This window comes from Ochotona princeps, chromosome 6 (assembly GCF_030435755.1).
Source record: "Ochotona princeps isolate mOchPri1 chromosome 6, mOchPri1.hap1, whole genome shotgun sequence".
Taxonomy (NCBI): domain Eukaryota; kingdom Metazoa; phylum Chordata; class Mammalia; order Lagomorpha; family Ochotonidae; genus Ochotona; species Ochotona princeps.
Genome location: NC_080837.1, coordinates 74,536,473 through 74,597,420, shown reverse-complemented (window position 1 = coordinate 74,597,420; position 60,948 = coordinate 74,536,473). Strand labels below are relative to the sequence as shown.

General features: G+C 46.4%; 1 protein-coding gene across 3 annotated transcripts; it reads right to left on the bottom strand.

Annotated features, from left to right (window-relative positions):
* Positions 1 to 290: 290 nt before the first annotated feature.
* Positions 291 to 31,838, bottom strand: TUBGCP5 (tubulin gamma complex component 5). 3 transcript variants are annotated; one of them, XM_058666503.1, is made up of 23 exons: positions 31,658 to 31,838; positions 29,590 to 29,643; positions 29,379 to 29,487; positions 27,037 to 27,133; positions 26,582 to 26,661; positions 26,032 to 26,164; positions 23,555 to 23,672; positions 22,657 to 22,746; positions 22,077 to 22,170; positions 21,106 to 21,352; positions 19,945 to 20,147; positions 17,859 to 17,974; positions 15,505 to 15,773; positions 13,345 to 13,543; positions 12,540 to 12,728; positions 10,606 to 10,788; positions 8,234 to 8,318; positions 8,009 to 8,129; positions 7,054 to 7,235; positions 3,790 to 3,915; positions 3,144 to 3,232; positions 1,440 to 1,540; positions 291 to 597 (listed from the first exon to the last, which is right to left on the bottom strand). In XM_058666503.1, exons 1-23 carry the CDS (start codon positions 31,801 to 31,803, stop codon positions 551 to 553), a joined length of 3,078 nt encoding a protein of 1,025 aa, XP_058522486.1. In that variant the 5' UTR covers positions 31,804 to 31,838; the 3' UTR covers positions 291 to 550. The 3 variants fall into 3 exon arrangements, with proteins under 3 accessions (XP_058522486.1, XP_058522487.1, XP_058522485.1); XM_058666504.1 differs by having other exon boundaries at positions 23,555 to 23,669; XM_058666502.1 differs by lacking the exons at positions 27,037 to 27,133; positions 29,379 to 29,487; positions 29,590 to 29,643; positions 31,658 to 31,838 and having other exon boundaries at positions 23,555 to 23,669; positions 25,981 to 26,164; positions 26,582 to 26,741.
* Positions 31,839 to 60,948: the final 29,110 nt, after the last annotated feature.

The window sequence follows — 60,948 nt, the reverse complement described above, 5'->3', positions numbered from 1 at the left end:
AGGCCTCTGGGTGCATTTCCAAATTGCCAGACTTCAGGGTAAGGCCCAGCACCTGAGCAGGTTCCCTTTCTGACTGTGCTTTCTGCCGGTGCTGTAAGCTGGTCAAGATGACACTGCGGGACAAGGGAACGCTGGTGTTCGGCTCGGAGCTCAGTTTTAAAACTTTCCAGGTGAGTAAAAATATAAATATTTCCCCATTAGACAAATCTAAGATAACTGTTACAGAAGACAACATGTGAAACTATTTAAAAAGGCTTCTATGACCAAGGTACAGAAACACAAGAAAAAAATAATTTCATGTACTTTTATTTTTTTATAAATAGTTTCAAAAGATGATATAATTTATATCTAAGGGTACCCATACCATAAAATTTTAGCTAATATAAGTAGGAAATAGCCTGTATATATTTTGCATTATTTACACATTTTTGAATGTACATGATTCTATACACAATCCCTGGGAACAGCAGACCCTGCTCTGCAGCTGCACACGGTGGGAACGCGCAGGCTACGAACGTGAGGTTGGAGGTGTTCCTGGCGCTGGTGGCGCCTAACTCTGCTCCATGCCTGCCATGAGGGACAGAGCAAGAGACTCCACTGCGGGGGAAGAAGAGCAAGTTAAAACAAAAATACATATATATTTAAATAAAGTTTTAGTGAATTAAAAAAGGCATATAAAGAAGTGGTCTGTTTTTATTAAAACACTGATTCATTTTAATGTAAAGATGGCTATCTTCACTGATAAAATATAAATGGAAAAAGGCAGTATATTTTTATTTCAGATAATTAGAATTTTGGAAACAAACACAGCCCGCCTGCACAGCAGTCCGTCATGCAGTGTGGAGTCAGCCCCTCACAGTGTTGTGTATTTGCCTGTGCAAGAAATCTACTTGTTCTGAACTCATTCAACACAAACATGGGGAAGCATATCACCTTCTCCAACAGTTTCTTTTATAAATGCTTAGCTACTCTTAGAAAGTATATAATGTGAGTATACAATACTTTGGAATGGGAGATAACTGATCAACATTCTTTACAAAAAGTTCAGCAAACATACTTCTTTGCATCCAGAATTTAAGCAACTCTCTCTTCTCCCCTCATACCTCTATTTCATAGCCTATGTTTCAACTCTCAAGTCCATATTTCAGAAGCGGGAATTTAAAAATTGCTAAAAATCCCTTCCCATCTTTTACAAAGTCTGCACGTGGCAGTCCAGGGCACCGCCAGAAGTCCACTCCGCCATCTGCCTTGTTTTGTAACAAATGATATTGTAGAAGCAAGCCAACAAGAGCTTCAATCTTAAGCTTTCTATTCCATATTCACTTGCTCCCTGCTAATTCTGAGAACACAGCACACGGTACAATCGCAACAGGACTCGGTCAGTGCAACAATCCCACACGGACTCAGTGATCCTATAAAACACGACATGATGTACTCACAATGCGGAAAAGATCCTCTGCAGACGGCTTTGTTTAAAATGGTGACAAGAAACATGTGGCAATTCTTAAAATCAGACTCCATTTTCTCTATAGATTCCATTCTAGAAAACAGGAAGTGCACGGGGGACTGAAAAATGGGCTATGACGTCACTTTTGAGTAACATCAAATGTACTGTGATTTCTGAAAGTTTCCATTCTAAAGACTATAAAATAAATTGTCCTGTCTTATTTAAAAATCTTTCCCAAGTACCTCCAGGACGCTTCCCTGGTCTGCAGCACTGGGCTATTTCCAGTCAGCGGCTGCTTCTGGAGCTAGGCTGACTGCACGCACTTCTCTATTTTTATTTTTTATTTTTGTCTTCTGGAGAAGGTATATTCTCTTCCAGAAAGCACAGTAAAAATACAAAGGCCTAAGGCTTGGAATGCTTGCTAGACAGTAACCTGCTTACAGGAAGTAGCAAATCCACACAGGGGCGTCTATGCACCCACCACCCACCAGCCTCAGCCAGCAGCCTTCAGGCAAGCCTGCCTGCAGCTCAGAACACCTCAATGTGAACATTCCATAAAAACAAGCATTAACAGGAAACACTACTCTCCAAACAGCCACAACACCACTTGCTAAAAACATTCGAGGATGCTTTGATATCTTCCTAGGCCAGTGGCCAAGCAGACTGCAAACTGCTTCCATGATTTTTCACCTTTCTGTGTTAAGCTTCAATCAGTATTAGTGGACTTCCTTAAGCCACGATGACTGACGATGTTTCCTAAGTCCTCCTCCTGCTTTTCTGTTTGTTGAAGAAACTGGGAAGAGTTCCATTTCAGCAAGGTGTACGCGGCAGTGCAATTTCCTGCTGTACCCCACTTCACTCAGAACACTCCCTGCCCCTCTGAGGCAGGGACAGCGGTGAGAGTGGCTTGTGTGCCTACTGTGCCATCTTAGTGGCTTCACTGACCACGGCCACAGGTGAGGATCTGAGGTTTCAGTATACAAGGAATCCTCATGTCCTTACCGAGGCTAGGGAAGTACAGGCTGTGACCACACCAGGGCAGTCTGCCAGGCATGCGTTTTTATTTCAGAGAATTCCAGTGGATGAACTTTGTAGGCAAGAGGGGTTGGGAATGCCGAGCTTGACTTCCAGTTCCAGGAGGGGATGGTCCTGCTAGTGGGGGGGAGTTAGCAGGTCTCAACTGCCTCCTGATTTCACAGCATTTGCCACTCCATGTGGCACATGTGAACAGCACTCACTGTCTTCTAGAGTTCATCTGAATTACAACTTCGGACCTGAATCTTACATGATGCCAGAACCTGCTTTAATTCAGCAAATCCAAGCTGGGCAACTGGTCATCACTGGTCATGGCTGGAAGTGGGACTGGAGGCATACAGGCTGCTATGCTGTCTACACTATTCTGCATATATTTCAAATTATCCATAATAAGAATTTAACAAAACATGAATGTAATCTAAGAATGCTTACTTGTCCTAATTAACAAGAGATTTTTCTTGTTCTACTTTTCATAAATAAAAAAACTACAAAATTTTTAATGCTACCTAGTTCCAGTGAACAAATGCAATTTCCTTGATAATAAAATACAGTAACGCAGTAGGGGTGACGTGTTGCTGAGATGAAAGGCTCCTGAGTGAAGCCTTTACTTAGCGAAGCTGCCATGGTCATGGCCCAGATGCCCCCCAAAGCACGTACTTACCGCCAAGCCCCCAGGCCTGCCTGCCAACCTTCTGCAAACATGAGAGCCAAGTTCAACACCTTCATGATGGCTTCTTTCACAAAGCTGACCTGGAGACCAAAGTCAGGGGCAGAATATGGGCTCTCTAACTAGGCTTTCGTAGTGAACCCACCACCATCACCCAGTGTAGAGCAGTTGCAGGAGCAGCTCATTGGTACAGTGACTGCCCTGCACGTCTCAGGACGGCGCCAGCTCTGAACTAAGCCCACCTGAAATAAGCCCATCCATTTTACCGAGTAGGCAATACAGATCCAGTTAGTGCTGACGAGGAACCAAGAGAGTAAGCTACCATTTGTTGGGAAAGTCATTTAAATTCAACAATGAAACTGGGCAAGTAATTCCAATGGTTCTTGTACTACTCAAATATTCACACTAAGCTGCACGCACACAACCACTCCACAATTGCCCAACTGAATCCAGGTGAGTTGTGGTGCTCCACTCATGTTTCTCTTAGATACAATGGGGCACACATTTACTGTAACCTCATTTGACCTGGTCCTTCCTTAAAGAATATTCTGCAGGACAGAAGCATAAGAATCAGGAAATTTGAAAGCACACAGACAGGAGCACTTGCTCAGCTTCCCTCCAGGACAGTGACAGCTCGTACCTTTTCTCTCAGCAGACATCGATCGTGGATAGTTGACAGGTATCTATAGTGGATTTTAATCAACTGGTCCAAATCCTTGGCTTCCTCCACTTGGTGCTGAAACTCCAGCCCCGTGCTATGAAGAATCTGGGGAAACACAAAAAGCTGAATTAGCATACTTTATGGAACTGTGTGATGTACATAAAACTATTGTTTTTGAAGATTTAAAAAAAAAATCTATTTAAAAGGCAGAGTTAGAGAGCAAGAGAGAGATAACTTCACCTGTTAGTTCACAATAGCCGGGGCTAGGCCAGCCAGTATCTAGCAGCCAGGAGCTTCTTCTGGGTCTCCTATGTGGGTGTGCAGGGGACCAAGCACTTGGATCAGCCTCCAGTGATTTCCCAGGCACACTGGCAGAGAGTTGGATTACAAGTAGAGCAGCTGGGACTTGAACTGGTGCCTATATGGGATGCTGGCATTACAGGTTATTGCTTTACCCACTATGCCACAGTATCATCCCACTTTTTTTCAACCATCCTTTTTTACTCTACTCAAATGCTTCCTCCCATAATCACACCTAGGGTAGATATTGTGGTACAATGAGTTAAGCCACTGCTGGGACATTTGCATCGCATTCTGGAGTGCCTAGTTCAAGTCCCGGCTATCCTGCACTTTGGATCGGCTTCCTGCTAATGTACCTGGAGGCAGCAGATGGTGGCCCAAGAACCTGGGAGTCTACCACTCACTTGGGAGTCAGACTGGGTTCCTGGATCCTGGATTTGGTCTGGCTTAAACCTGGCTGCTGCAGTCATTTGGGGAGTAAACCAGTAGGTAGAAGATACTTCTGTTTCTCTGACTCACAAATACATAAATAAATAAAAATCTAAGGAAAAAAAAAGGAATCACGCCTTCCAAGTTTCACACAGCACCCCCTCCTTCCTTAAACGCTGACCAGACATCACTGCCCTTTGATGTGGAGACAGTAAAGGGCCAGTCTTGAGGGACAGCCCTTTACACTGCAGGCTTGCTGGAAGCAGTGGCGAGTTAATTAAACTGTACAAAAAAATGTCATGGTCATAAAAATTATGGGTAAGTTTGTTATAATAACTGAATGTCACTTTTATTATGCACTTGGGTGTTACAGTGAACTCCACTTCTCATATGGATATTGGTCTTTAAATATACTTAAAGTGGGGCCCGGCAGCATGGCCTAGCGGCTAAAATCCTCGTCTTGAAAGCCCCGGGATCCCATATGGGTGCCGGTTCTAATCCCGGCAGCTCCACTTCCCATCCAGCTCCCTGCTTGTGGCCTGGGAAAGCAGTCGAGGACAGCCCTGCACCCGCGTGGGAGACCTGGAAGAGGTTCCAGGTTCCCAGCTTTGGATCGGCGCGCATCGGCCCATTGCGGCTCACTTGGGGAGTGAAACATCAGATGGAAGATCTTCCTCTCTGTCTCTCCTCCTCTCTGTATATCCAGCTTTCCAATAATAATAAAAAAAAATCTAAAAATAAATAAATAAATAAATAAATATACTTAAAGTGGAAGGTGAAAAAAAGGAAGAAAAAACTTTGACTCCTGATCACTTCTCTGCTCGAATCAGGGGCTCACGGCAGCCCCTGGAGCGGCACTGTGGCTGGGGAGGCCCACGTGCAGCCTTCCTCTGCCTTCCTCACAGCCAAACCATGGGCTCACGAGGGCCATTTCCCCTTCACCAGATCATTCAAGAACTTAGAACCAGAACGGAACTGCTTGTATGATATGAGTGGACTCTGTTCTTATCTTATTTTATTTTATTTTTTTTTCTGTTCTCTTTATGGTTATTCAAATGACAAAACAAAGAAAACCAGAATGGCGACACGTGCAGCTTTCCAACATCCATTTTTGAACCCGAATGAGAACTTCCTCTGGGAACGGTGATTCAGACGCGTAAGAAAAGCAGTTTCATTTACTTCATGGAAGCTACTTCTTGTTTCTTATGGAAAAAAAAAAAGGATATAATCTGGCGGCCTCTTCCTCCTCACACACTACACTAGCCTGGGGTTTGGGCTGCTACTGAACGCGAAGCCATTTTCCAGGGATGGCAGCTTCTGCTGATGAACACAGCACAGCTAATGTTTCAAAACCAACTCCAAAAGGATTTGGGATGTGTCTGTCCCAGTGGCTGTGAACAGCGGGGAACCTCCAAAGTTTGAATATACATGTTGTAGAAGGTTAAAATAAACATTTCTTACACTGTATATAGTGGCACAGTAGTTAAAGTTGCCACTTGGGACTCCTGCAACCTGTATCAGGATGTTGGTTCCAGCCGCAGCACCTCTGTACTAGTGCAAGGTCTCGCTCATGTGTGCTGGGAGGAGGCAGACAATGGCTTGATGTTCGCATCCCCGCCAGCCACATGGGAGACCCACATGCAGTGTTGGCTCCCTCCCGACTGCAGCCTGCTCCAGCCCTGTCGAGGGCATCTGGAGAACAAGCCAGTGGACAGAAGATCTCTCCTTCTCTCCTTCTCTGTTGCTCTCTCAAGGAAATGTAAATAAACAAACGTGAAAAGAGAGACAGATTTTGCTCCCTGGTATGTTATTTTATGATTGAAAAAACAGAAAGCAAAAACTTTGTAAAAGTCCTCAGCTCTGGGTCAAGGCCGTGGCACAGCAGACAGATCCCCCCACCTGCCATGCCAGCACTGCACCTGGGTGCCGGTGTGTCCTGGTGGCTTCACTTCCGGGCCAGCTTCCTGTAACCGCCCAGGAAAGCGGAGGAGGGTGGTACAGGAGCTTCGACCCTGCCACTCATGTGCAAGACCTGGGTGAAGCGCCAGGCTCTGACCCGGCCCAGCCTGGCAACTGTGGCCACTTGGGGAGTGACCCAAGCAATGCAATATCTCTGTCACTCCTTCAAATAAATACATCTTTGAAAAAGTTCTCATCCTAAGCTTTCTTTAAAAAAACAAAAACCAAAAAACATGGATCTGAGAGGCAGCAAGACAGAAAGATCTCCCATTTGCTGGTTTAGCCCTAAGTGCCTGTACGAGCTGTGGCCACAGGAGGCCAGTCAGTGGCCTGGAGTTGAATGTGGGTCTCCCACAGGGCGGCAGGGACTCATGGCTGGAAGCATCAGTGGCTGCCTCACTGGGAGTACAGCTCACTCCAAGCCAGGCATCCAGCTATGGCATGGCAACAAACCAAGGACCGTCTTCATCTACATGTAGCCGTGGGTCTCTGTGGGTTCACAGGTAACCGAACAACTGTTAGACACAAAGTGATGGCGCCGAGGCCGATACAGACCCTGGTCATGATGTAGTTGTGCAAGCTGTTCACAAAGTGCATCAGCTTCACCCTCAGCAGGAACAGCCGGTGGATCTGCTGTCTCACTGGTGGCTCTTTCTGTGCTCCGAGCGCAGCGCCTAGGTCGCGTTCACCTGGAAGGCCTTCTTTGAGCGGTGGTTTTTCAGCAGAACTAGCCAGCTCTACAAAAGATGGAAAGAGCAAAGTGAATGGGAGGCACATGGACCCAGGCCTGGCTGCACTGCCACCCGTGGCAGGGCAAGGCTCTGGTGTCACAAAGGGCATCTCATGGAGGGTACATCAGGGACTCAGGAAGCGTGAAGGTCCGTGTGGCCTTTGCAATCACTGTCATGAGGAATGTAAATGAGGGGTTCTGTAAACTTGCCACCTAAGAAAGCTTATTCTGGCTAAATTCTCACTCAAGGTCCTATATCTCTGAATACTCATACAACATTGGGATATTCCATCCAGGCCTGTGATGTCTGCTATAAATGTATGTTGTTTTGGCATTTGTGTGCATATAAAAAACTGGCCAAAGGGCCCGGCATGGTGGCCTAGCAGCTGGTCTTTGCCTCGTACACACCGAGATCCCTTATGGGTGCCGGTTCTAATCCTGGCGGCCCCGCTTCCCATCCAGCTCCCTGCTTGTGACCTGGGAAAGCAGTCAAGGCTGGCCCACAGGCTTGTGACCCTGCACCTGTGTGGGAGACCAGCAGAGGCTCTGGGCTCCTGGCTTTGATTTGGCACAGCTCCAGCCATTGTGGCCATTTGGGGAGTGAATCAACAGACAGAAGATCTTCCTCTCTGTCTCTCTTCCTCTCCATATACCTGACTTTACAATAAAAACAAATAAAACTTTAAAACAACAACAACAAAAACCTGGCCAAAGACCATTGATCTCCTATTTTTGGAACTAAGATTAAATTACAATTTACTTGTTGAAAACATGTCTTACCACCAAATAACAAAACGTCCAGACTATATTTTGCCCATTTTATTTGCAACAGGAGCAGGAACACCTGATTATAAATTTTTTGGCATTCCAAACTTATAACAATATCCACAGGCCAGGGAACCTGTGGAGACAAAACCAAAAACAATGAGAGCAGAAAGCAAGCTACCAATTGTGTGCCTTAATTTTAACAGAAAGCAAGAGTTGTAGAAGAAGTTCAGCACATACCTTGTAGCTCAGAGTTAAACCATCCAAGATATGAACAGGGAGCTTCTTCTTAGCTGTGTCCACATTCTCAAAAGATATAGACAGACTAAATAAGAGATTCCAGCTTTAGTTTATGAATGTACTATGTTCTTATAAAGATGCCTTTAAAAAAAACAATTGGCACTTCAACATTTATTTATATAATATCCTAAAAAGCATATATTTCAAAGGAATGTAAATATGGCAACTAAGCAATGTTTTTAGCATCTGTTCCAGCGTAGGCACCTGAGATTGCTTGGAAAGAGGGAAGAGGGACAAGGATTTTAGATAATGGGTCTAGCGATAGAAGAGATATTTAACAATGTCAATTCTTCATAAAAATAAAAAAGGCAAAGCCTTTTTGCATATTACGCAACTGATGGGAGACTAATATCCAGGATTTACAAAGAGCTTCAGAAACCCAGGGACAGTGAAAAACACAACAAAAAACAAACAAAAACCCTGTGGAAAAAAAATAGGCTAGCCATCAGGGAGATACAAATGAAAATCACACTGAAGTACTACCTAACTCCAGTGAGACTGGCCTACATTCAGAACTCAACTAACAACACCTGCTGGTATGGGTGTGGGGAGAAAGGTACCCTTCTTCACTGTTGGTGGGCGTGTAGGCTAGTATAACCACCATGGAAATCAGTACGGGGAGTGCTGAGAGAATTGCAAATAAACCTGCTATGTGACCCAGCTATCCTGTTCCTAAGAATATAACCAATAGAAGTGAAATCTGCATATGAGAAGGGGATCTGTAATCCTATATTTACAGCAGCACAATATACAATAGCAAAGACATGGAAACAATCCAGATGCCCATCCAAAAAAAGGAGTGGTTAAAGAAACTGTGGTGCGTCTACTCCATGGAATATTACTCAGCCATTAAGAAGAATAAAAATATATCATTTGCAACAAGATGGTCACAACTACAGACTATTATGCTCAGTGAAATAAGTAATCACAAAGAGAAATATATTATCTCTAATATAAGGAATCCATCATGCAAATTGGATTGTATATTGATGGAGTGATGGAGACTACCATATCCAGATGTGAAGACACAATGCAACATGCATCCCTACTTTCAAATAAAAGATGGACTCCTAATGAAAGTGGGACAGTGGGATGCTGGACTGTCTGACATTGCCTGTACCAGCAATGTCGGGGCACACTAAAATAGCAGACTGATGGAACTGCGACCCCTTATGAAGGAATGTTCTGTTGTGACAATATGGAGAAAGTCTGGGCGTGGGAACTGGGGAGAGGGGAATCCCAGACTATACAGAACCGCATCATAATATTCAATATTTAAAATGAAAATTAAAAAAAAAGGCAAAGTCAGAGGAGAAGAAACAGTAGTAACAGGCGAGGAGCTTCATGCTGTGAAGGCGGGTGTTCTGCTCGGGACTGAGGTGGCACAGCAGGAGTACGGCTCCTTGGCAGCCATGCCCGTGGAGGAGAGCAGCTTCCAGAGTCTCTTCAAGGTGTGGTGCCCATGTCTATGGCAGCACAGGTGACACCACTGGGAGTCTCCAACACTCCTGGGGCAGGGCGGGCGGGATCTAGATAAGACTCTCAAGCAAGGGAGCAGAGGACAGGTACAGGGAGTGGTTTGCACCCGGGACACCCAGGCTCCAAGTGCTCTTGTCTCAGCAAGTCCTCAAAATGCTGCATGGGGACTGACCCCTCGGTCCCAGAGTACCAAGACATGATGGCAATGTGGCTGGGCAGCACAGTAGGGAGCTCAGCACCAAAGACGCGTGGGAGCCAAGGGAGCCACACAGTGGGGTTGCGGATGGCCCCATGGGAACCATGGGAGCCAAGGGAGCCGCACAGGCTCTGGGCACATGGCGGGCTGTGGATGGCCCGTGGGAGCTAAGGGAGCCACACGGGCCCTGGGTACACAGCGGGGCTGTGGATGGCTCTGTGGGAACTAAGGGAGCCACACGGGCTCTGAGCACATAGTGGGACTGTGGATGGCTCTGTGGGAGCCAAGGGAATACACAGGCTCTGGGCACACAGCGGGACTGGGGATGGCCCCATGGGAACCAAGGGGGTGCACGGGCTCTGGGCACACAGGGCTATGGATGGCCCCACATGAGCCAAGGGAGCTGCACCGGCTCTGGGCACACAGGGCTGTGGATGGCTCCACAGGATGGTCTCCCTTAGCAGGTGGGCACTTGGCTACTCACTGCCTCCATTTTTCAATATGTAAAATAATATTAGCAAACCTCAGAGAGCTAAAGTGAAGATTAAGAAAGATGATAACTGTAAAAATTCGCATGCTTTTTGGCATATGGCTATTTTTACACAATTTTAACCAAAAGGTGTCTCCTGTTTTTTACCGTGCGCTATCTTCAGGGTAACGCTGCCCTACAGCTTCCTGCAGCTGGACGTTAAGAAAAGACACATTCTGCCAGGTTTCTTTTTCTCGTATTTTGTCAAAAATGGATGTGTAGAAGTCATACATGGTATCTCCACCTTCCATCAAGAAAAAATTCCTCATCGCCTGTAGGTATTCCACCAGCCTAGAGGGGACAAGAGGGGCAAAAACATGTCTCCATCTCATAACGCAGGATTCAGCACCAATACCAGGTTTTGTACACGGGCGTTTTAGTGAAATAAGCTTCTAGTCTATATTTATTCAAATGAGAATTACTTCTCTTAAAGATTTAGTTTCTTTAACGATTTAGTCATTTCTGCTTGAATGACAGATGTATATAGATATAGAGAGACGGAGAGACAGAGAGAGATCTTCCATCTGCCGGTTCACTCCCCAAATGGCTGCAATGCCTGGAGCTCGGTCATTCCTAAGCCAGGAGCTAGAAGCTTCCTTCAGGACCCCTACATGAGTACTTGCCCAAGGACTTGGGCCATCTTCTACTGCTCTCCCAGGCACATCAGCTGGATCGGAAATGGAGCAGCCAGGACGTGAACTGGCATGTATATGGGATACCAGCACAGTAGGCCTAAACTTCAGGCCACAGTGGCCATAGTGAATATCCACTGTTAAATATTTGGGATATTTCTTTCCAGAATGCTTGTCTATGTATTTAAAAATCAATCTTAAAAACAAAACAAAACACATCTGAGGTCAGCACAGTTGCTCAGCAAGCTAATCCTCTACCCTGCAGCACCAACATCCCACATGGGCGTTGGTTCAAGTCCCGGCTGCTCCACTTCCTAGCCAGCTCCCAGACCTGTGGCCTGGGAAAGCAGTGGACAAAGGCCCAGAGCCCTGGACTCTTGCTTTTCAGCCTCAGCAAACTGTGTGATGGATTTACTTATTTATTTGAAATATAAAATTACAGAGAGGAAAAGACAGAGCTCTTCCATCCATCTGTTGCTTCTCCCTTCACATGGCTGCCAGGACTGGGCCAGAAACTTCTTACAGTTGCCCATCTGGGTGGCAGAGGTCCAAACAGCTGGACCACATCCTGCTGCTTTCCCAGGCCATTAGCAGGAAGCTGGGTTAAAAGTGGAGCAGTCAGGACCCAAATTGGTGTCCATCTGGGATGCTGGTGTTACAGAAGTCAGCTTTACTCACTATGCCACAGCACTGACCACACGACAGATACTTCTGCACAACGAAATCTTCCCATACTTTTTTTTTTGTTTACATTTTCAACTCTAAACAAATAAATAAACTTTAACACAGTTAAGAAGATATTGCTAGGGGTCATGTTGTGGCCTAGTGGGTAAAGCTGCTGCCTACAGCTTTATATTCTACAGTTATTAAAACAACGATGTACCAGATGGGGGACAGTTTGTGTCCTGCTGCTCCATTTCTGACCCATTAGTTCTCTGCATATGGCTTGGGAAAAGCTGCGGAGGATGGCTCAAGTCCTTGGGCCCCAGGTACATTACGTGGGAGCACTGGATGAAGTTCCTGGCTTTGGCTTAGCCCAGCCTCAGCTGGTGGAGGATTCTGGGGAGTGAGCCAGCAGACAAAAAAATGCCCTCTGTCTCTTTCTCACTGTAACTATTTCCAAAGAAAAAAAACCCCCAAAGATACTTGTGGTTACCATTAATCCTATCAAAAGAGAACTGTTTACTATAATAAAAATTAACCTGAAGCATAGGTTTTAAAATAATTTCAGCTGTTTTTGATGACCACTCCTAAAACTAAGTTACCCCTTTTTACCTAAAACTAAGTTACCCCCACCACAGGGGGAGGGTACGGGGAGGGCCTGGGAGAATCCCAGAGCCCATGAAACTGTGTCATAAAATCAAATGTAATAATAATAATAATAAAAAAACCCAAGTTACCCCTTCTTACCTGTAATCTTTTTTGAGAGTCTGCATGAGAGTCCCACAGCACTCCAGATACTGTTTATCGATATGAGGGTAGAGGCAAGATCTCAGCGTCAACTCAAAGGTCTGGCAGGTCACAGACTCCGACGACCGATCAACACACACGTCACCGCCAGAAAATTTCTCATGAAAGTCGCTCTGCTCCAAATACAACCTTCAAGGTAAAACACGAGTCTTCTTTATACGAGCTGCTACCGACAGAATTCTCTCAAAGCATCACTTTGACCTTTTGTCTCAAAACACCCAATTTGTACTCAAAGAGAAAAATCTTTCCTTCCAAAGTATTTCATCAGTGAGCCAGTCTTTCAGTGTCACTCTGCCTTTAGGACAAGGTATTGCAGCAGACTCTTCCAGCTGGTAGGGAGGCCTGCAAGCTGTGAACAATGGCCATTGGACAGCGTGGCACTGCTTGGCCAGTAATGGCTCATTCTATGGTGCGAGGTGCCCCCAAACCTGCAAGGCCAAGCCCCCTGTCTCTGTGCACCTGACATCTGCCCACGACCATGTCACCAGGAGCATTTTCTGGGTGGGCACAGCTCTCTCCACGAGCCTGGGAACACACATCCAGCGAGAAGACAGCAGGACCAAGTCTACAGTCTACTAAGAATACTAAGGGGGGTAATTACACATGTGAGATGAGTGAACACAACAGCTGTATTACGTTCACTGCAGAGATGTGGGTTCTGCTCAAGGCTGGCAGATACCAACAGTTGCTACCCAGTGCACAGTTCTGTATGTCAGCCACTGAACATCCAGCAGCTGGGCGTCACCTCGCAAAGTTAATGGCCAGGAGCGGGTCGTGCGTGTCGTCCAGCTCCAGATGCCTTTCTGCAATAGACTGCATCTTGATGAGCTGCTCCTTGGCCGCCTGCTCCTCAGTGAGCACCTGTGGCGTGGCATCTTCTCCGTGCCGGAGCCGCGACTGCACCGACTCCAGGAAGAGGGTGTACAAGCTCTTCCTTTCCGCATCTGGACAGAAACACGCAGGGAGAATGATGCTTGGTGACTCCCACCAGGGCACTTCAAGATCTGCTGCCTCGGGCCCGGCAGCGTGGCCTAGCAGCTAAAGTCCTCGCCTTGAAAGCCCCGGGATCCCATATGGGTGCCGGTTCTAATCCCGGAAGCTCCACTTCCCATCCAGCTCCCTGCTTGTGGTCTGGGAAAGCAGTCGAGGACGGCCCAATGCATTGGGACCCTGCACCCGTGTGGGAGACCCGGAAGAGGTTCCAGGTTCCCGGCTTCGGATCGCCACGCACTGGCCCGTTGCGGCTCACTTGGGGAGTGAATCATCAGACGGAAGATCTTCCTCACTGTCTCTCCTCCTCTCTGTATATCTGACTTTGTAATAAAATGAATAAGTCTTAAAAAAAAAAAAAAAAAGATCTGTTGCCTCGACACAGTCTGAGGTTTCTCTATGCTCTCAAGGTCTATTGCTATTTCTTTAGTTTCACATGTTACAGCAAAATTAAAGTTTTAAATCTGCTGTTACACAACTGAGAGGTACATTTTTGAAAAGATTTATTTACTTTTTATTGGAAGTCTGATATACAGAGAGGAGGAGAGACAGAGAGGAAGATCTTCTGCCTGTTGATTCACTCCCCCAAGTGGCTGCAATGGCCAGGGCTGAGCCAATCCGAAGCCGGGAGCCAGGAGCTTCTTCCGGGTCTCCCATGGGGTTGCAGGGTCCCAAGGCTTTGGGCCGTCCTCCACTGCTTTCCCAGGCCACAAGCAGGGAGCTGGATGGGAAGTGGAGCCACCAGCATAAGAACTGGTGCCCATATGGGATCCCGGCACATGCAAAGCAAGGACTTTAGTTGCTAGGGTACCACACCAGGTACAAAAGGTTCATGTTAAGATCACAAAGTATAAGCTAATTTTTTCTGAACAGAGTAGAATCTTACACAGAACGCTTGAAGGTTAAGTCACTTTCACATCATACAACATTATGGTAACTATAAGATTTCCTCGGGGCCCAGTGCAGTAGCCTAGCAGCTAAAGCCCTTACTTTGCACGCACTGGGATCCCATATGGGTGCCGGTTTGTGTCCTGGTGGCCCTGCTTACTATCCAGTTCCCTGCTTGTGGCCTGGGAAAGCAGTCGAGGATAGCCCAAACCTTGGAACCCTGTACCTGCATGGGAGACCCAGAAGAGGCTCCTGGCTCCTGGCTTTGGATTGGCTCAGTCCCGGCCGTGGCAGCCACTTGGGGAGTGAAACATCGAATGGAAGATTTTCCTCTTGGTCTCTCCTCCTCTCTGTGTATCTGACTTTCCCATAAAAATACAAGTCTTAAAAAATATTTTTTTTCTCAGAATTTATGATCAAATCTGAACTGTTCATTGACAAATTCCTGTGTGCCAGGGTCCATGGTCCCCGAGAGCTTCAAGCACCCCACGCAGGGTGAAGGGCAGGGAGCGCCATTGTGAAGGAAGGGGCCAAATGAGCGAGATGCCTCTGGGGCTTCCTGTGACCACCAGAAATGGGCTTCCTCCTTCCTCCAGGTCAGAGCCTACACCCTCACAGACCTAATTATTGTGATCAATTCCAGGACACAAAAGGCTTTGATGATTTATGGGATGCCAGAAGTGAGCAGGGAGGAGTTAGTCCTACCCTGAGAGACCTAAGGCGGCACTGGTGGGATGGGCATCCTTGCCTGGCCGTGAAACCACCGGGTCAGATGCCGACTAAGCCACACCCACCCCACAGTGGCCCAGCGGGCAATTTGGCTTCACTTTCTAGCTCTGGCTCCAGGAATTGGGCTTCCAGTCCCCCCCACAGGAGACCTCAGTGGAGCTCCCAACTCCTGACTGCAGCCCAGTCCCAGCTGGTCACGGCCATGCAGGTGGGGAACAGCAGGTGGGAGCTCCATCTGTCTCTGAGATAAAACACAGCCACGTGAGTCAGAGGCTTCCCGACGGAAGGGGCGGCCCACCTCGGGCTGCTGCCTGGCCCGCGGGGCTCTCGGCACAGCGCAGGTTCTTCAGCAGCTGCATGGACTTGCCGGCCATTATGATCCGCTTTAGCACAGGCTTGAGGAAGGACACCATGGTGTGCTGCCTGCTGGACGGCCCCTGGTCGCTGCCGGAGCTGGCACTGGCGTTGTCGCTCATTTTGTCTTCGTTTTCTGTCTTCTCCGACACGCTGTATAACGTGTAAGTTGCATACCAAAAGTCTCTGTGATTGACTGGAACGTTTTTGTTTCTGTAGAGATTCAGAGAAATTATAAACTTTCATTTTTTCTTTCTAAAATAACAAAAATCTTTCACAGCTTTGGCATGTTATCCAGACATTCCAAAATATGATAACAGCGATTTTGCAGTAAAATGAAACAAACTTTGGACAGAGTGGGGCAGTTTTTATCTGCCCCTGGTTTAACAAAGCAAAGTGAACATCTACTCTGAAGTGTGATGTAAAATGTAAGTAGAAACAGTGTTCTGAACTGGAATCAAACAAAATATGATGGAGATGGTCCTTTTTAGAATTAAACCTTTCAGAGAAAAGTTTAAAATCCTAAGAAAAAGTCTTTCCAATTAAAAAAGTCTGCCCATTTTTATCATCTGTGAAACTAATTTCTAGATTTCTCTATTTTTCTTCCCTAAAGAAGTTCTTAGTTGTACAGCTTTTAGTGAAATGATGTTCACTAGCTGAGAACAAGGGTGGGGGCTCATGAAACCTTCTGGTCTGGTCCTGCCAAGGCGACCATAGGCAGGACTCAAAAGCCAATCAATGGGCCCGGGGCGATAGCATAATGGTTAAGGTCCTTGCCTTGAATGTGCCGGGATCCCATATGGATGCGGGTTCTAATCCTGGCAGCTCCACTTTCCATCCAGCTCCCTGCTTGTGGTCTGGGAAAGCAGTCGAGGACGGCCCAAAGCCTTGGGACTCTGCACCCGCGTGGGAGACCTGGAAATAGGTTCCAGGCTCCTGGTTTCGGACTGGCACAGCTCCAGCCATTGCAGCCACTTGGGGGAGTGAATCAACAGGCAGAAGATCTTCCTCTCTGTCTCTCCTCCTCTCTGTACATCTGCTTTTTCAATAAAATAAATAAATCTTTTTTAAAAAGCCAATCAATGTAGAGTAGACTAGGTTTGAAGCTGGTGTTATGAGATCCTGGAAATACTAAGTATTCTAACATCCCGGCACGATCAGCAGAGCACCATTCTCCAGAAACTGCTCAGGTCTGAGGGCCAGGGAGGCCAGCTGCTCCAGCAGGCATGGGGAGGAGCTCTGGGGACCTGCAGGCCTGTGCCTGGACGAGCTCAGGGGCTGCAGCAAGACACCGCACTGCCGGAAGAACCGTGTAGCCTGCCCCGGGCTCAGAAGAGGACTGGTAGGTGCATTCTGTAGTTTGTGTGGTTCCCTCCAGAAAAATCCATCAACAAGGGGAATCCTAAATAGATTAAGGTTTTTCTCAGTTCTTATTATTAAATGTAATGATATGAGAGTAAAGATTCAGTAGCTTATTCTGGGGAGTATTTGAGAGGATTTTCTATAATACTTTCACCTCTTTGATTGACTAATGACAAAGGAGATAGGCAAACATTTGATAACACTGGGATTCATTTTTTGGGGAAACAATGTGCATTTTAACATACCAGTTACTCATAAATATAACTACCATTCAAAAATACAGTTTGTTAACAAAGGCTGTGAACCAATATGAACTTGGGTATTTTAAACTGGCCAGTAGCAGCATTTTCTATGGCAACGCAATGAAATCTGCCAAGGCTATACAGAGGTGACATATCTCTGCCACTGGAGCCGACTGCTCCCAGCAGCTGCTGGAATTATCACATGCAACTGCACTTATATGTGAGAGTACACCTGTGACCAGAGCACCCAGTGAGTGCAGTGCCCAGTGAAGGCCACGCTTAGTGAAGGCCGTGCCCAGTGAAGGCCACACCTAGAGAAGGCCATGCCTAGTGAAGGCTGTGCCCAGTGCAGGCAGCGCCCAGTGAAGGCTGTGCCTAGTGCAGGCAGTGCCCAGTGAAGGCTGTGCCTAGTGCAGGCAGTGCCCAGTGAAGGCTGTGCCTAGTGCAGGCAGTGCCCAGTGAAGGCTGTGCCTAGTGCAGGCAGTGCCCAGTGAAGGCTGTGCCCAGTGCAGGCAGCGCACAGTGAAGGCTGTGCCCAGTGCAGGCAGCGCCCAGTGAAGGCTGTGCCCAGTGCAGTCAGCACCCAGTGCAGTCAGTGCCCAGTGAAGGCCACACCTAGTGATGGCAGTGCCCAGTGCAGGCAGCGCCCAGTGAGGGCAGACCGGTGCTCTCAGGCCCCGAGCCTCGGCCTCACCTCTGGATGATGAACTCCCTGGCGCCGTCCCACAGGTGCCCATGCACAATCCATTCGTCCACTGTCTGCAAGTAGGGTCGCACTGTTTCCACCCACAGAGAGAACAGGAGAGAGACCTGTGGATGAGGAGGCAGTCAGCGCTCAGGGCTCCTACAGAATTCAGCTCAAAAGTGACCAAAGTGCCTTTCAAATGGGTTCAAATCCTCATGAAAAACTTACATAACATGGGATAAAGCTATTTGTCAGGACCCTCTTGACAGTAAAAGTCAGGCAGGTGTATCCTGGGCCAGCTCACACAAACGAGTATAGATGCCCTATCTAAACAGCACTGCCAACTTTTTTTTTTTAAGATTTATTTATTTTTTATTGGAAAGTCAGATACACAGAGAGGAGAAGCGACAGAGAGGATGATCTTCTGTCCATTGATTCACTCCCTAATCGACCACAATAGCCAGAGCTATCTGACGCCAGGAGCCAGGAACCTCTTCCGGGTCTCCCACATGGGTGCAGGGTCCTCGATTGCTTTCCCAGGCCACAAACAGGAAGCTGGATGGGAAGTGGAGCCGCCGGGATTAGAACCAGTGGCCATATGGGATCCTGGCGCATGCAAGGCGAGGAGTTTAGCCACTAGGCTACTGTGCCAGACCTCCTGCCAATGTTTTTTACTAAGAATGAGGACATTAATTTCATTCGCTTACAGTTTCTAATAGGGGAAAAAAATTGTAGAACTGAAAGAGATCAACAGGGCCCGGCATGATACCATAACAGTTAAGGTCCTCACCTTGAACGCCCTGGGATCCCATATGGGCGCTGGTTCTAATCCTGGCAGCTCCACTTTCCATCCAGCTCCCTGCTTGTGGCCTGGGAAAGCAGCTGAGGATGGCACAAAGCCTTGGGATCCTGCACCTGTGTGGGAGACCAGGAAAGAAGTTCCTGGCTCCTGGCTCTGGACCGGCGCAGCACCGACTGTTGCGGCCACTTGGGGAGTCAATCATTGGACGGAAGATCTTCCTGTCTGTCTCTCCTCCTCTCTGTACATCTGCCTTTTCAACAACCTTTATATTGAATTGATGAAAAGCAGAAAGTTATATCAGGAAATGGCAGCACACTTAAACTATGTACCTAAACAAACCTGTGGCTTTATATATTTGTTTAAAAATTGTTTTTACAAGGCCCTGTGCGATAGCCTAGTGGCTAAAGTCCTCGTCTTGCACACACCAGGATCCTATGTGAGCACTGGTTTGTGTCCCGGTGGCCCCACCTGCCATACAGCTCCCTGCTTGTGGCCTGGGAAAGCAGTCGAGGACGGCCCAGACCTTGGGACCCTGCACCCGCGTGGGAGACGTGGAAGAGGCTCCTGTCTCCTGGCTTCGGATCAGCTTAGCTCCGGCCATTGCAGCCGTTTGGGGAGTGAATCAATGGACAGAAGATCTTCCTCTCTGTCTCTCCTCCTTCGTATATCTGACTTCCCAATAAAAAATAAATAAACCTTTTTAAAAATGCATTTTATATATATATATATAAAACACCAAGTGCATTCTCCTAGCTATTTTAAAGTGTAGTATTAGCAATGTTGAGTAGGTTCATATTATGACAAATTTCCAGGACTTTTTCATGTTGTAAAACCATCACGAACTCTGAACTCAGGGAAGACCTCCTCATTCCTCTCTCTAGCCCCTGGAAGCCAACATTTTGTCTTTTGTTTCTATTAATGTGAGAGACAGAAAGACCTCCTATCCATTGGCTGATTCCCCAAAAGCCAACAATGGCCCAGCCCTAAGGCAAGGAACCATGGTCTCAATCCAGATCTCTTAAGCAGATGGTAGGAGCCCAGTTTTTGACCCATCACTGTCGCCTCCAAGGGCCTGCACCAACAGGAAGGTGGAATCCTGAGCTACAGCCAGGAACTGAACCCAGGTACTTTGACATGGCATGTGACTGTCCTAACCACTAGGCTAAATGCCCACTTTGATTTAAGCTTCATTTAATTTATACATCATTTGACATGGAACTGTGTCCGGCCCTCCAGCACTTTGCTGTACAGAATGGAGACACACTGATAAGAGCAGACAGATGCCTCACGTACCGTTTGCTCAGAAGCTTCTCCAACATTGTCATATTCAAGAATGGCCTTGTACAGGGTGTTGAGCAGGTGAGATGCCCGGACAACATTTCGAGTGTCAGGTGGAACTTCAGCTACCCCAGTGCTGAACACTTTGTGTAGGACCTTGAGCTGGGCCAGTCGTGGTGACAACTTGTCTACCACTATTGCAAGAGTTATTGTAGTGTCTGTAAGGGACAATAAATCAAACTCAACATCAGGAGAAAAAAATCTACATCCAGAATGTGTTATAAACATGAAGCCACTGATCTGGCTTGTGGACAGGCATGGCAAAATGGAGGGTGGTCGGTGTTAATCTCGTTTCACAAAGAAGCAAGAATTCCTACAAGTCCAGGACAGAAAAAACTCAGCAGAAAAATAACATACGAAGGAAATGACAGTTCACAGACTAGGAGAGATACGTGAATGTAACACACACAGAGACTGACTTCTCTTCACCTCCCAAGGTGCCAGACCAGGGGAAATGACACGGTGCCATCACATCCCATTGGTTACAGCAAGTTAGGAATCAACTTGGCAAATAACCTGCTTCACATGCCCCATTACAGACATGGCAAAGAGGCTGTCCCTGCAGTGCAGTGGGGGGCGGGGCTACAGCAGCCCAACCACAAAGCCAAGTTTGTAGAGGGAAGTATTTTCAGGGCAATTCCAAGCGCTATGCTGCTACTGATTTCAGCCAATGTTTAAAGCTATGCAACTTTGTTTTTTAATAAGACAACATAAATTCCATGACATAACCCTCACGATTTAAATCAGAAAACCTGTGGAGAGAACAGTATGATGACTACGGTGTGTGTTCACGAATGCACGTTGCTTATGTGTACAAGCCATTTCTGGAAGGATACACAAGAAACTGCGTTCCTCTGCTCTCAAAGTGGCCAGCTCTCAGGAGAGGAATGGACTAGAGGTAGACCTGTCTTGTACATCCTACTGTACTTATTGAATTTTTAACGATATGAATGGCTTAAAATGTAAACTTAAAATAATTTTTTAAAATGAATGCATTTATGAGAATTATTTATTTGCCATGTAACTTTCAAATTTTCTATCAATGAGTAACCTCACTGGCATTCAATATACACACGTTACCTCCCTTATGAAGAAAAGTAAAAAGCTTTTAAGTACCGCTATTGATGATACACTTCTCAATTTCTGCAAGCTCCTTTTTGAAGCTAATGAAGTATTTGTAGAGTGCCCACATGAAAGCCTGGTAGGTTCTGAAGGGTGCTTCTGTCGACTTCTTAGAAGCAGACCCATTCCCAGGCAAGACGCTTTCGGAGCTGTGCCCCATGACTTCGTCGATGAACTCCTGGAGGCGAAACACAACCTGGCCGTACGCCGCTATTTGTTCCAGCACAGATCGTAAACAGTTCTAAGACACAAGCAAACTGCAGTTATTAACGCCAGGCTTCTGTAACCATTCTAAGTCATTTCACTCTCACTATAAATAGTTCTTATGTAACTATTCTTAAATACTACGTTTACTGGAAGACAAAGTAATAAAACAAGCAGCAATTTCATATTTGAGAAACTATTCAATCCTCCAAAGTACAGAATTAAGGCTTATACTGTTATTTGAAACGCAGACATAGAGAAAGGGATTTTCCATTTGCTGGTTCTCTGCCCAAATGCCTGCAACAGCTAGGGCTGGGCCAGACCTCAGCTGGGGTCCCCTACATGGTGGCAAGGACCTCAACAGGCTCCTGGGACATGCATTACCAGGCAGCTGGAATTGGAAGTGGAGCCAGGACTTGACACCAAGTCCCCTGATATGCGATGTGGGCATCCTAAGCAGGGCCTTAACTGTGTTATCAACTGTCCCACCCATGCATTACATGTTTTAAACACATGTATTTGGGAAAAAAACTCACAGCGTACTGATTTCCCAGTACAGAATGACAGAAGTGAAAATCAGAAAGTATAAATCAAAATTAGTAAGTCACAAACATTACTAAAGAATTCCTGTAACACAACTTAATTGGGTTGACTGAATCATAAATACGTCTAATAGTTAAAAGTTTAATGTAAAATGTTGTAAAGTAAAATTATAATTTATATATTTTCTATTAAATTGACAATAAATGCAAATAACTTACATGTGTTAAATGTGTTACTATAATATTGTTTCTCACGGTGATCTTTCCATCTATCAACTGAAATATAAAGAGCTTTTTAACCCCTGAAAGTAACCTGAAACGAAATAAAAGAGATGGATATACTTTAAGCTTAACAAATGTCTGATACAGCATGTCTAAGAAATTTTGATGCAGAATGAAGGACTGGGGAGAACACAAGGTCGGATCAGAAGAAAGGGGACATACTTGACGTGATTGCCTTAAGACTCAAGATATCAGCACTGTCTTAAAGAAACCTAACCCAGTGATGTTAACGCTCGTCCCCCGCACGCCTGGCAACCCGAGACCTCCCCAAGCGAAGGCTTTCAGAAGGTCAGGACCACGCTTCCTGGGGAGAGCATGGGGCCTGCAGGTGCAGTGGGGACAGGTCCCCCTGCTGCCTCAGCCCCTGGGGCCGCCACAGGCCAACATGGGCGACTGTCCCTGACGCACTGCCCAGTCTAGTTCCCATGTAAAAATCTCTGAACACTTTCCTTCAGAAACAGTTTCCCGTCTCACTAGCAAAGCCTTTGAGACTGTTAACCGGGAGAACAGATCTTACCACAGGGTTTCTCGAATAACCTGTATCTCTGTAACCAGAACGCTGTCGTCAGGAACATACGACGGATCGCTGCTGTACAGGTGCTGGTCCCTGTACGACAACACGCATCACGATCAAGAGAAAGGCTTCCACACACTACGAAACAAACGCAACTTCAGGCTAACTAAGCTAGTAATCAATAGTAAGGAAATGTAATAAAATCATGACATTCCCTTCATATTCACGCTCACTCAGAGAAGCATTTTCAGAGCAATTCTAACTGCTGCTGTCTCCGACCTCAAATGTATTTTTGTAACGCGTGCCCTAAAACGGAAATTAAATAATGGAGTAATATATACTGATACATGCATATTGAAAATAATAAATCTTCAAACAGTACAATTAAATTACGTTATTTAAAAATAAAAAACAACTGATATCTGCTTAGAATTAAGAAAAGAGCTTTAACTTTCTTTCTTTCTTTTTTTTTTTAAGATTTTATTATTATTATTGGAAAGCCTGATATACAGAGAGGAGGAGAGACAGAGAGGAAGATCTTCTGTCCGATGCTTCACTCCCCAAGTGAGCCGCAACGGGCTGGTGCACGCCGATCCGAAGCCGGGAACCTGGAACCTGGAACCTCTTCCGGGTCTCCCACACGGGTGCAGTGTCCCAAAGCATTGGGCCGTCCTCGACTGCTTTCCCAGGCCACAAGCAGGGAGCTGGATGGGAAGTGGAGCTGCCGGGATTAGAACCGGCGCCCATATGGGATCCCGGGGCGTTCAAGGCGAGGACTTTAGCTGCTAGGCCACGCTGCCGGGCCCAAGAACTTTAACTTTCAAGTAACTGCTTGAGTTAGTTCACATTTGAACATTACTTTCCCCCATCATGATGTTAAATGGAGTGTTGGGTTGCTCACCAGACAGCAGCTAAGTTGGAGTGTAAATGCAGGCTGTGAGGGGGTCGTGAGGGTCTGCTTGTCCAGTACTGGTGGACCAAATGCTGCTCTAGCCAGCTCCGACTATCCGGCTCATCTGCTGCAAGGAACGGTCAGAAAGCTGTTAGAACAGTTAACAAAAACCCAAATCCTGGCTGCAGTATGTGCTCTTAGGACATCCGAATGCTCTTTAACAGTTACCAAACTACAGACATGTCTGAATACATATGCATCTAATCAAATACGTTAAATTAGATTTAGTAATACACGGAGAATTCAATTAAATCTTACTGGATAGAAAATTTTTTTTTCCAAATACTCAACTTTAGAAAGATACAAACAGAGACCGGCGTGATGGCCTTGCGGCTAAATCCTCACCTAGCATGTGCCAGCATCTCACATGGGTGCCTGTTCTAATCCCAGATGCTGTACTTTCTTTTCAGCTCCCTGCTAGTGGCTTGGGAAAGCAGTCGAGGCTGACCCAAAGTCTTGGGACCCTGCACCCGCGTGGGAGACCCAGGAGAAACTCCTAGCTTTGGATCAGCTCAGCTCTGGCCGTTGTGGTCGCTTGGGGCGTGAACCAGTGGACAGAGGATCTTCTTCTCTGTCTCTCCTTTCTGTAAATCTGCCTTTCCAATAAAAATAAATAAATCTTTTAAAAAAAGATACAAACAGTATAGTTTGGAATGTAAAGACGTTGGAATGTAAATTTCCAAATTTCCATGTTTCTGACTCCCTGCAAGAATGACAAAACTTTACAAACAGCTATGCCAACTGTTGAGGAGCAGAGGTGGAAGGCTATTACAAAGCCATGGGAGTACAAAGTCTGTCCCCCCGGGCCAGATGCACATTACAGGCTCAGAGCAGGGGAATCTGATGTATGAGAAAGGCAGTGTCAGATCAAGGGGGAAGGCAGGAACTGTCTCCTTCAGTGCTGCTGGGGAACTGGGTTCCTGACCAGGACAGCAAAAAGCTGGGTCCTGTAACTTTGTGTTTATTTGGAAATCAATGTACAGCATTTTAAAATATCTGTTTTCTGTACTATAAATTTTTTTGCACCAAAATGAAGTCATATTTTAAATTCCATTTTTTATAAACTTACTCTCTTTTCTATCTACCTATCCATCTGTTAACATTTATTTTTATTGGAAAGGTAGATTTACAGAAAGAAGGAGAGACAGAGAAGATCCTCCATCCGCTGGTTCACTCCACAAGCGGCTGCAATGGCTGGAGCTGAGCTGGTCCGAAGCTAAGAGCCCGGAGCCTCTTCCAGGTCTCTATCCAACAGGTCTCTGTCTTGGATGTAGGGTCCCAAGACTTTGGGCCATCTTTGACTTGTTTCCCAGACCACAAGCAGGGAGCTGAAAGTGAAGTAGAAAAGCCAGTTTATGAACCGGCGCCCATATGGGATTCTGGCAAATGCAAGGTTAGGATGTTAGCCACTAGGCTACCGTGCTGGGTCCTCCACAAACTTTTCAAAGCACCCATACTGTGCATTAAGACAGGTGCCCATGATTGACCTGGCAGAAAAAATAAACAGAAATGGATATCAGAACTAAGAGGCTTAACAGACTAGATAGGGGTGATGTGTCTGACCTGGGCAGTGGGTAACAACACTCAATCATGGATGTCTAAATCAAGAGCAAGGGAAGGCAAGGAAGACACCCAGAAAATCATTATGATGCTAAGTCAGAGCTCCAGTTTGAATAGGATGTGGCTCCCAAATTCATTCAGAATTAGGGTGGGCACTGGGCACAGCAGAGTGCCTGGATCTGGGTCCTGGCTGCTGCTCCAATTCCAGTGTCCCACTAATGCACACCTTGGAGGGCAGCAGCCGGGGCAGCAGCTACCTGGCTCCCGGACAGCCAGGAAGGAGACCTGCACTGTGTCCTGGGCTCCTGGGTTTGGCCTGAACCAACCCCAGCTGCTGTAGGCTTCTGGGAAAGAACTAGTAAATGAAGATCTCTCCCTGTCTCAGTCTGACTTTTAAATAAATAAAAATAGAAAAATTCAAATTCCCAATTTTTAAGTTCATTAACAGTGTAGAAACTCAATTCAGTTACAGCATGACGATGTAGGTCTCTGGAACGCACCGTAGCAGGAGGGCACCTTGGTGGTCCTACCAGGAGTGACAAAGCAGGGCAGTGTGCTCCTGACAGCCGGACACTGCCAGTGAGAACCCGCAGTGAGGCCTACAACACACTCTGTGGAATCTGAATCTCTAGACCCATGAGGCCAAGTGAGTCATTAGACACTTATTCATAAGTACTTTGTTTAGGAGAGAAGAGATGACCAACACAGTGAGCTGTAACTGCTTTGCGTTCAAGGCTGCTTTTTAGATGTATGAATCTTTTAAAAGGAGCTTGCCAGTATCTTGAAACACAGAACTGCCTCACAGCCTGCCCCACCTTCTAGTGAATTCCTGTTAGAAAACACTGGCGCTGGGCAACCCGAGCTACCTTTCCAGCTGACACGAGACCCCAGCTTTCTGCTTGAATCTGGTTCTTCTAACGGTGTCCTGTCCACCTGAATCCCGGAGTCCTCTCTGCTTAGGGGCTGCTGGTCTTCATCTTCGCTGTCTTCAGACCAGTCCTGATGGAAAAAGGAAGCAGACTGTATCCTCGGGGAGTGTAACCGTGAGAGCTATCTATTTAGGTTCAAAGACACAGCAACTTTCATATGAAAGAGAAGTCTAAAGCAATAGGGACAGAAAAGCAAAAAGCGATTTTTTTCCCCCTAAATCTCTTAAAGTTGTCAATTCAAGGAATAGAATTATTTGCAGTGTCAAAACTCCCACAGTCACAGTCACAGCTTCTTAAAGACACTGGCCTTCACCCAGTCACCTTTCCCTAGGATGGCCCTTTAGGAATTCTTCCATAAGCAGCTACTTTGACTCTGTGAAGAGTATTCCTGTTTCGGCCGAGTTATTCCAGGGCAGCAAGATCCACTGAACTCATCCATATCACTTGGCAAGTTTTGTAATTTAATAACAAGACTATGGCTACTTACTGGCGTGTCCTCGTTCGGACCAAGGTCAACTTCTTCGCCTTCCAATAAGTATTTTCCCCAGTCAAAATCATCTTTCTTTTCTAAAATGCAACAGAAGAGTCTTATCAGCGTTATCATAAATGTTTCTCTGCAACTTTAGGACAGAAGTCTTAAAAAATCACTATGAACACACTCAAGAAATGAAAAGTTCCAAATTAGTGAGATACAGTAAATGGACAACACATTTGCACAACTTAATTAACTCACTTTCAAATGTGAGCTTTCTCGTCATATAACTGAAAGTAATTTAGCCAAGTAGAACTCAAGTTTCACATGAAAGTTTGCAACTGCTATTATATCCAAAGAAATAGAAATACATTACTATTGCACCTTTTTTTTTTTTTTACCACTTTCAATAAAAACAGTAACGAAATCTGTTTCCCAACTATTTTTTGTACAACAAACTGGCCACATACCCGCTTCTTCGTCTCTTGGCGTTTCCACGTAAGTGCTGTTTGAAGGAGAATCAGACAGACAGAGCAGCAGCGACAGCAGGGAGTAATGTGTGTCTGTCTGCAAAGGAACAAATGCAGACGCCGAGTCTAAGGGGCGCACTTTCTGAACCAGGTAACGGATGCCCCATGACAGTCACTGACCAATCTCACCCCTCGTTTGAGAAAACATGCATAATACCTAAATAGATGCTGATTTCTGAACTTTCTCAAGCTTAAATGTGTACACACAAGGAACCTCAAGGCCTGTCAGGTTTCAGTCCTGTGTCCCTAACAAGCATAAGGCATTTGTGTGATGATGAATTTTTCTTCCACAACAGGTGAAATGCCTTTAGGTCTGGAATTATTCTCTCATTGCATTATGTACCGTGAAGCTTACACATGTCCAATAGTTTAACACATCTGTACAGACTTTATCTGACCAGTCCTGTGAATAAAATCGAAACTCTCCATCAATCTTTGATCATCATAAACTTAGTTTTATACCTGTGAGTTCATCTGTGTAGTAAACTCCCCCCAAATATTTACATTTGGAATTTCAAGAAACTATGCTGAAATATCCTCCATAAAGATTATACTACACACACACACATATACACACATTTACAACTACAAATGGTCTGGTGATAAGTATAGGTACAGAACACTGAAACAACCCAGAGTCCAGAAATACATCCTTACATTCAAGGTGGACTGTTCTTTGACAAAGTTGTCAAAGCTAATCTGACAGGTAAAGAATAGCCTTTGTCAATAAATGGTATTAGGACAACTGCATATGCCTTTGTAAAATATTTAAGCCCTGTCCTTACAGCATACGCAACGATGGACTGCAGATCTAAATGCAAGTGTCATTATTCTAAAAAGACTTATGATGGGGTTTTGTGCAGATAAACCCATTGTTAAGTTGAAAATACTCTAAGCCGAAACGTTTTTACACCCAACCTACCAAACATAGCCTAGCCTAGATTAAATGTGCTGTTAACCAGGCAAAAGGATTTACTCTAAAACCTACTTAAATAACATGTTGAATATACCACATAACTTGTTAAATATGAAGAAACTTTCAAAAGGTCATAGGAAATGCATACTATGAAGATTCTGCATGGTTTTTTGCTTCAAAATAAACTCATACTAACTTGCCACAACATGTCCAACTTGATCTGCTGAGGAACTGAGGGGGCTAAGATATCAGCAACATGAATTCTACTATCACTGAAACAAGCAGCATTCCAGTTTTGCTGAAGCTGGGGTGGAAAAGGCAAGATGACTGCTGCTTCATGAGGAATGTATGGGGCAAAGCCCCAAAGACATGAGCAGTTTATAAATGCTAACCGATTTTAGGAAAGTGCCAAATAACGTTGAGTAGGAAACCTGCAGGGCAGGCCAACCACATCAAGTTATGAAGGCGAAATTCATCTTGTTTGTGTCCTAAATTAAAATGATTGACCCTTAACTGCAGAACTGATAGCCAACATCAGACATCGGAATTGGTTCATTTTACACAATTCTGAGTGAAACTTAAAGGTGTTCAGTGGGTGCCATTGTTATACCCAGACCAGCTTAACAACAGACATTTAAAAAAAATTATTTGTTTATTTATTTGAAAGGGAGAGCTACAGAGACAGAGGAGACAGAGACCTTCCGATGGCTGGTCCTCTCCCCGGTGGCCCAGCGCTGGCCTACGGGCCTGCACGTGGGTCACCCCCCGTGTGGCAGGTGCGTTCCTCCCCGCATGTCTCTGCCAAGCAGGGACAGTGGAAGCTCTGCCTGGTCTCTCCCACACTTAGCTCCTCACACCTTATCCCTTGCTAATTCAATGGGTGTCATAACCTGTGCACGCTGCAGGCGTCCTGCAGCTCCTTGTAGTGACTCACCGTGCCCACGTGGCCTTGAAGACACCTGACACCACATCAAAGTGCACCGGGTGCCCACCAAGCATGTGTGGGCAGTTATGACAACCCAGGGCTAAGAAGCCAGTGCAAGCTTTAGAGAATCTACATGGGGCTGCTGGTGCCAATCTCTGGTCTTAACTTCCTCAGTGGGTCGGGGTAAGACAAGGACAGACAAGAACACACCCTCTCTGTCACCCCAAGCCCGAGGCATATCCAGCCTGAGGGCAATACGGAAGTCACTTTCCAGGAGATTCTGCTGTGGCCACCGGACCAGGTTAAAACCAGGAGCGTCTTACGTACACTCCTGTGGGACAGTGATGACCGTATACCTTCTTTCTAGCACTGGCAACAAGCGACAATGACCACATTGGACACAGTGAAACACACACCCGAGTCCCGGGAAGCGAGGCTCACCTTTGTCTCACTTACGCCAGGCAGGCAAGAATTTAGGAATTTTTCAGTTAATCTCTTCCAGCTAGCAGCCTTGCTGAGATCGGAATGAATGATGAATTTTTCATAAATTCTAAAATGTTAAAAAAAAATCAGAAATATGTGTTAACAAAAAGATCCACGGAAGTGCATGTATTTCTGAGTGTGCACACACAGACACACAAAGCCAACTCACCCTTCAATGGTTTTCTCTATTTTGTGGCTGTTGACATCCAAGAAACGATGAAACCTAATAAAAATAAAGCGCGACCCTTAGGTCAGTTCTGTCGCCTGGCTGGGCAGTCCTGTGTCACAGCTCTCAGCACCCTCAGACGTGCCCAGGGTGTACCTCTCCTCCCCTACCTACACCCTCCGACAATCCCTCCCTCGGACACAGGTGTGGTCCACGCGCCCCTGCCCTGTGGGCCAGCTGCTATGACTTCCCACAGACAGATTCAAGCCAGCACAGCGCACCTTGCCTCAGGCGCTCCCAACCTTGGCCGTGGCAGGGGTAAGGCGGGGGGAAGAGATGCGAAGACTAACCCCTGCATACAGCTTTGAAATCCACAACACGAAAGACCAAGAAAACTCACTAGGCTAAAATACAGTTGTCAAATTAACGCATTTAAAAGCAGGATCTAGCAGTGACCCCAGTAAACTGCCATTAAAGTAACAGCAAACAAAATTCAGCAATATCTGCATAGTTCTAATATGATAGGTGGTTTCCAGTGCTGACCAATCACAGCTAAACTAAAACTACAATGGTTTGTTGCTTCCATTCATAACTGATGGAAGTACTACTTTTTAGTTAGAGGTTGGTATAACATTTTTAAAAAATATTATTTTACTTCAAAGTTGGAGTTAGAGAGACAGAGGAGGAGACAGAAAGATCTTCCGTCTGCAGGTTTACCGCCTAAATGGCTGCAACAGCCAGAGGTGAGCTCATCCAAAGCTGGGAGCCAGGAGTTTCTTCTGGGTCTCCTAAGTGGGTGCAGCGGCCTGAGGCTCTGGGCTGTCCTCTGCTGCTTTCCCAGGTCACAAGCAGGGAGCCGGATGGGAAGTGGAGCAGCTGGGACTCAAACCGGCGCCTATCTGGGATGCTGCCGCATGCAGGTGGAAGGGTTTAGCTTGCTATGCCACCACACCAGCCCTGTGATTTTTTTTTTTTTTTTTCAATTTCTCATCCAAATCTCCAAGTTTCTGAACACTACTTCTGGGCTCTCAGGTTAAGAACCCATCTTTATGTATCACACTGCAGTCAAGGTTGGTCTTTTTCTTTCTTGAGGCTAGAGGCTGTGTTTTGCTTGTCTCTGAATTTCCAGGGCCTAAAACATGGTCCCAATGTTTCAAAATGTAAGCATGAATCATTCATTTCTTTGGTGAATTAAATCTTCACAAAATTACAGCTTGACCTCCTCAACTCTTTCAGGTATTAGTACCAAAGCCAACCATGTGTGTTATAAAGGACTAAATTAACTAGCGGCCCATTTAATTCCATCCCAATCAGTGGCTGAGTGGAATATCACTTCACCTGTCATGTTTAGTGACCGCGTGTGTAAAAGGAGATAATAATTTCTACTGCCTCCGCAATGCAGTAACTGGCCGTCTGACTACTGCCAAATAAGAGACACGAACAGGAAGGTTTACTTGGGACAGAGCACTGAAGTCTCTCTGTTATTCGATCTGTTTCAGGCACTGCTGCTATTTCTCCAAATGGCACTGAAGAACTGCGCTTTAGGTGTGGGCATGTGGCAGAGCGGCTAAGGCTCCACTTGGGGCACGAGCTTTGGCTTCCCACGCAGCCTGCTGTTACCGCACACCCAGGGGGCGGCAGGTGAGCGCAGCGCATGGGCACCGGGAGCCAGGTCCAGCCTCCTGGTCCAGCTCTGGCTGCTGTGGGCATTCGGGAACCGAACCAGCAGAATGGAACCTCTCTCTCTCTCACTGAATCTGTAAGCTCTCCTATTCTTGCAAACCAAGCATCCCTGGTTTTGCAACACTGTCCATTATGCAGGATTTCCATGGAAATCAAACAGGCAGTATCCTAACACGGGATGCCCAACCAAAAAAAAGTTCTGTGTCATTTACTCCTTCCAGACTCAAAATCAGGAACTCGGCCTCCACCTAATGACTCGGCACCGATCTTGCACGTTCCTTCTGGGATGTGACCCGAGCCCAGCCTCCCCCGAGCAGGGTGAGGGGACGGAGAGGCGCGCGTTGGGCGCCGACAGACCCCGGGCGGCCCGAGGCCCCCCGGCACGCACCTGAAGTTGGACCAGGCGAAGTTGAGGGCGAGCTGGAAGTTGGGGTCGGCCTCGTCCCGCAGCCCGCTGAGCCGCCGCACCAGCTCGCGCACGTCGCGCTCCTGCTGCCGCTCCAGGCGGCTCCAGCTCGGGCCCGGCCGGGCCATGGCAGCTCGCCGGCGCCGATTGCCGTTCTCGCGAGAACACGGGCTTCCGCGGCGCCCAGCCTCCGCGAGCCAGCCGCAGTTCTCGCGAGACTTCCCAAGTGGGAATGAATGGGGTGGTCGCGGGTCGGGAGTTTTGAGCGCTAATAATAATAATACTAATAGTAGTCATAGTAACAGTGATTACCGTCATCGTGGTCGTCTCCAGTTAATCCTCCAGCGTAGCCTTCCTGGGTACCGCCGTGGCATCGGCTGCTCTTCCTTCTCCAAGCTTTAATTCCTGTGTCCTGTTACCGAGCCATCTTTTCCACTCCAGCCTCAGCCGCCACCTGTGGGCTTCTAACCCTCCAGTCTGCATTTGGACTCGAGTATTCTTGACATCCCAAGCCCACTGTTTAGCTGCTCCCTGGACCTCTGCCCAGAGAAACGTGTATGTATGTTTACGTAAAGAGTGGTACATTTCCTGACGTATTACCTGTTGCACCTGCTGGAGGGTTTTTGCTCACAGCCAACTACCAGCACTTTTATTCCTAGTTACCAGGACCACGCAAAGTCTCAGTGAATTTAGGAAGCAACGAACAAACAGCTTTGTGGAAGGTTCACACAACATTCAGCTACATTCACACCCTCCTTTCCCTGTCAATCTTGCGTCGCCAATTTTCTTGCTGGAGATAGGAACCCGTAGCACCATTCCCCTGCACCTACTTGGAACTCGGTGATGCTCCACTCCTCCTGGTTCTGTACGGTTGTTGACAATGCCTGGTTTCTGAGTTGTTCCTGGAGTATGTCTTGCCCCTTGCCTCAGGCTGGGCCCCAAAAATCTCATCCTGGGGTCTTTGGCTCCAGCCTCCATCACTTCTACTCACCTGTCCCCCAGGACCAGATGGGGCCGCCTCAACCCCCAGCGTGTGCAGAAGTTTTCTGGACCTCAGATTAGGGGTCACGGGGTAGGCCAAGTCTGCGTGTTGGACACATGTCCTGTGCCCTGTAGAGTGGGTTGTAGGGGACCTCCGCTCACTGGATTCCTAGAGCGACTCTCCTCAGCTCTGCTGTGACAACCAGAGGGTCTCCAGGCCTTGCCAGGTGCCTTTTGGGGGCGCAAAATCATCCCTGGGGAACAGCAGCTAGCCTCCAGGACAAACCCCAAACTTGTGAGCAATAGTATTCGGGGACTTTTGCATCTTTGCCTCACCTAACTTGGGTGCAGGTGTTCAAGCACTTAGGCCATCCTCCACTGCCTTCCCAGGCACATGAACAGGGAGCTGGGCCAGAAGTGGAGCAGCTGGGACTTGAACCAGCACCCATATAGGATGCTGGTGCCGTAGGGGGAGGCACCAGCTTCACTCCACTGTTTTCTATGGGCACAGAGACACTGTCCAAGGAAGGGTCCATGTCACTGGACAAGCTGTGGCCTGAATCATTCTTCTCCAGGGACCACACATCCCAGCCACCACCAAATGTCCCATGGTGGATGAAGACCCAGAGAACGGGCCAGCCTCCCTGGGGCCTCAGACACTGGCAACTCAGTTTCTAAATGACCACTCCGTGATGAAACACACTTACTCGCACTGCCTTCGGGTTCAGCATTTACATTCCTGAGGCTTAATAACCACGTGGGCGGTCGGTGTGCTGCTGGGCTGTTAGAACTTGTATATGTGTAGGGCATGTGCGCTTAAACACATCCTGGCCACAGGTTATTTTGTCAGTTATATACTCTACGAATTGCTTCATCCATCTCTGATTTAAACTCCACCTGTGGCGTGTTTTCATCATCCCAACGTTTTAAATTCTGTTGCATACAACTTTGAACACCTCAAAAGGAGGTCATTAAAATTCTCAGGAATAGAAAACGTGTGTCCATTAATCAAGAGGAAGTTCATACTATAGAGGAATTGGACATTATGGTTGAAACCTGAAACCTGCCTGAAGCAGATTGGAATAAAAGGTACACTGAGACAAGATGAGAAAAGCAGATGAATGACTCAGGATCCAGAAATACATACAGTCAAGAAAGGTGCAAGGAGTTCCCAAGGACGTATAGCTGTTCCTACATTTAAAAAAAGCGCAACATCCCCAGGCCTCAAGCCTTTCCCCAGAGCTGGGACTTGAAGCAACTGCTGTAGTCTCTGGAGTGGGAATGTGGCCAGGTGTGACCTCCCTACTGTTCCTCTCCGCTGGGCCTGTGCCAGACCCTGCAGGTGGACTTGGAGACATTTCTGTATGGGCTGGGGTGGAACTTTAAATAATTTGTAGGAAAGAAGAAATTAAAAGCTTTTAAGAATCATATTCAAAAAAAGTTTGTCCATGCATCATGAAGTCTTTGAAGGCTTCATGTATGCAGGGGTTTCAACTTATATGTATATATCTATACACACACACACACACACACACACACACACATATATTCATTGGTCACCGGAACACTTACCTTGCTTCATTTTACATGAACTTTTTGAAGTACTCTGGTTTTCTGAAGTCGCAGCCCAAGGCCAGGGAACTCTCCAGCCAGCCGCCACAGGGGATTTCGGAAATGCTCTGAGGAGCCAGCATGGACCATGACCATACCGATGGAGGCCGGGGCGGGGCAGCGGGCACCCTTCCACTCCTCGCTGCTGCCCCGAGGGAGGCAGAGCATCCATCCATCTGGTCAGGCCCTGCAGTGCGCCCCCTGCTGGCAGCCCACCTGCCCGGGCCAGTCCTGGGCACCTGAAGGGACAGTAAGCACAAGGGGTTACAGCCAGCTTGCGATGCCCTACCCTGGGCTCTGTACTCACAGGGCTGGTCCTGGCCTCTGGAGGAAATTGGGAAACTTTCATGATACCAGGACCTGTGTAGGGTAAGAGCCAGCTGAGCTTCCCTTCCAGGCCAGAGAGGCACGTGGGAACCTCTGACGGTTACCTGGGTGGAGAACCACAGCCAGACCCAGGTGCTTCTCCCACAGCGCTGCCCGCTCGACGGCCGCCATCTTCACAGGGAGAACTTACCACGTTTCCTCCTGCGCATTCACCTTCTCCACCCAGTGTCCTGGGGCTGGACCTACGGTGGCCCTCAGGCCTCCCTGATGACCTGGATTTGGACTTTACTTCCAGGTGGAACAGCACCTTAACACAATGCCTTTTGATGCCCTGGGAGTCCCCTAGACTCACCAAGTTTCCTGTGGGACTGGACCCTGCACATGTACCAGGGAATCGTGTATCATGTATACATGTACCATGTATCAGCGAAGTGGCCCTGTGAGCGAAGGTGCCTGCCTGTCTGGGCACTTGCAAACTGCTCCGGCTGCACATCCACCCTCAGGCCCTGCATTCCTCGCCTCCAGAGAACACTTGCAGGTGCCTAATGACCAGGTCCCAGGATGTCCCGCACCTGGCAGGCCAAGTGGAGCCCATGTTGGCCCCGTCCACCTGGCTGGCAGGATGTGTTGGGGCATTGGACGGGCTGGCCAAGGCTGGCCGAAGGCATTTCTCAGTCTCTCTCCAGGCTGGCAGTCACTGCCCCATCTGGTCCAGCTGTGAAGAATGGGGACCAGGGAGGACGGCGGAGATCACCGCTGTATATCTCCTCTCTCCCATTTCCACACTTGGCACACACATGGTCTGTCACTCGGGGATGACCTCTCACTCACACCTTCTGTATTATGCTTTTTAAAAGGAAAAGCAGAGAGAGATTGTGTATCCACAGGTTCATTCCTCCAAATGCCCACATTGGGCCAAGGATAAAACCAGGAGCCAGAATTACCTCTGTGTGTCTGGGACCCAGGACTTCAGCCGCCATCGCTGCCTCCTGGCTGCTGAGTTGGCAGCTGGATCAGAAGCAGATGTGGAGGCAGGACTGGCGGTCTCAGGCCCTCCAATACGGGACACAGGTACCCCATAGAGGGCTTAGCCCAGGATGGCACAATGCCCACCTCTTCATTTCTTTCTATCACAGTGATAACTTCTCCAAATAAGGAAGCCCAAACCATCTGACCACTTAATAAAGCATGTCCCTAACCTATGCAAGAGCAGGGTATACTTCAACAAGGCATTTTATTGTGTTTCTCTGTAGTTCTTGCTCCCAGCCAGAAACTGATAACTGTCTTTCAAGCTGGCCTTCTAGCCTCTTTTCCCAGCTTAGGAAAATGCTGTAAAACTCTTACTTTAAGACATTAAATTTTCATTGAGGTATTCTAAGTGTTTATACAGTATTCAAAATTTTACCTTACCTGTAAATGACTTTTGAAAATAAAACTTCTACCTGTCCTGAAAAATGTGCATACATGCGTATGATTAAAACAATCTTTGTGTTTAGGAAACGCTGTTTCCTAATGTTTGCAATGTTTAAGGTGACTGGGTGCCACCTAGCGTTCAATGTTTGCAACTAATAAATTTATAAATCTAAAGTTGGTATTGAAACCCAGGTTCTTGGACAGAGGATTAACCTTCGAAGTATGAGTATCTATTATGTTTAAGAGATTTTTCTGGTTTCTTGAAAAGCAGAGAGAGAGGGGGAGAGAGAGAGGGAGAGAGAGAGAGAGAGAGAGAAGGAAAGGCGCTCCTCACTTCCCAAATGACCTCAACAGCAAGATATATTGTGCTTAACAATATTTTGTAGAACCTTGCTAGAATTTATGTTCTACAGAGATAGAATACTACCACCTGTGGTTTTCCACTACTTTATCATTCAACCTTTGATTTGCAAGATGTCCCTGTGTTGTTGTAGGCAGCCATAATTCATTTTCATTGCTCTATAGATAATATATTCTGTGAAGATTTCGTCAGCAGATCACACTGCACTATTTTGTGATCAGTGTCATTCAGTATCTTATGAGTTAGGTGCTCATGTGTAAAAGCATATTTTTTTATTTTTTAAGAAACATTTCTAGGGCCCGGCGGCGTGGCCTAGCGGCTAAAGTCCTCGCCTTGAAGGCCCCGGGATCCCATATGGGCGCCGGTTCTAATCCCGGCAGCTCCACTTCCCATCCAGCTCCCTGCTTGTGGCCTGGGAAAGCAGTCGAGGACGGCCCAATGCATTGGGACACTGCACCCGCGTGGGAGACCCGGAAGAGGTTCCAGGTTCCCGGCTTCGGATCGGCACGCATCGGCCCGTTGCGACTCACTTGGGGAGTGAATCATCGGACGGAAGATCTTCCTCTCTGTCTCTCCTCTGTGTATATCTGGCTGTAATAAAATGAATAAATCTTAAAAAAAAAAAAAAAAAAAAAAAAGAAACATTTCTAGCAATGGGGCTGTTGAGTGTTAGAAATGCTAATATTTGGTTTTCAAATAAGAGGTATTTCAGCTCTCTAGGGCTGCCTTATCAGTTTCAAACTTCATTGCTAAAAGAAGCAGGTGTTTATTTTCCTGCTATTTGGAGACCAAAGTGTGAAAGGCTGTCCCCCCCCGGGGGGGTAGTGAAAAACATACTCATTACCTCTTCCTTGCTTCATTCTGCAAATCTCCTCAAACGGCTGCAATGGCTGGAGCTTGGCTGATCCGAAGCCAGGAGCCAGGAGCTTCTTCCAAGTCTCTCATGTAGGAGTAGGGTCCCAAGGCATTGGGCCGTCCTCGACTGCTTTCCCAGGCCACAAGCAGGGAGCTGGATGGGAGTGGGGCAGCAGGGACTTGAACTGGTTCCCATATGCTGGCACTGCAGGTAAAGGGTACTACAGCACTGTGTCAGCCCCATGCCTGCATCTTTACATAGCATTATCGTGTGTGTGTATGTGTGTGTGTGTGCGTTCTTTACAGGACAACAATCCGGAGGGTTGTTGAAAGGATATGATCTAGAGACAAGCAAGTAAAGGTGGAAAGGGGGCACTAGAAATTGCTCTGTAGTTTCTAAAATTCTCAAACATGATTATTTCAAATGATCCTCAAATCAATTCTATATAATATATTTTTTTAGTCCTGTGTTTAGAAATTGAAAAGCTCCCAGAGCGGGGCCTAGGATCAAGGTGTTCAGAGCTAGAGTCCAGACCCAAGATCTTTCCGGGATTCAGGTAGAATAATTTCCATGAACACAACGGTTAGCTGCGCTCCAGTGGATGGCCACCCAGACACTTTTTTTTGTTAAAACATCTGGTAACATCAACTGTTTAAAATAGATTTTACTTTATATTCACCCCACCTTGTATTACAAATATAATACTCCTCTGGCTATGTTTCCTGAAAATTCTGAAAACAACTACAGCATGCTCATTTTAAACTGATGACATCACGTGCAGCCGAGAGCTTTGGAGAGCCGAGCTTTCCCGCTGGCAGGCCTGGCTCTGCACAGGGTTCCCTGGGAAGGCACTTCTCCATTTTCTCACTGAGAATTTGGTTTCTCTCATAGCTGCTGCCAGACAGGCGCTGCAGCTTTGCCTTGTGAATTCAGTCACAGATACAAAAGCCCAAACAAGATTCCTTCAAAGCAACACTAACTTTTATAGGATCATGTTTGTTCACTTCATCTATGCCACCATTACTTAAAATGTATTACTTTTTAAAGCATTTTTGTAGAAAATATTTAGATTACAGCATCTCATTTCAAATATAACTGCCAAAAATATTTGAACACTTGTGAAGGTTTTCACAGGACATTCTACTTGCTTTCAGGGTCAGGCAATATTTTATTGCGATGGTATTTCCCAGAGAGGCAGGGAGAGGAAGAATATTCCAGACATAAGAGAATGGTGAGGAAGTCACATATTTGCAGCTCCTGTGGCTGGATTATTGAGCTGACATGAATACAGGACTCAGATCACAGCGGGGGTTCCTGCCTGTGTTCAGGCAAGGGCAACTGGACTGGCTGGTGTGTTAGCGTCTCGCGAAAGGACAGAGCATCATTAGGCTTCAGAGAACAACTAAGAAATGAAAGACCCTGGAGAAAGTGAGAAGAGGGCACGGCCAAAGTGTGGCTGAGAAACAGCTGCGGTGGAGTGCAATGATCTATAAGTAGGAAGGTACGAAGCGGTTTAAGCTAGTGATTTTTTTTTTCAGTAGGGAAGTTTTAGCCATTGACAAGGGCCTGTGTCGAGGGAGATGGTGGTACAGGCTCTCACAGTGTGAGGCCAGAGCTGGGCAGTGGTCACTGACACACGGACCCCCTGCCCAAATCTGTTCACTAGCTTTGGTCACCTATTCTTAGGGAGAATGAAGAAAGGAGAACAGAAAGGTGTAACACTCCCTCGTCTTGTTACCAAGTTAATGGAAGTGACTTCTGTTTCAAGAGCATTGGAAAAAGAAAAGGTATTTCCTCTAGTGTAAGACATAAGCTCACAACCAAATCAGAGAGTTTTCAATTGTATCTAGGCAACTATAGTTATAGGGGAGACGTGGACAGGGTTGACACAAAGTTCCCCAAGTGATGACAGAGCTCCAAGAACATTTTTCCACACTTTTTAAAATGCTACGCTTGCCGCTTGGAATCAAGTCAGAAATATGAAGTTTCTAAGCAATACAACCAGAGAAAGTGCTTAGGGCTCGAGTCACTTTTAAAGTAAAATAAACAGACGACTGTCACGCTAGCACTGCCCAGGTGGATTGCGTTTCTGGTGACTGCATCATACTGATAACGACAACCTCTGCAGTCCCGATACAAGCCAGGCACGAGGGAAGTGCGAGTGCTCAGCTGTCACCTTCTGGCACTTTCTTACAGTGTGTTCTGTTGAGCTTTGCTACTGTTGGTTCTGAGACCTTACCAGGGGATTCCTGGGAAGCAATTAACCAAATGGACCATGGATTCTAGAACAATGGCAGTGATGCCTGAATGCTGGGGAGGCAGGAACAGACTTTGGCCCGGCCAGACAGGTGGACAGTGCTTTCATGGTGACCACTGAGAATGGTCAGGAATGTTTCACATTTGCCTTGAAACGTCTCCCCTATTGGCATTTCTGTAAGCCTCCCATCGGCTGCTTATGGGTAAGAGTTGAAGGGACACCAAAATATGGACAGTTTATGTATTGTTAGAAACCTTGAAACCTCACACTGTTGAGAGCAGATTCCTCCAGAAGCGGGCAGAATGACACGGCTGGGGTGTGGAATGGGCTAAGAGCAGGGAAGACAAGTGTGAGGGTAGTCACCCTGCAGGAGGAGACTGCACGGAGAGACCAGGATGTGGGATGCCAATAGACGGGGGACGGGTGGGCATCCTCGGTCACCTCCACTCTTGCTGTGTCAAGTTTGGCTTTGCTGCTACACAACACCTCAAGGTACCATGTGCTATGACCAAGCATGTCAGACTTGGACAGTCAGCAATCCTGCCTTCCAGAGGCAGCCTCCAGACCTCCACACCCCTACTGACTTCAGGACTGTTCAAGATGCTCAGATCTCTCTCTCTCTATCTGTCTCACTCACACACACCCAATAACCATGAGAACATAAAACAGAAATAATGATGACCCTAACCAAAATCTTAATATAGGATAGAAACACCCCAAAATGCCAAGAGCTAGCTACACTGACAGGTGGTAACTGATTCCAAAATAAAAGTATTTTGAGGGCCTGGTGTGGTAGCCTGGTGGCTAAAGTCCTTGCCTTGCACGCGCCGGGATCCCATATAGGCGCTGGTTCATGTCCTGGCTGCTCTACTTCCCATCTAGCTACCTGCCTATGCAATGGCAAAGCAATCGAGGACAGCCCAAAGCCTTGGGACCCCGCACCCACATGGGAGCCCAGAAAGAAGCTCCGGGCTCCTGGCTTTGGATTGGCTCAGCTCTGGCTGTTGTGGCCACTTGGGGAGTAAATCAGCAGATGGAAGATATTTCTGTCTCTCTTTGCTCTGTAAATCTGCTTTTCCAATAAAAAGTGAATAAATATTTTTTAAAAAAGTATTTTGAATAATACTGCTTTACTAAAATGCATGCATATTCCCTTTCTGGTGCTATGCCCTCAGGCTATGCATCTGGGAACGCCACTCTTTTAATCTTGTTCTAGACTAATGCTGCCATGCACAGAGACCAGGGACCTGGAAAACTGGAAAAAGCCCTTCCACACCATTAGCGTTCTCACCTAAAAGGGCAATGTCCCATAGGTTCTGAAAAACTACCAAAGAACCGTGAAAACACAGACTGGAGGATTCAGGGCACATTTTCAGGGTAAATAAAGAAGTTCTTGCGGATGAACTGATATATTAATGTGCTGGCGTTGTGAAGCCAGGATTCTCTTCAACACTGCTCTGCAGAGAACATTCTGGGCTTTGCTGTTGCTGAGTGGAAGTCTGAGAGCCGTGCTGGTTCCTTGAGCCCCTACACAAAGCCCCAGAACCAATGCATGCTTTAAATAGCTTGTTCTGTTTCTCACTTTGAGCTTACTGAGGCAGGAACGCTGGCTGGGGGCTTGTAACCCAGGCAATCAGGCATCCTCCAGTTTGAGCTGTAGCAGCCAAGATTCTTCTTGTGTTTCCGCTCATTGTGACCTACCCCGTCAGTGCGAGTCAAATCGTATTTCCTTTCACTGACACAGCCCTGTTTTAGGACATGCAGAATTTATTCATTTTCCTGGACATGGGGAATCTCAAGAAATTCAACAGCTGGCTGCAGAAAAATCAGTGGGGTTGGATTTCCATGTCACTTAATTTTCCCTTGTTATTTAATTTCATCTCTCACACAGGCAAATCATCACATTTTTTCAGATGAGTCAGGCAGGAAATCAAATCTTGCTTCGGTTCAGTTTATACTTCCCTCCGTTTAATTATCTTAGTCATATGAGCTCTCCTCCCAGAGGAGCCCCTGCTGGAGCATCTAATTAACAACAACCCCATGGATGAGAAAGCGCCCACTGGTACCGCAGCATCTGCTGCACGGTTCCAAGTCCCTCCTGGGGACACAGCTTGAGTTTGAGCCCAGCATCTTGGGCTGCTTTCTAACTCTTTTCATTTTGGCAAGTTTTCATTAATGGGGCACTTCAGAAAACTCATGGAAAATGAAGTTAAAGGACAAGTTTATCTTGATGCAAAAAAAATTTTTTTAGAAAAGATCCATGCGTAGGAGATATCTTAAAAAGAAAACAAAAGTATATTATGAAAACTGTGTAAATTTCAAAATTTTTTTTCCATCAAAAGAAACTTCTCCTTAATTCCATGTTCCCAGGAACCGTTGGATGTGCTCTGGATGCAGCTGTGCCTGAAGCATTCTGGGAAGCAGGTCAGAGCTCCCATAGACATGAACAAAAAATTGCAAAGGTTTACTTGCATTTTCTTTCTGAATTTTCTCTCTTTCATAACTCGTTAAGATCATGTGACCCTGCGGGTTGTGCAGCTTGGGACTATTTGTAGTTAGGAAGGAATAAATGTCAGAGGCTTTTCTTGTGTTTCTGAAAAGCTCAAGTCCATGAACAAGACGATGCTGTGTGTCCAAGAGAGGGAGTGGAGAGACAGACAAGGTTCTGGGGAGTAAGATGAGAGGCAGGAGGTATTGCTGAGGATTAATGGGATGGAAGGATTGGAGTGTTGCTGTCCCACCTGTGGGGAATGGGACTGCAAAAGAGCTGCGTGGCAAGGAGCAGGTAGGGAAGCAGTCCGAAGCAAGCTGACAGCATGGTCCGTGTGGAGAGGCAGGGCTCTGCAGGTGGACCAACGCTGAAGTACCCTGCATTGTCATGGCAGGGTGTAGAGAAGATAGAGAGAGAGGGGAAATCTGTGGAGGTGACCTGACCCTGGCCGCGGGTCCCAGCCCCTTTACCGTCACGTGGGGAGCCTTCCACTCGCTGTTACCGTCACGTGGGGAGCCTTCCACTCGCTGCTCGTCTCCTCTGTGTCCGGCAGCCTGTGCTCTGGGACCGGGCACAATCCAAAGCACACACAGAGAAGGGCTGCGACTCCGCCGTGCAGCCACGGTGGGGGCCCGAGGACACACAGCTTCATGGTTCTCGTTACGTGGCAGACTCTTGTTTGCAGTCTGATTGAAGGGCCCTGGAAGAGAAGAGTCACGTAATTCTTAGGGAAGCACAGCTCTCCAAGCATTTCTCCACAGGGGCTTCCGGACAGGATCAGGAAGTCAGTAAGACATGTCTACCTTGACGTCTCATGGTATTCATCTGCAGAAGGCAAAGGTGCACCTGTCTTCTTCCTTTAGGAGACGTATTTGATGTCTTCAATGGGTTCACTGGAGGAGGCAAACATATCTTTTATGCATACCTAAGTTAATCAGGAGGAGGTTAGGGGCGCAGGAGTCCTCCAGGGCCTCAGGCTCTTGTGGAAAAGCCCCAGGCTCTGGGCTCCTACTCTATGGAAAGGAAAGGAAGGGGAAGAAGGGAAGGGCAAAAAGAATGGATGGAGAGAAAAGAGAGAGGGAGGAAAGCGGAAAGGAAAGCAAGGAGGAGGCTGGAGGAAGAAGGAGCCATTTCTTCTTCTTTTTTTTTTTTTTGCAATTTCTTTAACAGTCTAATATTTTGAGTTTCCCTTAAAAGTGTAAAAATATGAATTTAAAAATTCCTGCAGGAGATTGGTGCTTCATGTATCAACCTGTATTACACTGTAAACTCCTTGTGCCGCAGGGAACATCTGGGCTCGCGGGGGTGTGAGGGAGGACGGTCCACTGATGTCAGCAGGACCAATGAAACCCTTATTTCAGGCCCAGTGAGATCTCAGTATTTTTTTTTTTCCATTTTGGTGTTTCTATTTTACTATTATTGCTGAAGATCCACAAATGTCAATATTTACTTCTGGTGTATTTCCTTTGACTTTAGAATAGTGGAAGTGTCTTTCTTCCTAAAGTTTAGGGAGAAGCCTCCTGGATTCTGACTTGTAGCTCTAAGGAGGGTCCTTCCTGCTGCAATCTGCAAGTGCCCGGTTACGGCAACAAAAAAGCCTAGGAATGAGGCGTTGGTGGATCTGTATGGCTAAATATCTTTTGTCTGTATAGGTACAAGGTAGACGTTGATTTGAAAATCTGGATTCAGGGACCGGCGGCGTGGCCTAGCGGCTAAAGTCCTCGCCTTGAATGCCCCGGGATCCCATATGGGAGCCGGTTCTAATCCCGGCAGCTCCACTTCCCATCCAGCTCCCTGCTTGTGGCCTGGGAAAGCAGTTGAGGACGGCCCAATGCATTAAAGATTTATTTATGTTATTACAAAGTCAGATATACAGAGAGGAAGAGAGACAGAGAGGAAGATCTTCCATCTGATGATTCACTCCCCAAGTGAGCTGCAACGGGCCAGTGCTGCGCCGATCCGAAGCTGGGAACCTGGAGCCTCTTCCGGGTCTCCTGCACGGGTGCAGGGTCCCAATACATTGGGCCGTCCTCGACTGCTTTCCCAGGCCACAAGCAGGGAGTGGGATGGGAAGTGGAGCTGCCGGGATTAGAACCAGCGCCCATATGGGATCCCGGCGTGTTCAAGGCGAGGACTTTAGCCGCTAGGCCACGCGGCTGGGCCCGCATAAATAAATCTTTAAAAAAAAATCTGGATTCATTGCCAAGGAAGGATGAGACATGGAAACAATAAGAAATTAAGAATGGTTGGCGGAGTTCGACCTTGGTGGCTCCGGTGACAGCAGCCCTCTGCAGTGGTGGCGACCCGCTTGCTGAGAGTACCCAGGCCAGGTCGGGCCCAATGCCCAGGACTCAGCCCATGGGCACCGTCACCACACTGTGATTGAGTCCTGGCTGCTGGGAGGCTGCAGAGAGATTTCTCCCCCCATGGTGAGTACACCATCTGGAAATCCTGGGGCGGGATTAAGGTCTCCAGCCCCAGCCTGCAACCACCACCTGTGGCAGCAGGAAAGCAGGGGGTGGGAGTTTGACCTTGGCGGCTGGCTCCAGCGACAGCAGCCCTCTGCAGTGGTGGCAACCCGCTTGCGGAGAGTTCCCAGGGCCAGGTCAGACCCAATGCCTGGGACTCCCATGGGCACCATTGCCACAGGGTGAGCAAGTCCTAGGCTTTGGTCGGCCAGTGCTCCCTTGGGCGCGAGGCTCTGCCTGCTGACCACCAGGCGGCGAGCTCTAGGGTTTTTAGGGACATCCAGGGATAAGGCTAGTGTGAGTGTAGGTGAGGGATGAATCCTGTGTGATTCCTAGCAATGGGGTTGCAGAACTTACATGCAAGCAAGGGGACTGAGATCTGAGGGTTTGGAGGGGAGCGTCCATAAGTTCTATTTGGACCAGACTGATTCATCAACCCACAAGGGAATCCCGAGATGGGCTCCTAGCATAGAGCATCACTGACTGCCACATACCAGTCCAAATGAAAGCTATGGATGGGGGCCTCTCTGGCAGGGCTAGGTACCTGACTGAGTGGTGGAAGGGGGGGATGGGTCACACTTGGCAGGGTCAAGATACTAACCAACACGCAAGAGAACCAGATCTGGGTGTAGATTCTCTGGGGGAAGTGTGGGCCCAACCCTGTGGAAATACAAGTCCTGCTGGTTGGGGTGGTGATGGGCTGAGCTCGGTGTAACCATGGAACCTGCCATCACTTATGGGTAAAGGAACCAACAACAGTCTGGGCAGGTCAAGGCAGCAGCACCTGAATGTGCATCCTAGAAGTGAGGGTTTATGTCAAGCTGGGTCAGAGCAACCACTGGCATGCTCATGATCTATAGTTGGGAACAGGCCCGATTGGGGAGCTGTGAGAGCACACCCTTGCTGGGTTGGGTTTCCCACGGGAGAGTGCAGGGACTAGAGTAGGGGCTGCGTCTGGTCTGGATAAAGCTGTGGTCTCCCTTGGCACAAGTGTAGACTGGGACTAGATGCACCAGGCCGGGCTAGACTCCAGCACCATCTGGTGCTCTGGAGGACCAGGGTAGATGTGGGATGGACTAGGCTAGGTCTCTGCCCCTACTGAGCCATGTGTGAACAGTGTCTGGGTATGGACAAGCCTTGGCTGGGTTGAAACATCCACCAGTAAGAACCAGAATGGGCTGAAGGCCAGTCAGGAAAGGCCACTGTTCCTGCTAGGACAGGAGGTGGACTAAGTAGGTCTGCTCATGGACCCACTGTATGCGCGAGATCTGGCATTGGGAGAGGTTCTGATGGAAGAGCCTGGGCAACTCCTCTGCCAGGACACAGTCCCTGCAGGTGAATACAAGAACCACGATAGGGAGCAGCCCAGACCAGGCCAGAGAAAGATACCCAACGGCATGCATTTGGTATAGGTCGGGGGCAGAACAAGTTGAACAAGTTCACATCACTTGCTGCGAATCCCCGCACCAGAGCAGAGTGTGGGTCAGGCCAGGTATGGTTGCAACACATACCAGTGCACATTATGGCTGGGATTGGGTATCTGCTGGGCTGGGCTAGGCTATAACCCCCACCAGCGGCCGCTGGAATTGGGGGTGGACTGGGCTGGACCAGACTACAACACCCACTGGCAAATGCCAAGGTGATGTGGGCTGTACCAGATGTGGCCGCAGCGCCCAATCAGCACACATGAGAACCAGGGAGGGAGGGGGGCAAAGCTGGTAGGGCGAATGTGGGCTCCCCTGCTGGACAGCCACTCCTAGTGGAGAGTGTGAGTTGGGATGGCAGATCAGACAGAACTACAACACCTGTGGGCTTCATGTGAGCTAGATCAGGGAAGAGCCAGGCTGGGCTGATTGTTCCTACTGGTGTAAGCATAAATTAGAGTGGGTGAGGGTTGGTTGGGTTTTGTCGCAACTTCAGTTGGCAGGGGCTGACTTGGGGGCTAATTCTGTCAAGTTAAACTGCAGAATCACCTGGAGAGTGCATAATCTAGAAGTGGGAGTGGCCTAGGAGGGAAATAGTGGGCACCTCCCTCTTGGGTTACCACTCCCACTGGAGAGCATGAAAATCAGGATTGGGGCAGGGGCAGCTGGACAGAAAGGCATCTGCCAGTATGCTAGTGGGCTGGATAATAGGGCAGGTTGGGTTGAACTAGGCTTCAATGCCCATTGACATGCACGAGAGCTAAATGGGATGTGGGACAGGCTGAACAAGTTTGCGGTACATACTGGCAAGCATGGGAACCAGGGTAGAGGGCAGGCCTGGTGGGGGTTATGGGGAATCACCCCAACTAGGCTGCAGCTCCCACTGGTTTGCCTGAGGGCCAAGTATGAAGTGGGCAGGATTGGGCTGGACTGCAACACCCATTGGTTCATGTGGAAGACAGAGCTGGAAGCAGAACTGACCCAGCAATTGTAACGACAAGCATGTGCATAAGCTGACTGGGGCAAAGGACTGTGCTGGATCCTGTACTGGCAAGCACGCACAAGAATCAGGTCTGGGATCACCTCAAATGAAGTTTCTTTGGAGATCCCTCCAACTGAACTGCTGATCTCAGAGCCCCAACCATGAAGAGACTATGTCAGCCAGTGGATTCTGAAGAGAGTTCATTGTGCTTGGAGTGGCGAGATTGGCAGCAACTCAGAACTGTTGAACTATCCAAACTGCATGAGCAGGACCCTCGCAGCATGCCCCACGTCGGGGACTTGGGATGGGTTGGAGGCTGGGAGGGGCTTCTCCCTTTATCTCTTCCTTTACCTCAGATACAGAAAAAAATATTATTAATATGGAAACAGTGGTCTTACCCACTTCTTTACTGTAGCCCTTTGACTCTTTGTGCCTTCATCAACTATGTAACTATTACCAAAATAAAATAATTTAAAAAAGAATGATTGGCTATTTTTAAAATTATTGGCATTTTCAGATTTTTTTCTAATTTAGAAATACTTTAATATTGTTTACATAGTTGAAAGAGATGCCACACCCATGTGGGTCTCCAATGAGGATGGGGAGTGTTGAGGTGTGGGAAGGTGACTGGGATAAATGTTTCAGTGTTTTTTTTTTACTGTGTTCTCAGAGGGGGAAGGGGATGGGGCCGCTCATTGCTGTCTCGCCACATCAACACCCACAGGTGGGGGACAGTTATTACATGGCTCTCTATGGACCCTGATGTGGGGAAAGCATGTTCTGAACGTGTAACTTGAATGTTGTGATAGTTCTGAGAGGTTGTTGGCTTTATTGCACCACGGTTGAGAAAATTTTTCCAAGGTCTATTGGCTGACTAAATTCACCTTGGTGCATTCACGGACCCGGGAACATGCTGCAAAATTAGGCTGGGCGGGCCCGGTGGCGTGGCCTAGCGGCTGAGGGTCCTCGCCTTGAACGCCCCGGGATCCCATATGGGCGCCGGTTCTAATCCCGGCAGCTCCACTTCCCAGAGACCCGGAAGAGTTTCCGGGTTCCCGGCTTCGGATTGGCACAGCACTGGCCGTTGCGGCTCACTTGGGGAATGAATCATCGGACGGAAGATCTTCCTCTCTGTCTCTCCTCTCTGTATATCTGACTTCGTAATAAAATAAATAAATCTTTAAAAAAAAAATTAGGCTGGGAGAGTTGTGCAACTTGGGGTGGATGTTGTGTCATAACTCAGCCCACACTCTGGCTCTCCTACATGCCAGCAGGTGTTGGTGAGTGCCGTGGCCCTGCCTGGCATGATCTGGCCTCAATCCTGACCTTTGCATGTGCTGGCAGGTGCTGCTGCCTGACCTGGCTTGGCCTTCTCAGTCTGGGGTCCTGTGAGTTTTAGAGTTCAGTGGTTCAGCCTGGCTTGACCTGTCACCACCCCCAGCCCTCTGTACAAACTGGCAGGTGCTACAGTCCCACAGAGGCAAGCTCACAAGTCCCCTACAGATTCTGCCCTCAGATCAGGTTTTCTAGGGTTCTGGTGGGTGTTGCGGCCCAGCCTGATGTGGCCCACCCCCTGACCTGACACTGGTAGGCAGGTACTGCAGCCTAGTCTAGCCAGGCACGCTGCTCAAGCCCAAGCTTTTTTTGTGTGCAGCAAGTGATGGGGCAACGCTACTTAGCCTAACCCAGATCTCCCCCATGGGTGGGTGTCTCGGCCTGATCGAGACATGCCCTCTGGTTTCCCCCTTTTAAACCACTCTGTCTCAGTTTTCCTGCCCTCCTGCGAGGACAGTGGCCCAATCCATGGAAGCCCCAAGAAGTCATTCCTCATCCATCAAATATGCCCTTGGTCACCCCCATTCCAACATGTCCCTAGACCCCTTTCCCTAAGCAATTTGCAGCGGGTGTGGTGTGTCTGGGGCCGGCGGGGGCTGGGGGGGGGGTGTATCCCAGCCTGCTGTGATGCATGGCAGCATGCAGAGTTCTGTGTGTATCTTTGTATATATAAATACAATAAGCAACTAAGCTTGCAAACTAGAGTAGTTAACAGATTTGGCATTAACCAGGTCTAGAATGCCCACCAGCTATTGCTTTTATACCAGCAGTGTAACACTTACAACCTAGGCAGTTGCCTATAGCTGGGGTTGTGCTTCTTTATATAATTATAATTTGGTAAGGTGCAGATTCCAATGTAGAATTAGGAATTATTAGTTTGATTTTTTACAATAATGTGTCAAGTTATAGGAACAAGTCTAGAAGAAGCAAGGTGGTAATGAAGAGATATTGACAATCATTAACATGATAAAGAAATAATTGTGCATCTCAAAATAGATCCTAGAGTGTCACATTACTAGTAATTGAAAGGAAGGAAGCCTGCCTGGATATGTACATAGAATAGAATCTGTCCTTGCCAATGCCGCCCTTGGAAAATGTGAGGCTGCTAAAAGGAAAATTAGGGTTTTCTAAGCTTTGCTTGCAAGTTGGCGTGTAGTATTTTGCTATAAAGAGAGAGAGACAAAAGACTTTCTTATTTTGTGCCTGATTTTATATCACAAGCAGTCTTCTACCAGGTATTTAAAGGTAGGACTGATTTTCTGCCACAAAGAGAAAGCAAAATCAAGTTGTCTTTGGCTCCGTGCATAAAAATGACATTTTGTTCTTTCTCAGAAAGCTGAGCCAGGATAAAGTGCACCCTTCAGTGACATGCCAGATGAAAGGGCCCTGTTATCCTAGAACAATGACAAGGATAATTGCTTTCTGTCAATTTCATCCTAATCTTCCTTAATCAGTGATGCTTTGTTGGATCCTTAATGTCCCTTTGGCTGTATGCAGATGAAGCCACTTAAGAGAGAATTTACAGGATCCCGAGTTTTTCAGCATCTTATTCTTATCCTATCGGGAATTTAAATTTTTTTCTTCATACAGTGATTGACCATTTGATCTGAAGGGGCACATTTTTTCGGAGTTTTCTCAAGTTATTCATAGAGTTGCAAACTTTGTCCCTTAATGGAGATAAAAATGGAGGGAGGTTGCTCCTTCAGTAGGATGAATGAGAAGACTGAACCAGTAAATACAGGAGATGCCAGACATTCTGGAAGGTGCCATTCCTGCTCTGGCATAATCCTGTTGGCTTTTCTTGGGGGTATTTTATTACCCTTCTATTTCCGTAGAGTGGCAGGAGTATTGCATCATCTTTGCTCGATTTCCCACAGCTGCTGCTCCTGCTGCAGCCAAAAACCATTACATTTCTTTACTTATGACTGAGAATTTATTTCCAAAAATTGAACAAGACAACAATGAAAACAGGAATAGAGGAGCAGATGATGCTAACCCAAAACAGAGTACAGAGATAAATTATGTTTTGTGAACGACATTTGGAGAACTAAAATACAAAACACACTTTATTTGCTTGGGAAAAAGGAGAGAGGGAAAATTTCACACTGGCACACTTTGTTACCATGAAACTTATCATGACATAAATAAAATGAATGTCAGGAAAACCTAGTTAGAAGAACCTGCTATTTCCAAAACATAACTGTGAGGGATTTACTTCTGTATGCTGTTAAGGCATATATTCAGCAGCAGCACAGGGCTTAGCTAATAAAGCAGCCAGCTGGAGAAATGATCATGTATGTGCTACATGATGTTTTGGGGACTTGTAGAGTTATTTGATGTCCAACTCTGATAAATGTTCTTTAACAAGTCTTACAGTTCCATATTGTGGCTTTATAGGAAACACTGGATTTTAACGTGGTTATTAATCCTGACTTTCAGCATCTTCCATGAGAAACAAGACATTATTTAAAATTTTATTTTTATCTATCTTTCCAATCAGCATTTGCACTTTGAGAACAATTCAGATCAATCTAGGAAAATATGTGATTTTCTCCCCTTAATTTGCAAGTGCTGCCTTTCAGCAATTGCTCAAAACTTTAAAATGATTCTTCCTGCTTTTTTAATCTAGGCAGTCTCATTACATAAGGTCTTGTTTTTATTTAGATTTCAAGGTCAGAGCAGGTTCTACAAACACTGTTAGGTTTTTCATGGCCTACTGCAGGTTGAGCTAGGAAGCATGCCCTACGTAGACCAATGAAGGAAAGAATGAATGCTGATAACCCCTTAGTCAGCTGGCCCGGGCTTCACCTACTTTGTAAGAATTTTACTACGTTATATTACCTGGAAAGTATGTACAGTTGGCAACAGGCAGAATAGTATGGCAGGAGTGGGGGTGGGAAGGAGATTGTGTCTGGGTTAATGCTCCTTACCAGTGGCCATCCTGCGGGAATCAGGGAAGCCGTCCCTTTGAGAGCATGTGACATCAGCTCCTGAATTGCATAACTACCTCCACACATTTCTTTGTTTTGCTATGACCTTCTATGTTTTAACTGGGACTGTAGCAATGTTTCTCTCAATAAATCCTTCATTCAGTTATGACAACTATGTGTTGATTGGCAAGAAAATACATTTGAATCTCATGGACTCAGCTTCTCTGTTCATTCGTTCTACAAATGTTCAATATTTACTATTTATTCAGCATTTTAAGTTCTCAAGTATAACTACAGTGACTTATTGTAACTGCATATAGCATGTTACTAAGTACAGACAGGGAGCTCTGCTATGAATTTTGACACAAGATCGTAAGGTATGCAATATAACATCTAGCATTTGTTGCAAGATACAGAATAATATTCTTGAGCAGGAATGAGTGATATGTTATATGAAAATGTATAATATCTCTGTTACATGCATCTGAGTATATAGTCTACATTACATAAGTGGGATTATATCTTCATACATTCTGGTATGCTGTCAGTCTTTAATTGTATAGAAACTGTTATTTTTTGGTATAAATTTATGTCCAGGAATGAAAGCATCACTCTACACAGTTTGTAACAGCATGCTGGATGAAATGGATTGGGAATCTATGTCAATATCGAGAAATACTATTTTTAATTGTTTATACAAACATTTATACATAGTCTCTGAAAGGAAGCTTTGAAGCAAACATTCACTTTTACTCTCTTAGAAATAGAAGCTTTATATTCAATAGCATTTTAATTGATTGTTTTGAAGATGTCTTTTCCAAATGCAAATATCTGGTAAAGAACGGTGACCTTCCAATGCCATTGAAAAGCCCAAGTGTTTTCCATTAAATCCATAAATCCAGATTTCCTTTAGAAACCTTATTTTAAAAAACAACTTTTTAAAAAAAGCAAACAATATTCATGGACATATGTTAAATATAAACTGCTAAAATATAAATAGCACATGAAGGCAGCGAAGACTTGGGCTTTTCTCTCCTGATTTTGTAGCTCCAAAACCTTTCCTACCATCTCCGGAATAAGCTGACATCATCCCATGTTTTATATAAAGCAGCTGTTTGGCGTTAATCATTTTTTCCCCAAGAATTTTGGCCCATCTTTTAGAGTTTCAGGGACTCATTCACTGAAACTTCTCAGGTGAATTTTTTTTTTTTTCAAGGATGTTTTAACCAAACAGTGAAAGTAAGATATCTTCCTTCGACTAGCAAATCCATCATCCCTAAAAAATGAACAACCACATTTATCCCAGGCTGGTCCATTTTTATTTTCAAGTAGCTAAACGTTTTCTAGCACAACAAAATGTTAGACCGTGGATGTTAGTTTCTTCAATCCCTTGCTTTCTTATTCACTAAGAAGTAGAAAAATACAGGATTCAAACTGGACTTCAGCCAGCCTTAACCAGGGAGGAAGGAGAGGGCATGGGGGAGGGGGAGCAATCAGATAAGGGAAGATGACAAAGTGAGGCTTTGTCGGGAGGAGCCCGCTCTGTGTAGGCGAAACACCTCTCAGGGTTTCACTTCTAGTTACTAAGGTCCACTTGAGACTGTGAGTGGCGACTGACAAATTTACAGCCCTGCAGAACTCAGTCTGCATCCATTGTTGTGGACAGAGGATCCTCAAAGCTGGCGAGGTGCACAGAGCCGAAGTGGTTGAGTCTTGTTGCATACCGTGATATGCTCAGTGTTTTTCATTTACATTTAATGGTAACAACCATACTGATCCTTTCTTATTTTTGTGTTTAGCAGATATTGTTGCAAGAATAGGATGACATGATGTCAGAACCAAGTTAGATGACAGACATGCTACTGGAAGCCTGCAAGATTCTAAAGGGCCTCTTATCTTAAGAGTTAAAACTAGGGAAGATACGGCCTCATCAGGAGTATTATTAATAAGAATGTGAAATTAGAGCCTGACTCAGAAATACAGCAATGGGGATTCTGCTAGATGTATGTATTTTGAGTTAATACTAAAGTGTGCCAATGTATATTTACTGATGCACTTAAACACAAATTCAAATATAACATCAACATATTTTTAAAAGTGTGTTTGTGGGCCTGGCATGCTAGCCTAGTGGCTAAAGTCCTTGATTTGCTGTGTGCTGGGATCCCAGATGGATGCCAATTCATATCCTGACTGCTCCACTTTCCTTCCAGCTCCCTGCTTGTGGCCTGGGAAAGCAGCAGAGGATGACCCAAAGCCTTGGGACTCTGCACCTGCGTGGGAGACCCAGAAGAAGCTCCAGGCTCCTGGCTTTGGATGGGCTCAGCTCTGGCTGTTGCGGTCACTTGGGGAGTGAACCAGCGGATGAAAGATCTTTCTGTCTGTCTCTCCTTCTCCCTGTAAATCTGACTTTCCAATAAAAATAAGTAAATCTTAGAAGTGTGTTTGTGAGGGGCCCGGCGGCGTGGCCTAGCGGCTAAAGTCCTCGCCTTGAATGCCCTGGGATCCCATATGGGTGCCAGTTCTAATCCCGGCAGCTCCACTTTCCATCCAGCTCCCTGCTTGTGGCCTGGGAAAGCAGTCAAGGATGGCCCAAAGCTTTGGGACCCTGCACCCGTGTGGGAGACCTGGAAGAGGTTCCTGGTTCCCGGCTTCGGATTGGTGCAGCACTGGCCCGTTGCGGCTCACTTGGGGAGTGAAACATTGGACGGAAGATCTTCCTCTCTGTCTCTCTTCCTCTCTGTATATCCAGCTTTCCAATAAAAAATGAATAAATCTTTAAAAAAAAGAAAAAAAGAAGTGTGTTTGTGAGAGAGGAAAGAGAATGGGTGAGAACACTCCCATCAGCAGCCTTACTTCCCAAATGCCTGCAACTAGGAGACGGGAAATCAATTCAGATCTTCCACATCAGTGGGGTGGCAGGGACTCAGTGATCCCAGGCAGCACTCTGCCTCAAAGTGCTTGCATTAGTAAGAATCTGAGTCAGAAAGCAGAGCTGGGAATCGAACCCGGGTACTCCTGATTTGGGTGTCTTTCAAGATTCTATTTTTCTTATTTGAAAGGCAGAGAGACAGAGAGGAGACAGAGAGCGAGAGAGAGCGAGAGAGAGCGAGAGAGAGAGAGAGTTGTCTTGCATCTGTTGGTCCACATCTCAAATGGCCACAGTAACCAGGGCTGTACCATGCTGAAGCTTGGAGTCAGGAACTCCATCTGGGTCCTAGGTGGGTGTAGGGCCCAGAGACTTGGAGCATTGCCCATTGCCCTTCTGCTCCTCCAGCCCTAGGTGCATCAGCCAATCAGTTGGATTGGAAAAAAGCAGCCAGGACTTGAACCAGTGGCCATATGGGCTGCCCACATCACAGGTGGTGGGCTAATCAACGGCTCTTACCCATCAATTTAGGCACTGTACTTTCTATACCCTTTCTATTTTAATAGTGATGTCTCAAATATATAGATTTACTAAATTTTTAAAGAGTGTCAAGGATTTTAATACATAAGATTCTCTAATTTTACATTATTATTATTTAAAAAATTATTTTTATTGTAAAGACAAATTTACAGAGAGGAGAGACAGAGAGAAAGATCTTCTATCATTGGAAGTAGCTGTGAAGGCCAGAGCTGAGCTGATCCAAAGCAGGGAGACAGGAGCCTCTTCTGGGTCTCCCACGCAGGTGCAGGGTCCCAAGGCTTTGGGCCATCCTCAACTGCTTTCCCAGGCCAAAAGCAGGGAGCTGGATGGGAAGTGGGGCTGCCGGGGTTAGAACCAGAACCCATGTGGGATTCTGGAGCGTTCAAGGCAAGGATTTAGCCACTCAGCTACCTCGCGGGCCCTCTTTGGGGGTTTTAAAATAGATTCATCTCAAGAAAGATACCACAATTAAATTGATTATTCATTTCCCTTAAGGCTAAGAAAGACCAAGAAATGAAGCGATGAAGAAACCATTAGAACAAATTTCAGCAATCATTGGTTCTTTAAATCCCTGTGCTTGAACTCTGCAGGAAGCTCAACCTGACCTTTACCCAATCAAATTGCTTATTAAGATCTAATTATGACACTAGCCAGAGGCTATTCTGGGGTTGGGGGTAGAGGTGATCCAAATCTTGGGACCCACGACGCTAGAAAGATGAGTGTGAAGACTCTATTTGGGAAATGAATTCAGGAAATACTTACAAGGGAGAAGAGAGAAAAGAATGAGAAGTGAAGGAAGTCATGAAGTTTGCATTTTTCAGCACGGTTTTACTCTGGGCTACTGGCGGTCCATCTGCTGAGCACCTTGGGAAGACAATGTGGGATGTGTTGCAGAATTTTGCCCTTTGCAGGCATCCAAGCTGGAGAAGGTGGCAGCTCCCAGGGGAGTTACCTCTGACTCCTGCAACTTGCCATGCCCCGAGTCTGTACCTGCTCCCCAAGCCCAACCAGGACCCTCAGACAGTGACGTGGACCTTTTAGCAAGTCCTGACAGCGTCTTCCGCAGGAGTCCTTTGTGTCTAGATCACTGATAGGTTTTATGTTTTTGTTCAAGAAAATTTGAGATGGGTTTAACCAATGGATTCATGTCAACTTCAACCAAATGAATTTGAGTATACTTCAAAAAGCTGTTGGAAAATGGAACTAGAAGATTTTTATTTTGGTGCAAGAAGTTTTTTAGCACAAGAAATAAAATCTTTTCATATTACATGGGAAATGCATATTGTGAAAAAGCTATGTGTGGGTTTCAAAAATTGATTTTGCTGTTCTGTAAGCTCATAGTTTCAATTCCATTTTCTTTTTTTTTTTAAGATTTATTTATTTTATTACAAAGTCAGATATACAGAGAGGAGGAGAGACAGAGAGGAAGATCTTCTGTCCGATGATTCACTCCCCAAGTGAGTGCAACAGCTGGTGCGCGCCAATCCGAAGCCGGGAACCTGGAACCTCTTCCGGGTCTCCCACGCGGGTGCAGGGTCCCAATGCTTTGGGCCGTCCTCGACTGCTTTCCCAGGCCACAAGCAGGGAGCTGGATGGGAAGTGGAGCTGCCAGGATTAGAACCGGCGCCCATATGGGATCCCGGGGCGTTCAAGGCGAGGACTTTAGCCGCTAAGCCATGCCGCCGGGCCCTCAATTCCATTTTCTAAGAACTTTTTGAAGTATACTCAAATATAGAAACAATATATGTAAGGAGTCTTGAAAAAGTTTATTGAAAATGTTTATTATGAAGTAATTATGAGTGGATTTCAATTATTTTTGTTATAAAACTTATATTTTAATTATCTCTCCACAAGTTTTTGAAGTATCATTTTTTTGCCTGTATATAATCTATAGACTATATATATGATGAAACATGATCATACAGTGATACTGTAATGTTATTGTGAGAAATATCAAGATGAATAGGATGACTGGTAATTCTATACACAATGATTATCCCACAGTGCTCAGGGCTTGTTCATTGATATCTGATTTAGTTTCTTCTAGAGCAGTTCAGTAGGGAAGTAGGCTTGATCTGATGGGATCGGTGTATGAAGATCAAGGATACATCAAAAGAATTGGAGAAGACAATCTTCCTCTTCCTCCTCTATTTATTCATTTCACTTGAAAGAGTTATAAAGTAAAAGAGGAAGATGGGAGGGAGGGAAGTAGAGATATCCTTCATTCTCTGGTTCACTTCCCAAATGGCCACGACAGCCGGAGCTGGACCAGTGTAAAGCCAGGACCCAGGCTTCCTGCAGGTCTCCCACATGAGTGCAGGGGCCCAAGTACGTAAGTCATCCCCTGCTGCTTTCCCAACCACATTAGCAGGGAAGTGGATTGAAAGTGGGGCAGCTGGGACATGAACTGACGTGCATATGGGGATGCTGGCTCCACAGGCAGCAGCTTTACCCACTGCACCACAGCATTGGCCTCGGATACCACCTTCTTAATATTACAGCCAAGTATCATCAAGATAATGACCATCTCTTGGTAAGAAGCTGTCATTTGCCATGTTGAGCAGCTTGATGAGGAATGGTGAAGGTTGAAAGGGAGCTCAGGATAAGCAATTCACCTAAATCCACCTGTGTGGCACAAACCAGCTAGCAGCCCATGGTTTTGAATCCACAGTGAAGTGTTTCCCAAGATGAAGCTGTACAGGATTCAAGGGCTTCTCCAAGGCCAGTAGAATGGGAATGATTAAGCAGTTATTCTCTCAATTCTTAAACCGACTAACACTCCCCAGAAACAGATGGACCCAATGGCTTTCACATCCCAGGGTGTACTTGTCATGATGTAATTGGAGTTGCAATTTCATCTTGTCATGACTCTTTTGGGATTTATTCCTTTTGTATATTTAATTGCAAGACTGATGGACTTCTTGATGAGAATAATGCTTTTGTGCTTATTGTTTTACGAGAGGCCTGTCACTCATTTCCTGGCACTTTAGCTGCCTAATAGAGTCGTTATTTCTCCGGTCTCAAGACATACAGTGATGACTAGTTTTTTGGGCTCTTATTTGAGGGAGGGGCAAGTTATTTTCTGCTTTGAAGAAAGCCTTTTGGGAAGAGCTGAAAAATTCCACTGGTTGGGCCAAAGCAGTGTTAATGGGGACTCACAACAACAAAATCCCACCAAAAAACCTAAAATCTTTTTACGGATAAGACATGACATTTTTTTGGTTATAATTTTTGATCTATGAGAGCTGTAAATACAGGATGGTATAGAATGTCTTACTATGCGTTTTACCTACACTTTTATAAATCATGACACCTGCCTTCAATGGCACTTGCTCTCCTTTCATCCGAAGAAAGATGGCAAAAAAGGAACCTCGATGCTGATGGGAGGCAGAAAGACCATGCAAAGTGGTAAGATGGCTGCAGGTAAAAGGAAAAAAAAAATAGAGCAGACCTTGCATCTCTAAAAGATACTCTGAGAATCTTGAGAAAGTAACTTGGGCTGGCTAAGTGATCATACTAATAACAGTGTAAAACAAAATACTGGGACTGGTATGATGGCTCAACAGGCTAATCCTCAGCCCTCAAGTGCCAGGATCCAATATGGGTCCCTATGCATGTCCTGGCTGCTCCACTTATGACACAACTCCCTGCTATGGACTGGGAAGGCAGTAGAGGATGGTCCAAAGCCTTGGGACCATGCATCTGGCTGGGAGATGTGGAAGAGGTTCCTGGCTTTGGATGGGCTCAGTTCTGGCTGTTGCTGCCATTTGGGGAGTGAACGAGTAGATGGAAGATCTCTCTTTCTCTCTGTGTGTGTCTCTTTTCTTCTCTCTGTAAATCTGCCTTTCCAATAAAAATAAATCTAAAAAAACCCCACCCAGAATATTACAGACAGAACTGGCTGAGAGCTCTGGAGTCAAAGCAAAGCTTGCAGGGTATGCACTAAAAAGGACCACCACTGAAAAGCATGCACTAACAAGGATGGCCACTGAGAGCAAGCCTGGGGGTCACGTTCCAAGTTCCTCCTGGAGGTATCTCCCAGCTCACAGAGTTTGGTGAGGGAGAGTTTGGTGAGTTTCTGTTAAGACAGAAACGAATAGGCTTTTTGTGTTGAGAAGATAAGAAGTCAGATGCCGGGGGTCTAGAGGTGGTTGCAATTTGAGAACAAAGTCCTGGACTAAAGGCACATTCTGGAGACTTAACAACACACTCTGGAATGAACAGTGTGGTCATGGAAGAAAACAAAAGGGAAATTTAAAAATTTCCTAGACATAAATGAAGATAACAATGCCAAGTATCAAAACTTGTGGGCTATGGCAAAAGCAGTGTTGAGAGGGATGCTAACAGCAATTAGTACCTACATCGATCAATTAGAAAGGCAGCAACTGACACACGAATTGAGTAAAATTACAGGACAGAAAGTGAACAACAAGGGGCCAGTGTGGTGGCACAGCAAGAGCATCTTCTGCCAATAGCACCAACATGGCCTATGGACAGCGGTTTGTGTCCTGGCTGTTTCACTTCCCATCCAGCTCCCTGCTTGTGTCCTGGGAAAGCAATAGAGGATGGTCCAAAGCCTTGGGACCTGCACCTGTGTGGGAGACCTGGAAGATGCTCCTGGCTTTGGATCATCCTAGTTCTGGCAGTTGTGACCATTTAGGGAAGTGAATTAGTGGAAGGATGATCTCTGTCTCTTCTTTGTAACTGTGCTATTTAAGTAAAAATAAATCTTAAAAAAAAAATCCATGTGAGGCAAAAGATGGGATTAGTTGTCATGGTGCTTACGTGGTCTCTGCTCTGAGGGAGGCCACCACCGTTGTAGGAATCACGTCACCCCTGAGCAGACCTGGAGAACCAGCCACGGGGTGTGCACACATTTGTCATCTGCCCCCACGTCCAGTGAGTCACTGCACCTCCGGCCCTGTTTAAGTGGGAGTCAGTGCTGGTTAAAGCAACTGAGCACACACTGTATTTTGATGTTGTGCAATTTCCTCTCGTTGACAAGCATGAAAGTACTGGCCGGCCTGAAGAGCAGAGACAGCCCCTATTTTATAGTCTTATAATCAACAAGATTACTTTTTTAAATATATTTTATTAATTATTTTGCATTATGTGACAGTTTCATAGGCTCTGGGAATCCCCCCACCCCTCGCCCTCCCCTCCCCCTCGGTGGATTCTTCCACCTTGATGGAGCATTACAGTTCAAATTCAATCAAGATTCTTTCCTTGCAAACATATACCAAGCATGGAGTCCAGCTACTTATTGTCCAGATGGGTTGAACAGTTTCTTGGGGAGACCATTTCTGGTCTGAAGTTAGAGCTGGTATAATATCATCACAGTCAATTAAGAGTCCCAATATAACATCAACAGCAATTTGCAATATTATGGAATTGACATGGTTTTGAGTAACCAGTATGTTAAAAAAAAAAAAAAGCAAGTCCTAACCACAACCTATGATTAGCTCATTGACATCTCAATTTTAGTTTATATACAGGACCGGACCAGCTGCTATATACCTTAAAATGGCTATAGGGTACCATTCAGCTGTCTCGTGTCTATTTCATTTTAGTATTTAGCCATTTGTTGTGTTGAAGTATAATTTTGTTGATCTTGGCAGATTTTGGGATAATCTAGACTGGCTTGTAACTCTAACAAGATATTTGTCGACATTTACGGTGCACAACATTACTTTTTTTTTTTTAAAGATTTATTTAAAAAGTCAGATATACTGAGAGGAGGAGAGACAGAGAGGAAGTGGAGCGGCCGGGATTAGAACCAGCGGCCACATGGGATCAAGGTGAAGACCTTAGCCACCAGGCCACGCCGCCGAGCTCAACAAGATTATTTTTAAAAACTCTTGAAACAAATTCTTTCCTCAATTGAGCATGAATACTTCATCGGTCAGAAGGGATTCAGCCTGCCATGTGGCTCAAACTATGACCATAGGCAACCAGGATCGCTGTTGTGCAAAGTGAGAAACTTTGATGGAGCATTCATTTTTTTTTTTTTTTTTTGGAAAGTACCCTGAACATAGGAGCATAATATACAAGCATACATCCGTGGGGCCAGTGGTGTGATGCAGAGGGCCAGCCTGCCATGTGGACACCGCCATTGCATGTCTGTATTCCAGCTGTTCCACTTCTGAGCCAGCTCCTTGTTGTTGGAATGCAGCTGTGGAATGCAGTGACTGCTACTCTCAGTGCTTTGACCCACACAGCAGACCTGGAGAAGCGCCCGGTTTTGACCTGGCTGAGCCAGCCTTGAAGGCCTTCTGGGGAGTGAAACAACGAGTGGATTTTTCTCTCTATCTCTCCCTTTCTCTCTGTAATTTTTTTCAAACAAATAAATGTCTTCTTTTTAAAAAGAGAGAGAAATTTTGGCACAGTATGTTTGCACATAACAACCCAGAATCTACAACTTACAGACATGA

Excerpts from the sequence above, each read along its gene's own strand:
- TUBGCP5 (XM_058666503.1), bottom strand. The coding sequence starts at position 31,803 with ATGGCCCGGCCGGGCCCGAGCTGGAGCCGCCTGGAGCGGCAGCAGGAG. Across the intron at positions 26,165-26,581 it reads GTCCGAACGAGGACACGCCA|GACTGGTCTGAAGACAGCGA; the intron begins GTAAGTAGCCAT and ends TTTTTCCATCAG. Across the intron at positions 7,236-8,008 it reads GGACGTTTTGTTATTTGGTG|AGCTGGCTAGTTCTGCTGAA; the intron begins GTAAGACATGTT and ends CATCTTTTGTAG.